We start from the raw sequence: 72,089 nt of genomic DNA, 5'->3' as shown, positions 1-72,089 counted from the left end.
CCATGTCTTAGCATTTCACAACTTGGACAGAACTTTTTAAAGAATTTGAATGGAAATAAATTCCCTTTTAATTTCAACTGATAATATTCTAGCTTCACTAGATAAACAGGGTATTTTCTACCACATATTACTTGAATTGATACCAAAATGCCGCAATGAGGCATTGTCTTTCTAACCGACAGTTAATCCTCTATACAGTCAACAAAACAAAAAAAGAATAGCACCAGACCCACAATTATTCACTCCGAATTTAATTTTGCAGCCGGGCATCCAAATTACCTTCGGATATATACCAGCTCGTGTTGACATTCCAAGTAATAATAATGCAAGTTCTGATATCAATAACGTATATTGTCCATTATTTGGTATTATACAGTTAACATAAAGGTCTTAATAAATATGTCAAATTAAATATCCTTAATGAAAGGGTTACTATTTTTATGACTATTGAGCTAATCTGTTTACATGTGCATCAAAGAGTTATCTTCCCTTATCTAAATGTACCATACCTAGGTATATTATATGTCTATGTGTCTTACCATCTATTATATATGTAAGCTATGACTGATGTCCAGCTCCACTGACTTGTGTTTTTTTGTCAATAAAACTGGTTGAAATTGAAAGTGTACTGTATGTTAGTAGAACGGTTTTTGCTCTTCTTCGATATGCACTTTTCAACGTAAAGAACAGTAACTGGTTAGCAATTCTCACACGCCTTCTTTTTGACCTAAATCATGTTCATGTCCGTCAAACATGGTGCACACTGTTTCGCTACCGTGGTATGTACACTCGTGACATTCAAACCTGAGTTGGCCAATCGCGTATGTGAAGCGTATTCCTGTGCTGTTACATGTTCCTCGCATTCATGGAGAGCTATCTGACAGCTGTGGTTGGTAACGGATGTTTACTAATCACTAGATGAAATGAATCTTAACTATCTAACACTCTCCGAATACAAATCGATGCTCAACGTGTTGAGTGATTTTGCATTTTTGCTTCAGAACAATGATATACGTATTATTCATCTGTAATACAAACCATTTATCTCATTAATAGTAAACAACTATAATATATGGTTACAAAATAAAGTTGGACATTGGTCACTTCTATGCTTCAGTTAGAATTATTAATTTTAATTATTTTTCATAGAAAATCAAAGTGAAATTTAGGATGTAAAAGGGAAATATTGTATCTCTCTGTTAGATGTCATTGTAAATTTTTATCATTGTACGCGAATGTTCTTTTTCGGAATTTTACTCTTTAATTTGTTGTCATTTCGACAAAAGTCTAATATGAAAGTTATATTAGCGATGAAACTACATCGTTTCCCTCCTTATGCGTGACTCATTAACTTGATCGTGGTATGATATTCTCACCTAATTTCTCCTCACACGTCCCTGTATCAAAACTTACACAGTCAGAATCCTTGATACAAATAATGACAGTAGTAATAAACGACAAGAAACGTACACCAGGTATGTTTAAGATTTATAAAAATCAAATACATGGTTTCATAGTTATTTTGTATGATAAATTGTACCTGCAAAAATAGAATTTTTAAAAACATAGCCATGTTCAACTTATTTTTCAATTTTGAAATGACATTTTCGTTTTTTTTCTTTACGCTTTTTCATTTTTTTGATTTAAAGGTAGTAAACTTTCATTTAATACATACATTATGCAAAGAAATAGCCAATACAAGCGCTTGTATGAAGTGATATACACATCACACCTGCATAATTGTGTGTACCTAAAAAAAGTTTTCGTTCAAACTACCGTTAACTCATCAATTTTCATGGGGATTAATTTTCGTTTGGACTCAAATCCAATTATGCACGTCAGCGAATCAATTAATAATGCAAACAAAAGCATTACTGTTTCTTCAGTTGTTTAAGTTTCACGTTAACATATGTACTACAATATCTTAGTCTACCTAGTTTCAGTGGTTATGGAAAATTTGATAAATACTCTAATGTTTGAAAGCAGTGATCTAACCTTCTAACCCTGTGTTTATACATATTTTTCACAAATGTATTGATTATATTTTTTGTTGTTTGGCAGAAAAAAAATCTAATTAATTTTCTTTTTACATATTCATGTTGATAATGACAGGTGCATCATTATGGATTTTATACTAAAATCAGACGTGATTAAATGTTAATTACCCACCAGGGTCCACAAACTTCAACTTACAGTTTGTACAAAATGATGTTCTCTTCGCATCTACAGAGGATCGTAGATTATGACTTCCATTGTAATTACGTCACAAACTTCATATGTTGCGTAACGAAATGTAATATTAAATAAAAAAAAAGAACATTAACACAAACGTATATATGCAGTTGTAAAATCGCACACTGCATCGAAAATACCACGTGTTTCCTATGTAAATATACGTAGTCGTCCACACACCATAGATTGCACGCGCTTAGTTTCATATATATAAGGTACATAATTAATTTTAATGGACAGTTTTGAATTGACTAATCATTGCATATCACGCTCTGAAACAAGAACATTTAACATGAATGCGATAGATGCAACAAAGAAGGTGAATATGTTCGGGTAGGTAAGCGCCTTTTTGCCGTATTTGAGACACTGCCAGGAGAATCCTGTATATTACCTGAGCAATGTTTCGTTCACAAAGTGAGAAACAATCATCATTACAAAAACGTAATGTAAAATTACACACTTAACTGTGTGAACTAATCTAATGATATATTGTGACATTGCTGGTATACGTCAACGATGTTCATCATTGTTATTAATATGGAAAAGGCAAAAACAAACAGAACGTAGCTTTATAGTTACCGGAATCGAGGAATCGGACTGAATTAATGCATAAATACAATGCAATGAACCTAGGCATATACGGTACTCTATATCTATTTGTGAATAATGGGATAATGTTAACAGAATAAAGGAGACTTGTAACGTTGATCAAGACCTAACAATTACTGCCGATTTTCGTATCGATTTGTGTATTTTCATACCGTTAATTCGTCTGCATTAATGTGTTCTGTTTGCTCTTCTGTTATCAAAATATTTGCATTGTCAAATGTTTCATTCCAAATTTACATGCTTTTTTTTGCAAACTATTCTATGTTTGGACGTGAGTTATTCTTTAAACAAAAAAACACTGTTATATTTTTGTTTCATTGAACAAAGTCTAAACTTATCGTGACTTAGTGCGCAACTTTTGTACAAGAGAGGTAACTCTAATATTCATAACAAGTCTCCAGTTATCTCCAAATATTTTCAAGAGACGTTTGTGCGTGACTTTTTCTCTTCTGGAGTACTGTTTTCGATTTTAAGGACCATACGATTATCATTTGTTACACATATCGGATTGGAGGCAACAATGTTTAAGGTACCATTTTACAGTCATTTAAGAACTACGCTCGATTTGCGCTCTTATTATTCATAATTGCTGTTTAAAATCGTCGATCACGTTTCCAAAAAATGGTATACCTGATTTATAACATGTCGCTCCACGAGCTACGTTTTTCCCTGCTGTGGTAAGACTTATATGAACATCTATTAGGACATGAACCTAGCCGAGAGTGATAACTGCTGTATGGTTGCAGAGAACTTTTTCCTAATGTAACACTTTACTTCTTGTTTCTTTTAGTAAACGTATCCACGTTTACGCTAATAACTGAACTACATTCCTCAACTCTAACAACAATCTATTGTCCTCGACCGCCTCTTTTGTCTTATTTGTAAAACTTTTTTCTAGTTTTAGCTCTGAATCTAATTCCACTCAATCGGATTAAACCACATATCTGAATCTACCACTCTGATACTTTCCGTTCAGTAACAGAAATGATCCATTTCACCAACGCACTCTACTTCGTTTTGGTTGAAAAAAATCCTCTAAATCGTTCAGAAAGATTGCAAACAAAAACATATTTCCCCTCGTTTTACTCCGACATTACACACACAGAAAAAAATCATTCGTTTCTTTGGTCATTTACGACACGAGAATTCGCCCTTGAATACATATAAAAATAACAATATTTTTTTTCCTGAAACATTACTTCTAAGCAACTTTCTTCATAGTCTACATATCCAAACGGTATCAAAGGCTTTCCAAAATCGATGAATGTGCAGTAATAGTTTATCCATATCAAAGTATATAGATATTAAAGAATAGAGTATTAACATATTCTCTGTTGTAGAGAATCCTTTCCTGAAGCACGCTTGAGCATCGGATATAATTTGTATTTCATCAGATAATATTGTAAGTCGTTTGTTAAAGATAGAGGTAAAAACCTTTCTAAGACAAGACATCAGAGTTCTCGCCCTTTAATTATCAGAGTAAACTTTGTTTTTATAGATAGGTTTAATTACTCCCATTTTCCATTGTTCTGGGACAATTCCTGTATTTACTACAACATTAAACAATTTGACATAAACATAAACTACGTACTTTTAATAATTTATTATTTTATCATAGCCTCCAACTTCACTTTTAAATAATTTATTACTGGCATATATAAATTCATCTCTGTTATCATTTCATTTAGTAGATCATCACATACATTTTCATCATTCTCTGGTAACGCCTCATCATCCTTATCAGTACTAGAGTCAACTGCATTCAGATTTTTGAAATAATTATATAGTCCATCAATTTGTCTTTATTACATTTTATTAGTAGGGGTTCTGCACTTTTTATGATGGTATTGGCGCTATGGTATTCCTATGGTATACTGCCATGCTGAACTATTCTTGCCTTTTTACTAAACATTCTCTACAGAACCACTGCCTGTACTACTGTACTGTACTGCCATGCTGAAGTATTCCTGCCTTTTTACTAAACATTCTCTACAGAACCACTGCCTGTACTACTGTACTGTACTGCCATGCTGGAGTATTCCTGCCTTTTTACTAAACATTCTCTACAGAACCACTGCCTGTACTACTGTACTGTACTGCCATGCTGGAGTATTCCTGCGTTTTTACTAAACATTCTCTACAGAACCACTGCCTGTACTACTGTACTGTACTGCCATGCTGGAGTATTCCTGCGTTTTTACTAAACATTCTCTACAGAACCATTGCCTGTACTGCTGTACTGTACAGCCATGCTGGAGTATTCCTGCCTTTTTACTAAACATTCTCTACAGAACCACTGCCTGTACTACTGTACTGTACAGCCATGCTGGAGTATTCCTGCCTTTTTACTAAACATTCTCTACAGAACCACTGCCTGTACTACTGTACTGTACTGCCATGCTGAAGTATTCCTGCCTTTTTACTAAACATTCTCTACAGAACCACTGCCTGTACTACTGTACTGTACTGCCATGCTGAAGTATCCCTGCCGTTTTACTAAACATTCTCTACAGAACCACTGCCTGTACTACTGTACTGTACAGCCATGCTGGTATTCCTGCCTTTTTACTAAACATTCTCTACAGAACCACTGCCTGTACTACTGTACTGTACTGCCATGCTGGTATTCCTGCCTTTTTACTAAACATTCTCTACAGAACCACTGCCTGTACTACTGTACTGTACTGCCATGCTGAAGTATTCCTGCCTTTTTACTGAACATTCTCTACAGAACAACTGCCTGTACTACTGTACTGTACTGCCATGCTGCCTGTACTACTGTATTCCTGCTGAAGTATTCCTTTTTTACTAAACATTCTCTACAGAACCACTGCCTGTACTACTGTACTGTACTGCCATGCTGGTATTCCTGCCTTTTTACTAAACATTCTCTACAGAACCACTGCCTGTACTACTGTACTGTACAGCCATGCTGGAGTATTCCTGCCTTTTTACTAAACATTCTCTACAGAACCATTGCCTGTACGCCTTGTCTTATATATGGGACCACTTGTTTTAGTGCCAAACGTTTCCATAGCAGCATGCTGGAATATGTATTACTGAGGTAACCTCATTTATAGATTCTTGTAATACAAGATTACTATTAACATACATTACACATTTTCCAGTTAAAAAGCGCACTATTACCCTGAACCAGATCTATAAATCTAACTTTTCTGTCATCAATCTATGTTACACTTACACTGATAGGATTTTGTTTGTTATCTATTATACAATTTGGTATAATACCCTAACCCTATAAAAAATGTAGCCTACAATGTACATCTCATATGAGAGGATCAAAATCCATTTCTTCAAACTCTGTAAATAGAGGGAAATTATCAGAAGACGATACTAGATAATCAATTACAGTCTTATTGTGACAAGTTGTTTTACCAATTAATTTGTCACTTCCAATACGTCAATTAACAATATTTAAATCTTTTATTTTTTATTTTTTTGAACTATGAGTTTTAGATAGTTGAAGTATTTTAGCTTCAATCTCATTAAAAGTCTCTGGTGAAACATAAATAGATCATTCGGGTATTATATACAGTTTTATCAATAACAACCATATTCTGATTCTGTATTGCTGAAAGTCATAAATGACTCAATTTCTTATTTAAATATAACTTTACCACCTGCTATTTTTCACAATCTGTTCTGACTTTACATTTACATCGTATCCGTCAGGAAGTGTCAGTACATCACTCTGGTAAATTTTACTCTCAACAAAAAACATTAATTCATGTTAAAGTATTGACACAACATACTTTACATGGTACCGATAAGAGAGTGAGACTGGGGTATGCTAGTGGTTTCCGAACGACTCGGAGCGAACATTTTACGTACAATTTCTGTAGTGAATACCTTCGACACCAGCGGCCTCATGTAGCTCCATAAAAGAAATAAGTAATAGTTGATTTTATTTAAGTGTCACACATTAATTCTCATAGAATACTATTAAGATTACACACCAAAATCCACCAACATATCAAACTCGTTCATCAATTCTATAGTCGTATAAGTTACCATATATGACGATTTTATTTATATATTGAATCACGGATTTCACTTATTCTAAAGTTATTGGAAAGTTCAGTTCCGTGTTATTATCCGGAGGGCTGTTTTGGTACATGAGTAGGATTATAAAGGCTTTATAACCTCTCGTAGTCTGATCTCCAACGATCTAGAACCGAATTGACATCATTAATCATTTCATCGCCATCACTTACTGTTTCCCAAGGAATTCAACACTTTCTGTCGTTACCAATTCGTCTTAGTCTCCTCCAGATTTCACTTAAGTTATCGTTTTCAATATTTGGCGCAAATTCACTTTATTTCTAACGTTGATAATTTGGGTTGTATTTGCGGTGTAGTTTGTTGAAAATATTACGTTCTGTACCATAGTTCTGTTTATGTCTACTGCACGGTTGTGTTCACCTTTTATCCGTTCCTTAGCAGACTCGCTCTTTCCCTATGTAATTCCAATACGCCATGCTAGTATAGTTTGCGCGATGATCCTCCCCTATATGATCACGACTTCTCTCTGGGCGAGTACTTTTAGGCCGAGACGACCTTTGTCTTTTATCACAGATAAAAATCAGTTTGTTGTGGTCTTGAATTGTATCACTTTAAACGTTACCGAGAACATCTGTTTAAATAGAACAAAAGTAAGATATTTTTCTAATATAAAATTTTCCCTGCTGTTATATTTAGGCAGGGACGTATACGTCCCTGATTCAGGCCACAGACACCTGTATCTGGATAGTAAACATCACAAGCAAGAATCCAGTCCACCATGTATACAATTTGTATGATGCAGACTGGATTGGATTTTTACCCTGGAGTTGTGTGATGCATAGTGGACTGGATTTTTGCTTGTGTTGTTTGCGTTTCAGATACGGGTGTTTATGAGTCGTGCCAAGTGAGAACAATGTATATTGAGATACCTATTCCATAAACCTTCGCTAGACTATCTATAAATTACCATAGGAAGATTCAAATGAGTTCCGATGGAGAACCTACAAGAGTTCTCTTCCCTGTTGTTTTATAAATATCCTTAAATCGATGCATTAATCATCTTTTTTAATTTTTCATAAGTACTTAATGTATATCAATGAATGAATGATGGATATCCAGTAAGACTGGCCTTTTACCACTTTGTCTTGCCATAGGTTCGGTATCGTCGCGTGCACGTGTTTAAAAAAGCCTCAACAATGTTTTGAATGATTTTTACTATATATTCTGGCTTATAAAGATTATAACTTCCTTTCTGCGAGGAGAGAAAGCTTCCTCGAATACTAGATGTTATTCATACTAAGGGTCGCGCATCTTTAATTGCGAAACTTACGCGGAAGTGGTTTAATGCATGACCTTTGACCCCGATTATAGCAACATCCGGTTTTGCTGAAAAAGTTGTCTCCGGTTAGCATAGTATGCGTTAAGGACTTGCTACTGTGAACATGGCACTGGATTGGGTTCAGTGGGCAATAATCATATTTTTACTGTTGTTGCCCGTGTTATATGAATTGAATAGTACCTTTAAATACAATGCCAAGTTTATATTATACTTCACTTTAAACATGACCTTCTCGATGTTCCTGGTTATCTTCCTTCTACCAATGACAATCATGCGAACAAGGAGACCGGAAAATTACAAGTAAGTTACGTCAGCTTGCATAAGTATTTGTGATAGAATTTCGCGTGACTTAGTGCTAGGAACAGATTAGTGAAAATTGTTTTAATGCCGAAAAGGAAACATGTTTCTCCTTGCGAAAAAGTGTTTTGTAAATATCTTCCCCATTTCTAACAACAATGAAATACAACTATATACAAGTATATCTATCCCAATGTATACAGAAATAACAGCTACCGGTCTCACGTTGTAAAAAAAAAAAACAAAAAAAAAATAATGTAAATGGAGAGGGAGGATTAACAATGAAATTGTAACGTTTTTCTGTGGTTTTTTCCACAGACATGAATAGTACAAATGAAAAGCAACAGTACAATGAAGTTTATTTATATATATATATATATACCTATGTATTAACTAAATGGTTCAGCACATCTAGCACATGCAGCCAACGCTGCCTTGCTGATATGGAATTGCCAGGAACCACTTAGGTAGGCAACTATGCTAATGTCTCTTGCATGGCACTCCTGGCATTCCTCAGTGAACTCTGCGTTGCACCAATACCCCTGCTGTACACTCATCCCAGGTTCCCTGTTATGCTGGCAATTCAATATCAGCAAGCGTAGTGAGGTCCAAATTTCAAAAATAGGTAAATTACCTTGCCAACCACTTCCAGGTGCAGCTAAATGAAAAAAGACCCTTGGCCAGTGACCACTGGTCTCATACATGTGAACATAACCTGGATAACATTGATATAATTATCAGCAGAAAATATAAGTGAAGGGTGTAATACCCCAGATGAATACATCGGATAAAACCGCTCATTACCTGTACACTAGATATAGCACATCAAACATACTGTTAATACATAAATAGGTAGTATACAAGGCACATTCATTACATAATAAAATGTGACTGGAATTTCTAACTGAATTTGTGTAACAGCAGTTTTGATATCTTTGCTGAGAGTAATCATCAGGAGAAATTGTTTTGCCTCATCCACAAAGATTGTGACCACGGTAACATTAAGAACATTCAATGGTCTTCCAAAACCATCTTGATACAATTTTCTCAGGGGAAAACTGGCTTGGTCATTTTTGGATTGAACACTCAACGTATTTATTAAAAAAAGAGTGCAATTTATAATGATAAACTAGCATAAGTTAAATGGTTTCAATTATGATCAAATGCATGATAATTTGATAAACCAATCATCACTGGTATAGACAAATTATTACTTTCCGACAAAATCAGTTGGAAAGATTTTACATCAGGTTGTTCAACTCTGATTTAGTTGATACCTGTATGTATTTATATATATCTTGTTAACGTAACAACATTTTATCGGGAGTAAACCAAACCAGTGAAATCTGCCTATTTTTGAGCAATATGTATATGAAGCGAAAATTATTGTCATGTGATCATGGTACATCAGTGGTCTGCTATATTATGATCCATAACATTATTTCTTGAAATTATGACAGAGACATAGTATGATTTATTCCTCCTGATGGCCTCAGAGGTTGAAAGACGTAGCATTGGCCTCTAGTAAAGTAAGTAGGGACATGATAGAACCGTGTAAAATGTTAAAGGAAAAATACCACATGATGCCATCATCACCTTGCACTGGAAGAAGCATCTCAATATAGAAGAGGCACTTTGAAAAATGAACCCAAAAACCTCTTCTGTTTCAGACATTTACCAGAAAAAATAATAATTCTTCTTAAATTATGGAGCAGGTGATGTGACCATGAATTGTAGCTGTGAATACTAATACTATATCTAATGTAAGACTGGTAGGGAAGGAAGTGGGGGGAGCTTTAAAAAGTCCTAGACCAATTTTTTACTATATAATAAATCAAGAAAGCATGTCCTTGGGTGATGTTTTCTAAGTTGCTTCTCAAGAAGGCTTCGAAAAAGCCTAGATTTGAGCTAAAATTAGCTTTTCATTTGATTTTACTTATGTAATGATATATGTATTCCATTTTAAATCATTTGATATTTTATACACTTTTTATGTCATCTCACCTGGTAGACCTCAAAACCATAACAATAGGAATGTCTTCATAAGCAGAATTTGGATTCAACAATGTTTCAGAATTATTGCCTTTTGTTTTTGTTTTTCAATCTTTTTTATCATCTCTATAAAACATTGTATACATTAATTTATTATCAAATCATACATTATTATTTCCTCTTGGCATTTTAACCTATTATTGCCATTTCCATATTTGTATTCATTTCAGCTTAATAAGTCATAGATATTTCTTTTGCGTAGGACAGTTGTAAATTGTTACATTATGTGGTATTATTTGAAAATGTTTCTAGTTCTGCCAGTGTCACTGATCAGAAAATTCATTGCGATGTTATGGAAAGGAAGCCGAAAATGTATTGTCATTTTTCTGCATTTTCAAAACTTTGACAAAGCAGCAACTGACACCATTTTGTAACATAATTCAATCAATAGAATAAAAGTTTTTATAACACAAGCAGTAGATTTTAATATGACATATCAATGACTATATGGTCATGTTGTTGTTGTTGGTGTTTTTTTTTTTTTTTTTTTGTTGGTTGATAGTCATCTTCTATAAAAGTAATTGTTTTGCATGTGATAGATTTTATCTTACATTTAAAATGTTAAATATATAAATTATCAATATGTTTAGCCATTCAATAATTTCAGTACATTGAATTTTTTTTATATTTTTGTCTACTTTTCAGAACTACTTCAATCATTGAATAATTTATTACAGTACCACTTCTGCTGTCATATCGTTTATGAAATAGGTAAATTTAGTCAGATGTTGACCAGAAAATCCAAGTGTCTCTTGTTATATTTTGTACTATTGTATAAGATTAAAAAAAATCACACACAGAAAACTTTGATCTTAAAATCTATAAGCTATGAAGTGAAAGATGCAAACCCAAAATAGTTCTATTTTATAAGGAAATTTCTAGATTTAAAAATCTAGAGAAAAAATCTGATGGACTAGGACATTTACCTTCAGTACCTACCTCAGGCATGTGATATACAAACCTTTCTTGACCATCCCTCTCATGCCTTAATAGATGATTATTCACATACAGAATGTGTAGGTAGGTATAACCAACCAAAGAGTAAAATTTTCAATCATAATTCATCACCACATGTAAAACCCTGTTTACCTTGTAACAAGCCAAATAAGCAAAGGCATAAACTTTGATTCAAAGAAGAACAATGAAATAACTGCTAGCATTTATACCTGTCTATAAAGACCATGTATATATACAAAATACCAGTCTATAAAGATCACATTTATATAAAATACCTGTCTATAAAGGTCACTTGTATGTAACATGCTTTTCAATAAAGACCAAACATTTCCTTTCCCAATTTTATACAATTCATAGCAATAGCTAGCATCTCTGAATAAAGACCATTTTCAGTGATTTTTGGGACTCAGATATTTGAATTCAGTGCCTTACCTGTGGAACTTCCTCAAATTTTGAGAAGCCACTTTGTCCTTGTTACTAGACTCATCAAAATTTTGGAAATGCTGCTCTAGACCCATCATAAAAATCATAAAAAAATTACAATCACTTTTCTCAGTTACCTTGAAAGGTTGATTGTGTTTTATTTCTGATTTCCACCTCCCTTCATTAGATTGATATTTATGTTTCCCATCTTCATGTTTGCTATAGTTCAGCACTTTATCCATTTTATCCATTCTCATTATGTATACCCACCAGAGATCAAAATTTTTATGCACTGTTCCCACAAAAAACTGGAAGCATATACTAACCATATAGTCATGATTGTTTTGCCTAATTGTTCATTTGCTTGTCCAACTATCTTTTATTTTCTTTTAAGTTCAAATCTAAAGGTCAAAGTCACAAAGAGGTTGATAGTTGAATTCAATCCCAAGACCAAAAACACTCTTATTCAAGGAAAGTACCAGTATGTCATTCAACTGTTCACCCAAGGTCAAGTTCATGTTGGTGTTTAAAAGTCAATTTCATCCCTCTTAGATTCTTATCCGGGCCTTTTTCACTTAATTAAAATAGATGAATGCAATCACATGAATATATGTGGAATTCCAATGCTTTGTTCTCACCAAAGGTCAAGGTCACTTTCAGAACGGTATTCACATTCTTTGTCAAGGTCATATTTCTTCATATATGAAAGTACAAAGTAGGTCTTTGAAATCTCATGGATAAATGCAGGATTGTGATATTGTGCCAGTTGTACCATGTCCAATTTTGCACTTTGAAGATCAAGGTAAAAATGAGGTCGAAGGTCAAATCAATTGTTTGGGTTATGATGTCTTAGTTGAGATAGGAATATTTCTAGGTCTTAGGCGTGACAATGTGTCATGTACCATTTTAGGTAATGTAAGTGTAAGTCTGATTGAGACTATAGGTCAAATTGAGTGAATGGTCCATTATGATTCACACAAGGGGCATGGGTTGAAAGAAATGAACACATGCTGAACTGGAATTTGTAGGCTTAATCTCTGTAAATGCCAGCATAATTCAAATGTCAGATTTTCAAGGGAGCACAATTCATCAGTTTCCATTTTTTTCTAATCAATACCTTAATTTCTTCTTGACAAATCACATTAATTTGCTAATATTTTACTCTCTTTCAGATATCCAGCATTTATTGTAAAACTTGAAAGGAGGCTTTTTGGAATATCTATAGATGTACGAGGACGTGAGAATCTGGAGGCTGTATCACCTTGTATCATAGTTGTTAATCATCAAAGTTCATTAGATCTGTTTGGTGAGTGTGTTAATCATCAAAGTTCATTAGATCTGTTTGGTGAGTGTGTTAATCATCAAAGTTCACTAGATCTGTTTGGTGAGTGTGTTAATCATCAAAGTTCATTAAATTTGTTTGGTAATTTTTTTAATGTCCCATGATTTTTTACCACTTTAATCTTGTCATAGATCCCTTGTTTATAAAAGTATTCAATGAATCTCTTTGTAAAATTGGGCATAACAATAATGACTTAAAAAACTGGGCATAACAATAATGACTTAAAAAACTTGGCATAACAATAATGACTTAAAAAACTGGGCATAACAATAATGACTTTACCTGGAAAGAATATGCCCTTTACTAGTTGTGTTGGCATTGCAATCCAGCCTGGTCCCTAGATTGAATGTTCTATATTTTTAAGTTTTGTTTTTGTGTGAAATAACAATTATTTTATAATGAAAATTAGAAAATAAAATGTTGAAAATTTGGTCAAGCAAATCCGCTGATATCCTACTGTCCTGTAAGGGTGTGTTATATATCCTCCTCCATCTCCCTCCCTTTCCCTCCCCTCCTCCTTCTTCCTTTTTCCCTCCCCCTCCATCCCCCTCCCTCCCTTACAGTTTTATGATATACTAGATGGACGGGTATTTCCTGTTCTTAAATAGACCAGGAACTTGACACATGATGGATGGTTCTCTATCAAGGTATTAATGTAAAATATGACAACCATGCTTCCTCAGGCTTAATTCTTGTCATCTAATGTAAACATTCATATTTTAGTAGTAACCTTATTTTAGTACTTTCAGAGCTGAAAGTACTGTACTTAAATATAAATTGCAGTTTTCCATATAGAATTTATTGCAGATGCAAAAAATTCATCATCACACTAATTTGTTAGAAATGAAGTTTAATTGCCCATAATAAGGTTGTTAACAGTATTTTCATATATACTTAAAAATCGTATATTTTTGTGAGGCTGAAATTTCATGGTTTTCCAAAAATATACATTTTTGTTGGCACTTGATTTCGTGATTGAATCTTGTACATGAACTCTGCTAGTACTACAATCCATGTCCATTGGAGTACCCATTCAATAAAAAATACATCCCCTTCCAATATAACTGATTTTATGGTATGAATTTTTAGTTTAGGTTATCTGCCCCGATGGCTCAAGATTGCCAATTGCTATCGTGTATCGTCCGTCATCCTATGCCATTCATAAACTTTTCCTTTAAAACACTACTTAACGCCTTGGTTGATTTCAACCAAATTTGATCTGAAACATTATTTGGGGAGAGGAATTATTTCTTAAATTCAGAAAGTTGATTCAACATGTAGGGACCTGGGAATGGAGCCCCAAAAGAGTTGTTAGACAATACTTTGCTTCAAAATGTTAATGTTCTTTTATTATTGAATGGATTTCATTCAAATTTTGTCTGAAACATAAGTAGAGGTGGACAATTAAGTCTTAAATTCAGAAAGTTGATTTGAGTACTAGGGAGTAGGGGCAGTGCCCCAAGTGGGGAAATTAGTCAATATTTTGCTTCAAAATGCTATTCTTCCATAATGCTTCTATGAATTCCAACCAAATTTGGCCTGAAACATTATTAGGAAGTGGCAACAATATCAAAAGTGCATAAATTAATGTGATCCTGAGGTTATACTGACCAAATCTTTTTTTTTTTTTGCTTTTGTCTAAAATATTTCAACTTGAACAAATAGTCTGAACTTCTTCTCAGTTTCATTCACACCATTGACAAAAATATTTTGAGTTTGATTTGTTGAGGAAAACAAAGAGATGATATGTTGTTATTTTTTAGTGTGATCAAAACTTTAACCACAGTGACCATTTTGTAACATGATTGCACAACTGTTTTTGATGAACAGAACCTACCATTTATGAGTTTCTGCTACTTTTAAGGAATATTTTTAAATCTGAATTTATCAGATTTGTCAGACCACCATCAGCAAATTCTATGGATTGTCCATCCATTTGTTGATTGTCAGATGACTGTTAAGGGACATGGGCCTCTTGTCTTCTGTGAAATAAAAAATAAGATCACCAGAGAAGCAGTGATTGTTAATGATCATATAAAATCACTTTAAGCGAGGAAATTACAACACATTGTTTAAGTTCCTTTCATCATAGTATGCAATTTCAGACAGGTGGTTAATCTTAGAGAAATAGTCAACTGAATATTATCCTGTAGTAATACTATTCTAAAACTAACAAGACATTTTTGTTTTAAGATGGATTGTACTTGGCTTTTATTTTTTACAGGTTTGATGGAGATTTGGCCAAAACGTTGTTCCGTCTTAGCCAAAAAATCTTTGATGTACATGGGCCCCTTGGGACTGTTGATGTGGATGTTAGGTTCTGTATTTGTTGATCGGGTGAACCACAGCAAAGCTGTTTCCACACTTTCAGAAGCAGGCGAATATATCAAGAAAGAAAAGGTTAGCATAATTTTCTATACATTGCACAGTGTGTTTAATCTTAACACATCCTATGTACTAACAATACATTTTATAATTTCTGTCTTCAAATACCATCCTTTAGCTTTAGATTGGTTTGTGTATCAAAACAAAATAAACAATGACTGAAGTTGAAACAATGTTTATTTAACATTACGATTATTAATAATGTTTTTCAGTATTTTTAAATAACAAAGAGCTCTCATTTTCTCTTAGTGGAAATGAAAGTAATTCTTGTACTTCTGGTTTTGAAATTGAACCTGTTGACAAGTTTAAGTTCACTTTTACACCTGATTAGATATCAGTGATTACTGGTCTGTGTTAATGGTCAATAGGTAACTGTTGACCACTTCTGAAATAAAAAGCTTGTGTACAAGATATCTTATAAGCCTCAATGAACTCCTCAACTGATTTAGTCCATATTTACTCTATCACACCATCATATCCTGCACATGAGAGTGGTCACGATAGCTGAGTCAGCAGTGTGTTAGCCTATAACACAACTATATATATATATATATATATATATATATATATATATATATATACATAGTGTGTGGTTTGACATTTTCTCTCTTTATCATTTGTGTTTCTCAGGAAGCTAAGAATTGTACCAATATGTGCTGTGTATCCTTTGGCAAGAAACTTCTTCTTTTTATCTCCATTGCGCTTAAGGATGTATGATGGGCCTCCTGTATATTTTCATTGAAGTTGCCACCAGCTAATGTAAAACGTCCCCACTTCAAAATTCTTCTAGTTGTAATAAACCCAGCAAACAAGCTTACTCATGATCTTATTTGGGTAGCCATCTGTCAAGACTAAGGTCAAAGGTCACATTGCTTCTTTTAGAGAAATACCAATATGAATTGAAGTGCTTTAAACTATCAATGATATGGCATGATTCGTTGATTTTTAATTTGAAAATTTTATTCCAACCTTATGAAGGAAAAATATATTTTATATACTCTGTTTCAATTAACAAAAGAAGACATTTTTTCAATTATGAAGTGTATGAGTTGTGAGCATTGTGTTTTGGCATGTAAATACAAGACAAATAAGTCTCTAGCCCTGTTTTCATGCCTTGAAGTTTAATCACAATCTACAATATCAAATTACCAAGATGAGAAATATATTTCTCCCATCATTCACAGGCTTGTCACCCATTTTACTTGTTCAAGATTTCTCTGTCAACCCCTAGGGTATGACAGGTAGCGTGTGCACCGGAAGTGAACCGGAACTACTTCTACACATGTCATCTGCTACATATGAACAGTATTTTTACCTGTTTGTTTACAAGCTGATTATCACCGAAGCTAAGGCTCTCTGAGAAAAAGTATGATGGGAGAAAAATAATCATCTCCTACTTTGAAGGTGTAACAGAGAAATCTCAAACCCTTGGGATGATATTCTCAGTTGCCTAACCCTCTGCACAGCCTCGGGTTAGACAACCAAGAATATCACACCTCGGCATAGCCTCGGGTTAGACAACCAAGAATATCACCCCACGGGGTGTACCTGTATGTTATATAACCTTCATTGATTTATTATGATATCGTCCCTAGATTGACATATTACTTATACATAGATTGATAGTGTTTTTCTTTTGTTACCAGATCTCCATTATAATATTCCCGGAAGGTACAAGAAACCATGATGCAACAATGTTACCATTTAAAAAGGGAGCATTTCATCTAGCCGTGTTAGCTCAGGTTTGTCTTATTTTTATGCTCCCCAAAGGGAGATTATATATTCGTTGCTTTGTTAGTTGTCCATCTGTCATAATTTTGTCAAGAACATATCACAAAAACTATAAGAGGTATCACCATGAAACGTCATGGATAGATCTCAGTAAGGAGAAGTACAGTGCACAAGAACCATAACTCTCTTCCATAATTTAGTTATTGAAACTTGGTGTATACATTAGTTATACTAAGAGAATGTGCAGTGTACCAAATTCAGGGCCTGCAACTTCTTAATTACATAATTATTGCCTTTTGATTAATGTCCAATAAAATTATTTTCAGAGAGTATTCGTCATTTTCATTTTATGATATTCAAAGTTAAACTAGAAAGTCCTTTAAATATATCAATTATTAGAAAGTCTTGTCAATATATTGTATTGATAACTTTAGTCATGCTGGGTATTTTAAATTCCTCAATAGTACTGTCTGGCAGAACAATAGATTTGCACTCGTCATCTGGCTATTGTGTTTGTCTGTAAGTTGTTCATGTACTTTATAAATCAATTATCCTATTTATCTGACAGGGAGATCATGTGTGATCACATGCCCACTCATATACAATTAATGTTTAAAAAATCAACTTTTTCCAATAATGTGGTTTTCCCTGCCTTCAAGTAACTAGGAGATTCCTGACAGGCAAAGCCTCATGTGAAACAATCTCCTCCTTGGAGATTTCTCAGTCCTACCCTTCAGCTAGGAAAGATCCTACTAATTGTTCCCTATGACAAACCAGAGTGCACCTGTTAAGCAAGGGAGACCACCATGTTTCTTGAATTAGATGGTGTAGAGATAAAGCTTTTTAACAGACATTGCTATATACTCTGTTATTATGTCACTGATGTTCAGTTGTAGATAAAGTCATTACCAAAATAAGAGGATTACCTAAAAGTTCTTCTGGTAAATACTTTGATGTGACAATATAAAGGCAGGTCAACTTAGAGGTCAAGGTCAAATTCTGAATATTGTAATGACATATTTCTTGTCATAATATTATGGGATAAAGTTTATCAAAATCAATTGACAAATCACTAAGTCGGTGTCAAAATTAAAGGTCAATTTTTAAGTGATTTACTGGCAGATATGTAAATATGAAATGTAGCAAAGTTGATGAGAATGAAGAAGTAAATACATGATCAGAGGCCACTTTCCATGTCAGAATGAAGATTATACAATTACAGAAAGATTATGGTTGAATTATCTCTACTTGTTTATTTATTGATAAACGTTGTGTGATTTACAGAAACATGTTTTGTCCACTCACAAAAATTTGGAAATTTGTCCGGAGGTTAAGAACTAACAGAGATAGCTTGAATTGGTTAATCTTGGTAGAAACACCAATGTAACTGAAGTACCATGTCATCACATGTAAGACATTTCCTTTAAACTCCTTTTTTTACTTCTACAGATGCCCATTGTGCCTGTCGTTTTCTCCTCCTATTCTGAATTTTACAACAAGAAGGAGAAAAGGTTTTCTGCAGGTAAGATATATACATGGCTTTTAAGTAATAACTCAATCTGATGTCTTGTTAAATAATCAGATTAAACAGAAAAGTTTCACCATTCTGATCCTGTTATATGACACGTATCAATCATCTCCTTTGTGATATCACATCAAGAGCTTGGCCAGATCTTAACAAATTCATGTTTTCTCCAATATTAAGAGAAAAATTATTCCTCAGTTTTAACCTCACTTCAATTCCTTGGAGGATCTTTACTTTACCATTTCTATTGGGCAGTAATCCCATGTTTGCCAGTAAGCCCACACATGTCTATTATATATTATCATCAGATGGTGGGCTATTCCAATCACCCGATATTGATGGTCCATGTCTGTCCTTTGTCCATCCGTCTGTAAACAATTTTTGTTATCGCTATACCTTGAGAAGCACAAGGTTGATCTTTCTTAAATTGTACATGTAGGTTTCCCTTGGTTTTAGGACTGATCAGAAAAACAAAATGGCTGACAGGCCATATTGGATTTGACAATGAAAGTTTGTATCTTGAGAAGTAATATACATGGAACTTTCTCAAATTTCATATGTAGTTTCTCTTGGTCCCTAGTTGTGCCAATTTGATATCTGAGCAGGTCAGAACAACAAAATGGCCGACAGGTGGTCATCATGAATTTCAACAATCAAAGTTTGTTATCATTATTTCTTGAAAAGTACTTAATAGATCTTTCTCAAATTCAAATGTAGGTCTCCGTTGTTCACTGGTTTTGTGTATTTGATTTTTAGATTGACCTGAAAAACAAACTGGCTGACTGATTGCGATCTTTCCTTTTGACTATTAAATGTATTTCTTGATAGTTTTGAATGGACATTTCTCAAATTTCATTTGTAAGTTCCCGTTTGGCAGTTAAGAGATTAATATCACAACTTCTTAATAGGAATTTTATGTCTGGTATAATTAAGAACAAAAACAGAAGAAAGAAGAAAAAAGAAAGAAAAATATTCAACTTTTAAAAATCAAACAATGGTGGGCACCAAGGGCTTCTTGGATTGTGGATTATTAAGGAAACTAAATTTGAAGAGTTAAAAGAGAAATTGAAAAATGGTTTATTTTGATACATTTAAATGCATCTTACATTAATCTCGACTTCACATAATTCATCATGTATCAGTGAAAAGTTTGCCATATCTGGTAAAAATTCTTGTTATTTTTTCTTTTTTCTAGGTAAATTCATCATTACATGTCTGCCACCAATCTCAACAAAAGGAATGAAGATTGAAGAAGTTTCTGATATGGCTCAAAGTGTTCGTGAACAAATGATGGAGGTGTTCAACAAAACTTCTTCAGAGAGTTCTCTGACATAACTAGTCAGTAATCAGATGTGATGTAAACAACATTGTTGAAAATATTTTTATCTCATTCCTGCTCATTGAAGCTGTAACAATCTGGTCTTGTTCATTTCACAAGTAAACAACTAGACACTTAGACAGCTGGTATGTGAAAAGTTAGGTAATCCTTGTCTGTGTTATCTTAATTTATATTGTAATTAATTATACTATAAATAATCCCACTATTCATTGTTGATAATATGCTGATTCATATCTTTTATTTGATTGCTGCAGAAATACAAATAAATGTAATTTCATTGTCCAATAATAAGCCCACTCTGCCACTTTGAGTAAGAAATTATGTGTTGTGGCCCTGAAAGCAATGCAGAACAGTTTTTTAGAAAGTATATTTTGTTAAAATTTCAAGAAATTTTGTGGGTACTTGTGATCCATGAATGGATTTCCATGACCTGCCATACTAAATATTCATGCAATTATAGAATCATATTTACTTACAAAATAAAATGTCAACAAAATAGTTATTGTTTTTTCAAAACCTTGGAATTTGAGACACACAAAAATTTGTGATTTTACAGTATTTAGTTGTTAATTGATAACATAAACACTGTGAAAATTTTCATATTCTTTAAAATAAATACTTTTGAATATTAAATGATTTACAAAATATTACGAACATTTTATAACTTCATGAAATACTTTTGAACTTAAATTATCCATTGGGTAGCATTATTGGGAGTAAGGAAGAAAACCTTTGGTGAGAACATTATCTTCGAATTTGGGGATCAGACAGAATATCCATTAAGATCAGATATGCATGCCATGGGTGGTTTCCATTATCTTTCTCTCCAGCATTAAGATGAGGCCAAGGGTCATGGTGTTAGGTTGTAGCATACTAGAATGAAGGGGTATCCAATTTGTTAAAATCAATGACCTTGACCTATTTTCATGGTCACCTGAGCCAAATGAGACAAAACCTTTTAACAAATTCTTTTGAGTATCTTAGAGTCTGAGGTTGGTGATATTTGGCCAAGCACACCATGCTGGGATGGAGAAGCTACCAACTTTGACATTGATTCAATGATTTGTTTATAATCAAAGGTATTTTTCACCTTTTGCATACTGGAAAGTTAAAATCGTTAAAAATATTTGCATAATAAACGTAGTGACCAAGTGATACAAGCCCATTGGATCACTTGGTGAGGAATATTTATGATCATATCTCACTGGGATCATGTTTTTCCCTCTTATATCATGATTTGAAAGAGATCTTGAGAAAGTGTAAATTATTTCTGTAGGGAGATTCTCGGGATCCTTTTGTTGTTTGACCATATCCATACACTTACTATGCATTACCAGGCATTTCTGTAGGGAGATTCTCGGGATCCTTTTGTCGTTTGACCATATCCATACACTTACTATGCATTACCAGGCAAGTAAACCAGATTTCTTTCATGCTTGTTTTACTTTCATAATTGAGAAAAAAGTGATCTAAAGACAAACAAGGACAAATAACTATCAAAAAATGTGATATGATATACCATAGTCTGTTTCATGAAAGTTTATTGCTGCGAACTTCCTGTGTTGGGAAAATCAGTAGAATTGGTTCACAGTAAGCCTTGGGTATATCCTCATTCAGCGAGGCATGTGTACAATATTACTTTGAATTAAATCATTTCACCATGAGTCCTTTTTTAAGGTGATCTGTACAGGCCCTCTAAGTCACATTTTTCATCCTGTTGTGTGTATGGATTTTAACTGACTGTTAATTCTAGACTTTATGATATGTATATATTTATTACATAGTTCATGTAGAACATACAATCATTGCAATGATCTATCTTTTTGTTTTTGTGTGATAATTTTTATAATACCAAACACAAGGATGTTAGATTTTAGACATAGAGTATTATGTTGTGGCTTTCCATCTTACTTTGACAAGGTTGAAGAGAAGCTTGGTTTCTGTGAATGAATATAGATTCTTAAAATGAAGTTTTTGTCACTTTAAGATATGAAAATGATCAAGCTTATCTCTGGCATTTTCTTTGTTTTTGTCTTTTCTCTTTCCTTTATTAATTATCTCTTCAAAGATATACATGTGACAAATTTGTACCTATGTTTCAGATACCCAATCTACATTAATACATCTAAGTAAGCTTTTGAAAATTCTGTCTCTAACTTTGAAATGATCATTTTTAAATAAATGGTTTTATACTAGTGAAATAATTCAAAGTACATCATATTTATTGAAGTATAATTACTTTCCTACCATCAATGTTGTTATATTTATAGAATAAGACATGATTTACAGGGATTATACATATCATATCTGACATCAAAATTTTTAATTCTTATGTTGATAAATAAGTCAGTTTTGGCCATCAGTATTTTACTTTGTTCATGATATTGTATAGATCAATTCTAAAACTCCATCAAAATTCAGCATTTGAAATTTTTTGTGATAATGAACTGAATGTGTAGAGATATTTATGATACAGAAAGGGAGATAACTCATCATTAATAGACTTCAGCTAAGCGGCTTTGGTCAGCTTTGTATAATGTAGATAAGTCAGGTAAAAAATTCAGATTCACCAAGATCAGAATTATTGGCTTAACTGTTGTATTAGTATTTTTGCTCTAAATTAACCCTAATTTTGCTGTTGATTTACATTAAAATTGACTTCCAATAATTTTAGGTAATATCAGAAATGTTTTTATGTTCATCTCGAGTTTGTAAGTTGTTTGCAGGCAAAAAACAAGACATTTTATACCAGTTGTGTTCCTCAGTTGATTGTTAGGAAATATGACAAGGTTGTAGGAAACTGTTGATTTTTGATGCAAGGTAAAACTGGAAAACCCTTTGATTAGAAAGTATACCTTCCTCATTCTTAATATACAGATCAATTTGAAATAGTTCTTACTATAAGTTTAAAGAGAGTTGTTGGAAATTTGTCTTCAGTTTTAATTACATAATCACTGTATTATACAGGGAGTATTTCCATGATGTTTTTGGTGTACAATCTTGTGCAGTTTGACCTACACAGGTATGTTATGTTATCACAATAAAAACAATGGATGTATATATCTACAAGAATCTAAAGATTGACATGGAAAAGTTATTCTGCTTTTCTAAATGTACATTCTTTTATCACAAATATCCCTTATCATGTGATATATAGGATCTGGATTTGTTTCTGTTTATGTTAGATCATGTCAGGTCATTTTGCAAAAAAAGGTGAATCATCCTTTTTTGGTAAATCCATGTAAAACTACACTGAATATAAGATGTTACTGGTATACTATATTGATCTGTTTTCAGGTGAATATGAAGATTTATTAACCCGATATTATCTTAGGCCAAAAGGGAACCATCATTTCTTGGGCTCATAAATCTTTATATTCATTCACCTGACAATATGTCAATAAATGCTTCATTTCATTTTTATTTTAATTTTTTTTTTTTTGGGGGGGGGGGGGGGGGGGGGGGGGGGGGGGAGGGTTTTGATTTTCTTTGTTTTTTGTCCTTTTAATCAATAACTATTTCATTCATTTCCATTTCATTTTCTTTTTTTGGGGGGGGGGTTTCCCTTCTTATCAGTCAAAAATTGCAACAACACAGGTTTCTTTTATTCGCTTATGAGACACTTGACAGGATTTTGGACTTTAATATTTACTTTGTGTGTGCAGATTCTGCTTGTGTAATATTGCAATACATTTAGACCTATGAGATGTGATTTGATCAATCAGCATGTAATGAAGTTAGGCATTGTCAACAATTCACCCATTTATATATATATATATATAATGTAGCATCGAATGGTATGAATCAATGATTAAGGTGTTCTTGTCTCTGTCTTTGTTTATCTCCTTAATTCATGCTTATTTATGTTAATTTGTATCGTTTGATTCAATGTGATTACCCATAAGTCATAGTCTTGCCAAAAACCATGCTCAGGTTTCTTTATAGAAAATACTATGTACTTTTTAGAATGACCCTTTAACAAAGTTTTGAAATATGCTTTGAAAAAGCAGTCTCAGGAATCAATGTTCTGCTTTAAACTTCATCTATTTAACAAAGATTATGAACATTTTTCCATCAGCTTTCTCTCATTGTTTGTTCCTGGTTTGAATGAATGCAAGCATTTTAAGAGTTTTTAAGCAATATAGACATAGAAATACAGAGTCTGTACAGAACGTGTACATGATAGTTCAAGTATCCATAATTAGTCAGATTTGTGGGGAATAAACACAAGGAGCATGGATGAAAAGCAAGTATACTATACACTATGACCCCTAACCATACAAAATTGAGCTTCAGTGTAATAGCAAATGAATGAAATTTGATTATATTTCGCTTACAAATCACATCTAGACATCGAAATGATTTTGTCTGTTGTGTCATACAGTGTGTTTTAGTTTTGACAATCAAACTCTTGTTATCAATTACTGTATAGCAAGTTATTTTGCTGGTCAAAATGTATCACAATATCTTATTTAAATTTTGATGAATTACATAAAGTTTATGATCTGAATGTAATATCTAATTTTGGTGAATTTTGCTCAGATATCAATTTTCTGATCGTTGATTTATCAACTAAAAACCAGTTATTTGCTAACTGTTAGTAGGGAATCGGGAGATGGCTATTTCAGCCCCTTGAACAGCATTTTGATAGATGAAATTTTGATCCCCTGCAAAGTAATGAAACTTCCATCCTTTGCAAAACTGTTTAGCATCAGTGAAAATTCTTGCTGTTTGTTCTGATTTGATCTTTGTGTCAGTAATAAGTACGATCCCTTAACAAATCCATGACCAACAGTATAGTTATATAGGGGTTTGATATATATTTACTTTTTCAGTTTCAAATTTTAGTTCTCAATTGTAATTTTAAGCCACTGTATACAGTATCTAGATGAGTTACAACTTTTTAGTAAGTTCATAAACTTAAACAAGTGTATTCTCAAAACTGTTGTGATTTTATTTACAAACTTAAAATGTCTAACAGAGAAACAGAAATGAAGTTTATAATGTTGAATAAATACATGATCAGTAAACTTTGGTTCATAAAACAATTATAAAATACAGATATGTGAAAAAAACATGGTTCAAACTCAATATGATAAAACAGCCAAAAAATTAATTAAGCAAAGACTGACATGATGACAGATACATGTGATATGAATAAACATATTTTTTTTTTTTTGTGATTTGCCCTTTTATGTTTTATTGATTGTTGTAAACAAGGGGTATATTTATTATACCAGATTCTTGAATTAAAATTGTTTAATGTTTGATAGGATACATGTTGACAGCCATAATACACCTATACTTACATTCCCAATCTATTACCTATATATACTAGTTTTATTATGAATTATTTTTCATGTACTGTGTATTTTGATGTACAGGGTAGTTGAAGTTATTAATCAGAAGAAACATGTAGATATGCTGACTCTGTATGATTGAAATTACTGATACCAATTAATGGATTAGAATTCCAAGTTCAAGGTTAAATAAGGTCCCTGATGTAATTTAGATGGAAATTTCCCCTTATTTTCTTCCATTCATGAAAAGTAGTGAATTCCTGATATGTAATTAAACTGGTTGGGATTACCTATACATAAACACCTTTAAGAATAGAATGAAAATAGACACTGGTTGTATTTGTGTTGTGGAAAAAAATTAATGAACCCTATTTATCTATTGACTACAGCCCTATCATAACCATAAGGCCCTTTTTGTGTCTTTCATATGAATAAAAATAGATAACCTTCTCAATGTGCATCTTTAAATAATTCTTTTATTATTATTTTTTTCCTTTACATAACAATGAAAGTACTACGAAATATTGCTTATATTTTGATCTAGATGTTTTTTCAATTCCTTGCAGTAAATATTTATAGGTGTCATATAGAATTGGTGCTGTGAGTTTATCAATTACAAGTTGTAATGAATGCGGACCAAGATGTATACCTGAAATAGTATCTTTGTATTGTTTATTGTTGTACTGTATGTCTAATGTATTTTTCAATGTTGTAATGTAAGACCATAATAAATCAACATCAAGTTTATCTACTATTTTATATTTTACTAGAAAAAATTGTGCTGTAAACAGTTTTTCTCATGTGCATTCACTTTTTTCAATTTATCTCATTAAATATTACAATCAGTGGTCTAAATTCTCCACACTTCTTATATGGAAAATAAATAGAATTGTATATTGTGAAAATATATGATCACATTTTGGTACAATCTAAAAACGATTTCTCAAATATAATGTTGTACAAATTATGTGTTAAGTGGTTATGAATGATGGCATTTAGTTGATATGTTAGAAGATGTTCAATCTTATTTTTTGACAACCAAAATGTATTAGAAATATTCCCAACTTGTATTTGTCCTTATTTGATACTGATATGTTAATTGAACATTTCTATATGTCAGTTATGAAATGTTTATTTAAATAGGTAGTAAAACATTGAATTAGTTTTATTCCAAATGGAAGGGGAAAAAAATTTAAAATCAGAATCCAATTTTTGTTTAATTTCATTTGATTTATATAATTTTCTGTTCAGTTTTTAAGACTTTTTTTCAATAGACTAGAATTGTATTAAATTATTAGACTGTTCCTTAAGGACTGGTGCTGCAACTGGATATATTTGTGTTTGTATGTATACGTAAACACCTGTCTTATTTCAGACAATAAATTTATATGTGATATAAGCTTATATTTTTTTCTGTTTTTTGTTTCATGATAGTGGGAAGAAAAATTCACTTTTCAGAAATATTTTGTCCGAGTTAGAGATAAATTACCAATAAAAACAAAAGTGCAGATGTAACAGAACAACAAGCACTGATTACTGAGAGAAGTGCAGATCTAACAGGACAACAAGCACTGATTACTGAGAGAAGTGCAGATCTAACAGGACAAGAAGTGCAGATCAAGACACTGATTACTGAGAGAAGTGCAGATCTAACAGGACAACAAGCACTGATTACTGAGAGAAGTGCAGATCTAACAGGACAACAAGCACTGATTACTGAGAGAAGTGCAGATCTAACAGGACAACAAGCACTGATTACTGAGAGAAGTGCAGATCTAACAGGACAACAAGCACTGATTACTGAGAGAAGTGCAGATCTAACAGGACAACAAGCACTGATTACTGAGAGAAGTGCAGATCTAACAGGACAACAAGCAGAGAAGTGCTGATTACTGAGAGAAGTGCAGATCTAACCGGACATCAAGCACTGATTACTGAGAGAAGTGCAGATCTAACAGGACAACAAGCACTGATTACTGAGAGAAGTGCAGAGAAGTCTAACAGGACAACAAGCACTGATTACTGAGAGAAGTGCAGATCTAACAGGACAACAAGCACTGATTACTGAGAGAAGTGCAGATCTAACAGGACAACAAGCACTGATTACTGAGAGAAGTGCAGATCTAACAGGACAACAAGCACTGATTACTGAGAGAAGTGCAGATCTAACAGGACAACAAGCACTGATTACTGAGAGAAGTGCAGACAACAGGACAACAAGCACTGATTACTGAGACTAACAGGACAACAAGTTACAGAGAAGTGCAGAACTAACAGGACAACAAGCACTGATTACTGAGAGAAGTGCAGACTGATTACTGAAGAAGTGCAGGACAACAAGCACTGATTACTGAGAGAAGTGCAGATCTAACAGGACAACAAGCACTGATTACTGAGAGAAGTGCAGATCTAACAGGACAACAACTACTGATCAAGATTTATTTTTCTGAAGACTAAAGCTGTATTTAAATGGCAATAAGCTTGAGCCCATACAATTACAAACAAATGTTTTTGTCTTGTAATTATTAAACAATTTTTGGAAAAGTTATGACCCATTGTATTTTTGAGCATATTAGTTTTGTCCAAATATATCTTCTGTGATCAATCTTTTTGAAATTCTGAGTAGCATTTTAATCTTATTTAAAAAGGAATTTGATTCTTGCCCTTGGTACTTTTGCAGCATTTTAATTTTTTTGTATAATCTTCCTGCTGTAGTGTTAACCAATTTCTTTAAAACTGTTTTGTCTTTATTAGAAGATTTTGAACTCTCCAAGTGTTCCTTTTATTTTGTATTTGTTGTTACATTTTGTAAACTTGTCAATCATTAATTACAATGCAATGTTGTCATTTAAATAAGCATTGATTGTGTAAATATATATTGTTCTGCCCTGTAGTTGTCACTTCAGTCAGATTTAGGTGGTCTGAGATACTCTTTCTGTTAAATTACAGTTTGTTCACATAAAAATATACTATTCACATTTACAAACACATTACTTATCCTTGTGGGATATAGTACATATTTGTATGTTTAATATGGTTTAATTGATAACTTTTTCACAATTGTTGTAAAGTTTATATTTTATCTTTTATATTTTTATTGATAGATTATTGATGCATAAAGGGAGATAACCCAGAAAATTTACATTAGATTCAGGACTGTGCGGGAAGCAAGACTTGCCCATCCTTAGGACACTAGAAAGTTCTTTACACTCCCATCTCCTGATATTTATAGCATTTATGAAAATTTGATATATCTACTTAAACTGTTCAAGCCTAAGATGGCTACCTGTTAGCGTTTTGCTTATCTGTCTGTCTCATTATCCAATATGCATAACGAAGAACAAATAAAAACTTGTAGTTTATATATGCCATAAGCAAGACACATGGAAAATTTTCTGAGATATGAATATAATGCTCTATCAAAATATTCTCAAGCACAAGTAGAGTCAAAGAAGAACCGTCACAACAGGACTGAGAAAGATCCAAGCAGTGTTTCCTGAGAATTAGCAGAATTCTTTCAAATTCCAAGAAGGCTAAATGTCTGTTGGCCATAAAAAATTTCTGTTAAGTTTCCAAATTTATCATCCGCAACGTTAACCATAGGGAACTTCCATGAAAAATTGTCAAGAGACCAAGCCATGTTTTCCGAGGAATAGTCTCACGAAATATAATGTACAACTGTTTTTATGCACATAGCCAACTTTGGCCATTTTGCATTGGAGTCAGACTTAAATTGGTGTAATATATATATATATATATATATATATATATCATGTAGCATACTTTCTGATAAAGGAAGGATGGGAGGAAGACGAACAAGAGACAAAAGATGATTTGGCGTCAGGATTTTCCAGAATTGTAATTAAACTTCCTTTAAAACGTTTTTTAACATCATCTGGTCTATAAATGCTACAGTTAAACTTCAAACTTATTTGATACAAACAAAGGTATAATCTATTTAAACAATTTAAAGTCCCATGATTCTTGCAAATATATACCAATTTTTCCAATAACAATGTCACCCAAGATACAAAGCAAATTATGCCAAATTTATATTCAAACCTGACAATAAAAATTGAAGTTTCTTTGATGGAAACGATGAAATTATCTATTTCAAGGATTTTTTTCTATAACTCTGACAAATGTTGACGGATTTTAACAAAGATATAAATATCATACAAAATTTGGTTCAAAACTGAAAGTGAGAATTAAAGTTGTTTATATTATTTTCAGTTTTGTGTCAGATGGTGATTGGTCTACATCCAATCACGTGCTATTCCATTTCACAGGGAATCCTGTTCAAGGAATATTCCTGGAAACTTGTTTCCTACTTCCCCATTTCCTGTTAGAGTATGGAGAATTATTAAACAATGCGATATAGTGGTGTGTTATAGCCATCCGACAGGTTGTAAGTAGTAGCCGATGACATCACACTTGGCTTGTCTTAAATGTTTAAGAGAATCCGACGTCAGTAAGTTATGTTGACATCATATATTGGAATAAGTATTTGACCGAATCGGACGAATGGACATCATATTGTTATATACATGTTGATAATAATATTGGTGAAATATAATATTTGAATTTTCGAACTCGTGAAGTAATAAGGTGTATGCCATCTGACAACAGTGTTAACAAATTACATGTCAACGTTAATTCAACAATGAAATATCCCAATCTACTTGGTGAAGAATTCTGTCCTAAGTAATAGAATTATGGCCAATTTCAAAGATTTTACACAGTTCGTCTTCTGTCTCAATATTTCATTCGTTCCTTCTCCAACAAAGGAAACCACTTCCACCAATAAAAGACGGTTAGTGAAGACATCATGTCAAATGCCAACCTTAATTTTTTATCATCTTATCAATTACAATCACTGTTGTATAAAGGCACACAAGTGAATGACACCTTTTAATACAAAGTTTGAGTAAGATACAGTAGTTCTAAACAATGAATTAAACTGTATCATACTTCTGTTATGTCCTGGGACTCATCAGTGATTCTAAGAGCCTAAAATTTGAAGCCTTGGAGGCGACCGAGGAAAATCCCAAGCGATTGAAGCAAGAGTCAAAATCAAGATAGGAGGTGCATTAGCCCCATAATTCTATATAATTATAGGAAAGGGGAGCATGCTTTCTAGCGGCTGATTGAAGTCTTCTATGTCTCGTTTTTCAAAAGTCTATCAACAATTTTAATCATACATTAAAACATCACTTTCTATACCGCAAATAAACCAACGTGAGCACGTGAGTTTACTCCATTGGTTAAACAGGTGACGTCGGTTGGAAATGGTGAACCAGATAATACATTTAAGTAAAATATCAGTTATTTCGAGTTTAGAATCCTGCTTTTCATGGTTTGTTGCAGTCGCACTATGTCAAGGAATACTTATTTATTTGATCAATTATCTCAAAAACGTTTTGATTTTTAAAGAAGTCCTTTTATTTTTATTTGATAAATAAAAAGGTATTATCTTAATAACTTTTAAAATTTTAAAGAATTCTTTTTCTTAACCGTTCAGAAAGTCCTCAATTGCATGCATGCCGTTATCAAAAGTGGGTACCAGAAATTTTCGAAATAGTTCAAAGTCTGATGAACCGATATAAGGCGAGTAAGGCTCAATCAATTCATAGCCACAATCGTTAACGGCAGGTATGGCAATGATAGACTTGTGAACAGGGGTATTGTCCTCCTGGAACAACACACCTTTACCGCGGCGCTTGAGTATAATATTTACTGTTAACTGCCTAAGAAATGACGCATAATATGTAATTGTCCCTTTTGCAGATAATCTACCATCAGAATACCAATAGCATCCAAGAAAACCGAGACCATAACCTGTTCTGCTGATAGAACAGTATTTGCCTTCTTTGGCGGGGGTGAACCAGTGTGCTTCCATTGGTTAAATGTTGCTTGGCCTCAGGGATGAAACGATGGACCCAGGTATTAACTATAGTCACAAACCTCTGTAGAAAGTTAGCAGAATTTGCCTCTAAAAGGTCCAGATTAGCACGCGACAAAGTCCGCCTGGTGTACTTCTCCTCAACTGTTAGAAATCTTGGTACCCAACGGGCTGAGAGCTTTCTCATTGCCAGATCTTCCGTAATAATGGAATGTACTCTTTCCTGTGAAATCCCAACGGTACTGGCTATATATCTCTCGGTGATTCGCCTGTCAGTCATAACAACACCATGGACTCGGGGTTGCAATAGCGACAGGCCTTCCAATACGGGCGTCGTCCCGAAGGCTGTGCCCGCCACGCTTAAATTCCGCCACCAACTATTTCACTGTAGCATATGAAGAGGCACCGTTCCCTAGTGTTGCTACCATATCAATATGGATATTCTTAGGTGCTAGACTTTTCTTATGCAAATATTGAATCACTGCTCTTTCAGCGATTTTGTCAATTTTGCAGAAGTCACTTGCCTTGTTTACTTAAGAGTGCTACCTCCTCCTCGACATAAACTGGCCAAATGACACCAGTTTTAGGTTACACAGCCTTACACAGTCAGGGAATAGTAGGATAAAAAGCACGAGAGAGAACGCCTAAGATGCATAGATATGTGGCGAATGGCAGGACAAATACGCTTGAGTTTAACTGAAATTCATACTGTAGAAAATCTATATAAATCAGATATGGGTCACTCTTCTGCATCATCGACTTTGAATTCTGATCATATGGGAAAGCCATTTTCCAGTAACGAAATAAGTAACAGACGGACGTAAGACAATGGCTGTATAACAGAATGTAGTTGTAACAAATTGACGTGCAATATACTGTCAAATACGTTACAAATGTTATTGCTACAATTTGGCACACATTGTCGTGTCACGTGGGTCCGAATTTGTTACAAAAGTTGTAACGGCATTACGAACACGATGGCAAGCTGGACATGATGGCAGCTGATGAGATGGGGACTTGAAGACAGGTGTTGAGATAGGAACATAACGGCAGGTGATGAGATGGAAGCAGGACAGCAGAGTGTGAGATTGGAACAGGACAGTAGTTGATGTGATGTGATCATGACGAAAGGTGATGAGAAAGGAATATAACGGCAGATTATGTGATGGCGATGACGACAAGGGATATAATGGGAATATGGCAACAGGTTGTGAGAAGGTAACATGGCAACAGATGATGTGATGGGAACATTGCGACAGGTGATGGGATGGGAACATGACGGCAGGTGTTGGAATGGGAACATGACGGCAGGTGTTGGGATGGGAACATTACGGCATGTGATATGATGGGAACATTACGACAGGTGATGTGATGTGATCATGACGGAAGATGATGAGTTAGGAATATAACGGCAGATTATGTGATGGCGATGACGACAAGGGATATAATGGGAATATGGCAACAGGTTGTGAGAAGGTAACATGACGACAGGTGATGGGATGGGAACACGACGGCAGGTGATGGGATGGGAACACGACGGCAGGTGATGGGATGGGAACATGACGGCAGGTGTTGGGATGGGAATAGGGCGGCAGGTGGTGGGATGGGAACATGACGGCAGGTGTTAGGATGGGAACATGACGGCAGGTGTTGGGATGGAACATGGCGGCAGGTGTTGGGATGGGAACATTGCGACAGGTGTTGGGATGGGAACATGACGGCAGGTGTTGGGATGGGAACATGACGGCAGGTGTTGGGATGGAACATGGCGGCAGGTGTTGGGATGGGAACATGGCGGCAGGTGTTGGGATGGGAATAGGACGGCAGGTGTTGTTGGGATGGGAACATGGCGGCAGGTGTTGGGATGGGAACATTACGGCAGGTGTTGGGATGGGAATAGGACGGCAGGTGTTGGGATGGGAACATGGCGGCAGGTGTTGGGATGGGAACATGACGGCAAGTGATGGGATGGGAACATTGCGACAGGTGTTGGGATGGGAACATGGCGGCAGGTGTTGGGATGGGAATAGGACGGCAGGTGTTGGGATGGGAACATGGCGGCAGGTGTTGGGATGGGAACATTACGGCAGGTGTTGGGATGGGAATAGGACGGCAGGTGTTGGGATGGGAACATGGCGGCAGGTGTTGGGATGGGAACATGACGGCAAGTGATGGGATGGGAACATTGCGACAGGTGTTGGGATGGGAACATGGCGGCAGGTGTTGGGATGGGAATAGAACGGCAGGTGATGAGATGGGAACATGGCGGCAGGTGTTGGGATGGGAACATTACGGCAGGTGATGGGATGGGAATAGGGCGGCAGGTGTTGGGATGGGAACATGGCGGCAGGTGTTGGGATGGGAACATTACGGCAGGTGTTGGGATGGGAACATTACGGCATGTGATATGATGGGAACATTACGACAGGTGATGTGATGTGATCATGACGGAAGATGATGAGTTAGGAATATAACGGCAGATTATGTGATGGCGATGACGACAAGGGATATAATGGGAATATGGCAACAGGTTGTGAGAAGGTAACATGACGACAGGTGATGGGATGGGAACACGACGGCAGGTGATGGGATGGGAACATGGCGGCAGGTGTTGGGATGGGAACATGGCGGCAGGTGTTGGGATGGGAACATTGCGACAGGTGTTAGGATGGGAACATGGCGGCAGGTGTTGGGATGGGAATAGGACGACAGGTGTTGGGATGGGAACATGGCGGCAGGTGTTGGGATGGGAACTTTACGGCAGGTGTTGGGATGGGAACATGGCGGCAGGTGATGTGATGGGAATAGGACGGCAGGTGTTGGGATGGGAACATGGCGGCAGGTGTTGGGATGGGAACATTACGGCAGGTGTTGGGATGGGAACATTACGGCAGGTGTTGGGATGGGAACATGACGGCAAGTGATGGGATGGGAACATTGCCACAGGTGTTGGGATGGGAACATGGCGGCAGGTGTTGGGATGGGAACATCACGACAGGTGATGGGATGGGAACATTACGGCAGGAGGTGATGGGATGGGAATAGGGCGGCAGGTGTTGGGATGGGAACATGGAGGCAGGTGTTGGAATGGGAACATTACGGCAGGTGTTGGGATGGGAACATGGCGGCAGGTGTTATGATGGGAATAGGATGGCAGGTGTTGGGATGGGAACATTACGGCAGGTGTTGGGATGGGAACATTACGGCAGGTGATGAGATGGGAACATGACGGAAGATGATGAGTTAGGAATATAACGGCAGATTATGTGATGGGAACATTACGGCAGGTGATGGGATTGGAACATGGCGACAGGTGATGTGATGGGAATAGGACGGCAGGTGATGGGATGGGAACATGGCGGCAGGTGATGTGATGAGAATAGGACGGCAGGTGATGGGATGGAAACATGGCGGCAGGTGATGGGATGGGAGCACGGCAACAGGTGATGCGATTGGAACAAAACGGCAGGTGATGAGATGGGAACATGGATACATGTGATAAGATGGCAACATAACTGAAGCTGATGTGATGGAAACATGACGGCAGGTGACAAAATGGGAACATGATAGCAGACGATTACAGGGGAACAGCAGGTGATGAGATTGTAACAGGACAGCAGTTGATGGGATGTGATCATGACGGCAGATGATGAGAAAGGAATATAACGGCAGATTATGTGATGGGAACATGACGGCAGGTGTTGGTATGGGAACATGGCGGCAGGTGATGGGATGGGAACATTGCGACAGGTGTTGGGATGGGAACATGACGGCAGGTGTTGGGATGGGAACATGACGGCAAGTGATGGGATGGGAACATTGCGACAGGTGTTAGGATGGGAACATGACGGCAGGTGTTGGGATGGGAACATGGCGGCAGGTGTTGGGATGGGAACATGGCGGCAGGTGTTGGGATGGGAACATGGCGGCAGGTGTTGGGATGGAAATAGGACGGCAGGTGTTGGGATGGGAACATGGCGGCAGGTGTTGGGATGGGAACATTACGGCAGGTGTTGGGATGGGAACATGACGGCAGGTGTTGGGATGGGAACATGGCGGCAGGTGTTGGGATGGGAACATGGCGGCAGGTGTTGGGATGGAAATAGGACGGCAGGTGTTGGGATGGGAACATGACGGCAGGTGTTGGGGTGGGAACATTACGGCAGGTGTTGGGATGGGAACATGACGGCAGGTGTTGGGATGGGAACATGACGGAAGATGATGAGTTAGGAATATAACGGCAGATTATGTGATGGGAACATTACGGCAGGTGATGGGATGGGAACATTACGGCAGGTGATGGATTGGAACATGGCAACAGGTGATGTGATGGAAACAAGGCGACAGGTGATGAGATGGGAACATCACGACAGGTGATGGGATGGGAACATTACGGCAGGTGATGGATTGGAACATGGCAACAGGTGATGTGATGGAAACAAGGCGACAGGTGATGAGATGGGAACATTACGGCAGGTGATGGATTGGAACATGGCAACAGGTGATATGATGGAAACAAGGTGACAGGTGATGAGATGGGAACATTACGGCAGGTGATGGATTGGAACATGGCGACAGGTGATGAGATGGGAACATTACGGCAGGTGATGGGATGGAAACATGGCGGCAGGTGATGGGATGGGAGCACGGCAACAGGTGATGCGATTGGAACAAAACGGCAGGTGATGAAATGGGAACATGGATACATGTGATAAGATGGCAACATAACTGAAGCTGATGTGATGGAAACATGACGGCAGGTGACAAAATGGGAACATGATAGCAGACGATTACAGGGGAACAGCAGGTGATGAGATTGTAACAGGACAGCAGTTGATGGGATGTGATCATGACGGCAGATGATGAGAAAGGAATATAACGGCAGATTATGTGATGGGAACATGACGACAACAGCTGGTAATAGAACTGTGTACATAACAGAAGAAAATTATTGACATCATCTATAGTTTCCAATGCGAAGAATGTTGAGAAAGTCAATGACAAGGGGAGAAAAACAAGTTATAAAGACATTTCCAGGGATCGACATAAGACAGTCACGGTCATAATTGTCAACGCATCACGGCACGCATGCTTGTACACACACTTACACCTACACATCCTCACATTTCTTCTCGTATCCACACAAATCTCTGTCTGTCTGTCTGTCCCTCTCTCGCCCCTCTCTCCTCTCTCTTCTGCTTCCCCCACCCCCCCCATCTCCCTCAGTCATATTCACTTTCTCGCATACACACCTACACCCTCATAAAAATGTTATCAGTATTACGCATGCTATAAAAATTGTATAAAACAAAATATTGAATACTGAACGCAAATTGAAAAAAAAACCAAGATACTCATGTAATTCCACTAATCTCATTTAACTGTATAAAATGTACATTCATTTGTGTTTATTTACCATGAACCTATAGATAGAGTATATGTGCACCTTTAGTAGACAATATTCACAATAGATAGAATTATATGCAGCACTATGTATATACCATACCAGAAAAAACTGCAAGTCCATCACACTATGTAAACCAGGGCCAGGGCCTCTAACTTGCAGTTATGAATTAGTAGTAAGTATGCAATAAGATACAGATGAGATCTAGACCTGCAAGTCCATCACACTATGTAAACCAGGGCCAGGGCCTCTAACTTGCAGTTATGAATTAGTAGTAAGTATGCAATAAGATACCGATGAGATCTAGACCCATACACTGTCACATTTTGGCCAGCTTTGGATTGCATGATGACGGAGTTTGCAAGGACTTAGAAAATACCGAGATATTACTAATTTATTTCTCGTCAGCATTGGTATAAAGACAACTGATTACATACGAAAAATATCAAGACTAATACTTTAAATTGCTTTAATTGATACACAAGCGGGGAAGCAAAATGCAGACGCACCACACCTACATGCAGCTACTCATTCCGGTAAAAAATTATCGCACATGTATTATCAATCTAAAACAACAGAAGTGGGAGACACTTAAAAAATAGTCCCACAAAAGGAAAAAAAATCACTAAACAATAAACACGTAAGACGGAGATGTGGGCATACAGGACAACTTATCAGAGACCGTAATAATCGTACCCAATACAAATATATATATATAAATTGTTTTCATATGTTATAAATCTACCAAGAATTATGAGATCAAATGATAAAATGACGGCACTATTGTGAAGAATAGGTTACGTGAGTATCCGTTTGTATATTTAATCCTATTGAAAGATATCTATGAACTGATCACACAATGTATAATTCTCATAGCATGGAACTCTTAAATAGTGAAAGATATTCGTAAGTGAATATCTCTGAATGAAATAAAGTTCATATTGAAAATTGAAGTGTGATAATAGATGTAAAACGAAAAAAATGTCTTTCAAAATCAGCTTTTAACATTTTATCAAAAATGAAGATTAGGAAACACGTAGCGATGTAAATAGGAAATTTGGGAAAATACTGAGTTTGGTGTAGAGCATCAAAAAGATTCTGTGTCGGCAATTTTATATAAAAATATCACATTTCAGTCAAAGAAATGTAACAAAAATGCATACTGAACTGTACCTCATATACCTTTCAATGATAGGAAATGCTACATATTTTTCGAAAAAAGGAGAAAAGTATGAATATGAGATGCACAGACTTATTCCATTCCGTTGCAAAACCTACATGCCTGAAGCTTGTGTGCGCTAGGTGCGCGCAAGCATCATCGCAATGCATTGTGGGAATAGTAATGACATCATATCTCATTTACATATTCAGATTATATTGTACATGTTCGCCATTTTGGTAGTAGAGAATTTGTGTGGCTACCATCCCAAGAATCCACTTAAAATCGGCCATCATCGGTCCTTGTAGGGATTTTATTAAGGATTACCTATAGTCTTTTGACATCACCCAAGCGAACGGACCTGTGTAAGTAGTGCATTATTCGCTCAGATTATTAATATTTTGATTTGTTTACAACCTGTCTCACCGAACTCTTTTGTCATGCATAGTCGGCTATAATGTCCGACGCTTCCTTTCATAGCGTCACTTCATACCATGGTAACAAAAAAGGCTTATATTTATGTACGTTTTAAGTATGAAATATGCTTCTGTTCTTGTAACTTAAAATGAATGAAGCTTAGTGTAATGAAATGCATTTGAAGGAACTTCTTATTATTAATTTTCTTCCATGCTGTCCTTTGCATAAAATTACGATTCGGCAATGGTTCTGTTATTATAAAATCGTCTTGTTAAACTGTTGAATAAAGTGCTAGAGATTCTCTCGTGATCTCTTAACGCAAGTTTATTTTTTTCTTCGTACTTCAATGCTGATTTCTATACCCCGTTTATATGAATGGAAACCAGATCTGACAGCATTTCTGGGAACTCATGGTCGTCATTTTCGTTACGTTCTCGAAAATCAAATCCGAATGATGATAAACATCATGAAGATATCAATTTAGGTTCCATGGAAAGGAATCCGTGTGATTGTTAAACACATGCTCCCAAATTTAATCATGCATGGGTTTTCATTTTGGAAAGGTAGGTCATGAGTCAACCTCAGCAGCAAAATGTACCGGTAGCTGTACCTGTTGACCCACTTCCTGTTGTACAATTATGGGTGGAGTTTCGAAGAAAATTATATCCAGAGTTTGCTTTACAAAGAGTCTTTGTTTCTATTGGTATTTTTCTGACAGAGGTCGCTAATTAATATAACACAGCATTGTACTACAAATTTATGGATTGAATCATTGATGGACCATCTGTCACTTCAAGCACTTGCATGCCTATGATTAAACATGTGTCAACCTGTAGGTGATTTATTTAAAATCAGGAATGTTTTTTCATTGTTAACTGTAGCAAAGACTCAGATTTGAACTTTCTGTAATTGCTATAAACATAAGTTTTACAGAAGCTGGTATGGATTTCTGTTGGCTTTATATAATTATAAACATTCTTTTGTTGTTTGACAAAAAACAAAGGAAATGGTGTAAAAATGGTTTATGATGTACAGCTATGGAAGTTTTCTATTATATATGAGCATTTGATGTGCCTTAAAATGCCACCCACCTAATTTTTCCTGAGATTGAGCATGTTGTTAGTAAATTGTTATTTTGAAATTAAATAATTCAAGCTCATATAGCTTGCTTTGCAGATATACATTATAAACAATTGCAGGTTAAGATTTTGTACCAGAATGAAAAATAGAACTAATGATTAAGTCAGTTTGAGAAATTGTGAATTAAAATATTGCTGAGGACTAATCCTTGAAGTTATATCTTATTCTAAATGCAATGATAATTGAGTTTCTAGTAAATGTGAAATATCGTCAGTTTATCATATTATTCACAGGACTGCACAGCCACATCATTCTTTATGAGAGTGCTAATATATTCTGACTGATGTACATTTCGACAAGTTTAATGTGCATTGACAAATGAAATTAATTTCTATATGCATTGTTGTTAATTATGAAGTGATTTTAAAGTTTTCAAATGTACTGTACATGTATTGTCTTGGCAATAGCTTCTGTAAAGCTTCCATTGTGACTGCAGGAAGTAAATTAATACTCAAACCCAACAAAATTTCACTGGTTTTTGAAACTAGGCCATGTCAGATTGTTGGGTAAACTTTAGCTGAATCCACAAAAAAAAAAAAAAAAAATACATTGATATTGATTTGATACTACTCCTCAAAGGAATTGTTTTTGTGGCTGTAAAATTTATCAGAATTCGCTTTCTGTCTAATTTGATAAATATGAAAAAAATTATCGATTTAAGTTTTATTAGAGACAAAGTGTTGTAAGATTACACAGTCATTGGATGCAACAGCTTGGGTTTATTTTCATGGCGTAACACTCAGTAATTGAATGAAGTGCATCTGGTTTAGATTAGAGAAATTTCAGTAATAGATCCTATCCTGTTGCATTACTAAAGTTAGGGGTTTACACTATGCACATAGTTGATACAAAATCAAGCAAAGGAATGTTGGCATGTTAAACTTTATGTAGGTTTGTATGAAATTTAATTTTGAATTTGTTCTCTTTCAGTTTTTAACGGTTCGTTCATAGGGTAAGAGGGAGAAAAATCTTCAATGACTGCTAAGGCAAGATGTCCTCACTCTCGGGGTTAGGTAAAGGTGACAGAGGAAGGGGAAAGTACAAATCTATAGATATAAATACCCTGTATCAAGGCAAAAGTGTACCAGCACAAAAATCTACCGGTAAGTTGGATTTGTTGATCCACATTTCATTAAAAAACACTCATCCTTTCTTTACCTCTAGTGTTGAAGAGATTTTAAGTTGCATTTATTTTAAGTTACTTCATCATTAAAAAGTACTGATGCATTTTGAAATTTACTAAAATCTAGTACCTGCTTAATGTTATAATCTTTCTTTTGAAATCTACATTACTTCGTTTAAATTGAGGCCAAAGTAAAACTAAATCATGATGTGTTTTTGCATTTTAGTTACTCGTCAGCATGGGTTACAAAGCCTGGGTAAAGTGGCAAATGTGCGGCGCATGCCGCCTCCGGCCAACTTACCAAGTTTGAAAAGTGAAAACCTCGGAAACGACCCAAACATCACTCTTGTTCCAACTGGAGGATCAGGTAATGCATCCTTATCCGTTTGGTATTTTTTTGGTAGTTACAGGTCATTTGAAAAGGCAATTGTCACCAATACACTTGATGTGGAAGATGAGTCCCAAGAAAAGAATAAAAAATCCTCTCAACACCTTGATTTTGAATGTAAAACAAGCATTCAAAATATTTTGGCTTTGAACTGCATTACAGTATTTGTTAATGGAAAAGTAATATTTGTTTATGGAAAAGTAATTTTAATTTTTTTTTAAAAAGGATGGGGCACAAAGGAGAAAGAGCAGGAGAAGCAGAACACCAGTACGAATCAGCAGCCATCGTCGCAGCCGCAGCAGGCTACCACACAGTCATCGGGGCAGAACGTCAGCAGTGTAGGTTAATTAAGTTTTTCAACCCAAATAGAAATGTCTTTGAAACAATGACTTAAATTGGAAATAGATATGGTATTGTATGAATATTCTAAAAAATCTTTGGAAAAGAAATTTCTCTGAAAATGACATAAAACTCATCCTTTTACTATCTAGTATTATCTTCTTTCAGCAGGCAGGTGTTGCTGGGGGCACAAATATTGCAGCAACATCAGTATCAACACCAACAACAACAGCAGCAGCAGGGGCAACGGGCAAGCCATCATGGAGCAGTGTAACAGTTGGGGACACAGCAAAGGGCAATGTTGTCAGTCACCAATCACCAATGTTTCAGGAGGAGTTTCCAACGTTAAAATCAGCAGAGGACAAAAAAGATGGCAAGAAAGAAGACGAACCACCTTCTCAGGTTGTTACAAAAGATTTACCATATGGACCAGGGCCAAGTTTACGACCTCAAAGTAAGTGGAATGTTTGACAATATGTATATAACAAAAAAATCCTGTATATTAAAAGGTTGCTTCAAGCCTGTTTGGTCCATATTATTGGCATTGATATTTCATTTTGTTTTCACAAAAAACACATGAACATTCTCACTGGTAAACATTTCATTGACATAAACATTTGGGGCAAAAAAGGTGAATATGCTTTGTTTCAACAATGGTTCACCAAAAGGAATTGTTATTAGCAGTTTTGACAATGGTTAACCAAAAGGAATTGTTATTAGCAGTTTTGACAATGGTTAACCAAAAGGAATTGTTATTAGCAGTTTTGACAATGATTAACCAAAAGAAATTGTTATTAGCAGTTTCAACAGTGGTTCACCAAAAGGAATCGTTGTTAGCAATTTCAACAGTGGTTCACCGAAGAATTTGCTAGCAGTTTGAACCTTATTTTTAAAGAAATATACAACTGATCCACAGTTTGTGATATGATTTCAAATACTTTTCTCATCCTATGAACTTATTTTTAAGATGTCGGGAGTTGGCGAGAAGGAGGAGGACGTGGCGCTATGCAGCAGCAGCAGCCCAAACCAGACACACCATCATCTCAGTCTTCTCCACAGCCAAGCCAGACAGAAACACAACAGAATGGCCCCCCGACGTCCGGTGGCCCACCACCTTCCAGTGGGGCTGAAAGCCCTGGGACCCAGCAAGCGCCACCCAGGCCTGGGTCCAACCAAGGTCCTGGTACTCAGGGGCCAATGCCCATGGGGCCACACATGGCCATTCCCCCACAGTATAGGATGATGCCACCCTATGTGAGTTTCATTGTGATTTTATCAAAATTTTGAAATCTGTGCAAGCTGTGATTAACCTTATTTTGAAATAGGCTTTTTTAAAGTTTGTCTTTTCAATAACCTATTGTTTTGGTTGCCAGATGTATGGAAGATTTCCACCAGGGTACCCACCAAACTATTCAGGAATGCCACGACCTCCTTACCCATATGACTCAAGGTTAGTTTTTGCTACATTTAAAGATTTTTTAAAATTGTAAAGTATAGATGATAATAAAAAAAGATAATTTCATAGATTTGTATGTTAATCATAAATGCTCTCATTATTTTCAAAATATCAAACAAGTTGACAAGTTCTCGTATTTTCCTATATTTCATATAAGATTCAGACACCCCGGGCCAATGCAGATGCAACAGAGGCCTCCATTAGACAGCAGTGAAGAAGGATACAAGAGGCCCCCGGTTATCACGGACAAAGACCTGAAAAGCTTTGACAACATGAGATTGGACAAAAGTGATGAGGGCTGGGCTGGTGCCCAGGGAGACATTGACTACTCGTAAGACCTTATATATTTTTTCCAGCTTGTAGAGAATATCCCTAGTTGATGTTGTGGTTCTTTCACTTATTTGAGCAGTAGGTGATGATGTTGAATTGAAAACATTTCTTAAATAATATAGTTTTGAAAATAAATTTGGTTAATCGGGGACAATACATGTGGTGTTTTAAAAGTAATATTATGTAGGTATGTGTATTTTGTGAAATTAATTTACCTTGGCTGTTGCTAGGCTAATGATATGTTGAAAATTTCATCACCTACTGAAGTAGTGGTTTACTAATATGTGTTACTGTTAAGATAGGAAATTCAGCTGCATGATGCTCTCTAATAAGGAGGATGTGATTTTAAGCCAGCAATTTTGTCATTGCCTGAAGGATAACATAATGTTGTGTACAATACTGTAATTGCCATAACACTTTTGATGTAGAATATCTGCATTCTTAGTATTGTTATTTCTGTATTCTCTGTCATTCCTGTTACTGCCACCTTAGTAAAATTTTCAAATTAGACAGAATTTTTCCAAATGAGAATTCTTTTTTGTGTTCAGTGTTGTCAAGATTTGGGCATGACTTTGTTTGGATATTGTAATTTTTTGTGCATGTCTTTGTTGTAGTTGTTGGAAACTGTCTTGGTCGGCGGACATTGGTAACCAATTGAACAAATGTTTTTCAGTAGTTAGGTTTCAGCACAAGTGTTTTCTCCAAATTTAAAAAAGAAATGAGGATGGGTTGATATGCTTTGGTAAAGTAATGAATAGAAAGATTTTATTTTGGAAAAGAATTTGTAGTGTGTTTTGCACCATCCTATGCTCTGGAAAAAAAAATATAAAAACATAGTGAGAAATTCATCCTGTTACAGCAGAGAGGAAAAAGCTCATGGGAAAGGAATAAAAAAAAAAAAAAACAATAAAACCACTCATATAAATCATCAAAAATTATTTGGCTTGTGGTTGTTCCACAGAAGAAAATTTTCATGTAAAATATTTTCCAGAATATAAGTTGCATCTTTTTTCCCTCACAAGTTGGGCGTGCAGCTTATATACTGGCGCAGCTTATATGTGGACAGGAAAAAAGATTGACAGAATTTGCGACTCATATGGGGGGGGGGGGGGGGGGGGGGGTGAAAAAAAATGTAGCATACCAGAACAGGACTCTTCTCCTTTTTTTAAAGAGTACCTGCCCACAACATGTTTGTGACTGAAAGAGATCCTGTAGAACTGTCAGTTGTAATTGTACACAAAATGATTCGACTGTTGCATTAAAAGTAACATTCTTGTGGATTTTAATACCTTTGAATACTAATCACTGATCTAGACATTGGCGGTTACTTCACAGCAATTACAAGAAGGCATGGCAGAGGTTAAGAATAGCCAATTGCACTCTGGGATTGATAGTTCATCTGGCAATAGGTTATATTCTAGAATGACTGCCATGCTTTTTTACAATATGAATGGCTTTGTGTAATTTACAATTTTAAAATAATATTGGACTGAAAGACTTTTGTCAGCATGCAAGGGACCTTCTTTGATATTCAACAGTACAGACACTGGTGCATAGATTGTTTAGTAAACTGTACATAAAATCTAGCCAATATCTGCATAGACAATCTTTGAAGGCCATAGCCAAACAAGTTCAATTTTGCTGTTTTTTGTATTTTGAATAACCATACTGATTTTTGAAATGTGCATAACGCACTCGCAAACTTTATTAAATGTTTGACTGACGATCATGATGAATTGCCTTCTGTTTTCTGTTATATCAACAAACTTGGCTCTGCAGCTTATATGCTGGTGTGACTTATAACCCAGAAAATACGGTAATTAACACTTTGAAATTGACGAGCATTATTATATTAAAGGGGATATAGGGTCAATGCTAATTTGTGTTTAATATTATGTTATATTAACAGTTTCTTTTTTGTTATTGCAGAGAAAAACTTGTGTTCAGTGATGACGAGGACAGCAATGAAGGCAGACGGTATGTTAATGTCTTTAAAAGTATTGATAATTTATAATTGTCAAAAGTGAATTATACTGTAAAGAGAAAATTTGTACTTCAAGATAAGGCTATTCAAACATGTATGAAGGTGTTATATTTAGTTAGCGTTGTCATATCTGTTTTATCAAGATCTAATTTCTTGAATGTTAAAGTGATTAGGAAAGAATACAATATTTAGAGTACAACTGTCAAGCTGTGTTGAAAGAGCTTTTAAAGCTGACTTTCAAGTACACTGTTTTATGTTTTGAATTTGTTTGTTTAGTCGAGAGAAAAAGAAGCAGCAGGAGCAGCCTGACCACTCTGGCAAAGCTAAGGCAAGTGGTGATAACGACGAGGAAAAGGACAGAGATGAAATGTCCAAGGTATATTGGGAAACAGCTTTCCTTCATCTCTCTGCAGCAGGAGCTCATCAACTCACCTCTCACAGGCTGTAGAGCTCATTACAAGTCCGCCACTCTCTCTGTCATAATAGCCTGTTAATTATTGGAAGAGATCTTCTCTGTTGATCATTAAGACATGAGGATCTGTTTCCTGTCATTGTATAGAGCTATACTATAATGCTACTTTTGCCGGACTTTTGCTTTATTATTCATCACTCACCTTGACCTAAATAATGGACCTCTTGCTATTTACTATTGTTTAATAATCATATCTTTTAGCATATTTATAATATATCCAATCTTTCAAAACCTGTTCTTGTGTAAAAAATATAGCTTGTGAATGTAACTGGAATTCTTTAAAATCCAGTTGCGATGTATTTCTTAAAGATGGCATTATTAACATTCATATTTAAAACAAATCTGCTTTTCATCATGCTTTTATCATATCACCACCAAATGTGAAACATTTAAAGCATAGTTAACTATGTTGTTTCTTTCTTGTTAGCATGACGAAAACCAAACCGGAAAACTGCAAAAAATATGGTGTAAAGGGTTATTTTATATGATCTCTCTCCATAATTGTCTGTTATTTTCCACTTTGTATCCACAGTTGGCATCTAACAATCTGGAAACTGCTTGCAAACTTCTGGACATTTGATATCAATTTAGTATTTGCCTGAACTTAACTTTTGTATAAGCAATGAATCATTCATGCAAATAAGTGAAAATTGATTTAAGCTCACTAGGAGCTGTTTCAGTCAAATATTTGCAGCAGGGGACTCCATGTTGATCATAATTAACAACCAAGAACCATCTGAGCTACATTTTCTTTAGAATCTATTTAAAATGTAAGGAAGGTATGTTTTGAAGTCCTTCCAAATGATCCAGTTTACAGTAAATGCCTTCATTGTTGGTAAACATGCATGAAAGAAAGTTATGTTTGTTTTAGTAATGTAGCTTGCTTTCCATCATGTAATATTTGCTTTGTATTGTACTGGTTTTTGTTCTTAATGATATTTAATTATTGTTCAGGGGGAACATGGTCCACCTATGTCTAGAGAAGCTTGGAGCCAAGGACAGATACCACCCCAATATAGAGGACAACCACGACCACCACACCCAGGCATTGATGGGGTAAGCTGATTTTCTTGTTTAATTTGATTTATAAGTGAACTATTTGTCATTGCAATTGGATCGTAAATACAGTGACTGAGCTATTTGCTTTAACTTTTATGTATCTATCAAACTTTAAAAAAAAGAAGACCAAAAAAAAACATGTTTTTCCTATTTACAGCGATGGCAGATGCCCCCTTATGATTTTATGGGGCCACCTCCAAGGGGACCCCCTTATCCACCACCTTATAGGGTACCTCCTGGTGCACCTCCTCAGGTATGATATGTTCTGAAATGTGTCCCAACCTAAAAAAAGTGTGTTTAACTGAAATTATTATTTATTGAGAGAAAATGTTTTGCCAAATGATGACCTGTGGTTAAACTTAGTTTTTTCGAAGATGACAATTTCATCACTCACCGAACTGATGGCATTACAGAAGAAATATGCTATGATTTGTGTGTCTGGCGTCAAATGACGAGTTGCAGTGCTTTCATAGTATGATAGTTTCTCAAGATCTTGAGTGTGTTTGGTGTGAATATCATCACACAGGCTTTTTGCTATTGCAGCAAATTGGAATAATTTATAAAGTTATAAAGATAGAATATTGGCATCTTTTCATAAAAAAAATGTGAAACCAAAGGCATTTTATGTCCCCATCATGAAATGGCAAGTTTCTCAATCTATCATTAGTCATAGTTTGGTTTCTGCATATTTAGTTTTAATGGAAAGAGATATGGAATTGAAATGGGAGTCATTGCCCTCAGATAGTTGTTATTTACTTCAGTCATCAGCCTTGGTTGACAAATACCCAGAGTCATGAATACACCTCATAACATGCAAATACACCTATGGAAAGGTAACGAACACTAAAAAGCTCTATATATGTACAAGCTTTAAAAAGTCATTAACATTAAAAAGTTACACATGTTCACCCTCAAAAGCCAGCAACACTAAGGAGCTCCATATATGTACACATTAAGAAGCCAGTCACTCCATATGTGAACACCTTAAAAAGCCAGCAACATTAAAAGCTTTATGCTTCTCTTTGGTTGCTAATAGGTGCTTTTGTGATAAGATATATGATGGAGAGTAACTTGTATGCTTATATTTTCAATAAGATGACATTGTAAAAAGATGACTTTGTGAAAAGCCATAAAATTAGTTGTCCCTTATAAATGTTTAAAGTGACCCACAAGTTCACTGAAGCCAAATGATGATTAGTGTCTAACATTAGTTCTGTTCAAGGATGACAATTTCATCACTCACCGAACTGATGGCATCATTGAACTTCTGCTTTGTAACATAAACTTCCTGTGATTCTTTTATAACAACACTTAAAATCCAGTTTCATTTTACATCAGCACCTATCTGTGGCTATTCAGAATCTTGTTGCACAGATTCATTAACTTTATGATAATCACATGGAAGACTTGTCTGATATATATTGATAGTACTTTAGTGAAGGTTGGGTCATTTGAGAGATTTTCGATAAACTAAATTGCACTTCCACCATATTCCTACCAATTTGATATTGAAGAAACATGTAATTATGATATTTGAATCTGACAAAATCTGATGTACTCCACAGCGACCACCTTTCCCACAACAGCAACAACCTTCCATGCCACCGATGAGTTCAGCCAGTACACCCTCTCAGCAGCAACAGCAGTCTTCTGCAACTCCACAAACACCAAGTCCTGGGCAAAGTCCAAGCCCAGGTCAGGCCCAGGGCCGTGAACGAGAGAAAAAACACTCTGGTGGTGGAGATGAGGATGACGAGCACTGGCGTCAGAAACGTCAGCAGAGAAATGAGGAAATGTCTAATGCCATTGAGAGGGCTAGACAGAGGAGAGAGGAGGAAGAAAAGAAGATGGAAGGAGAGCGCAAGGCAGCTGCTGCTGAAAAATTGCGACAATTAGATGAAAGAACTAAGAAAAAGGATGGAAAACTTTCAGTAAGAACTTATTTTGCTTTTAAATAGTTTTATTCGGTAGCCAAATGATGACTTGTGTTCTAGCTTAGTTTCCTGTACAAAGATGACAATTTCATCACTCACCAGTCTGATGGCCTACTGAATGAAATGTTTTACCTGATAAAACTTTTAACACTCTAAATTGCAGCCAAGTCTTATATGATTGTCCTTCTTTATGGCATATTCTCTGTGAAGAAAATGCTGTTTAATTGGGTGTTTGTTACACAGGAATCTGACACTGATTCACACACTGAGTCCACACAGGCAGAGTCTCAGAAGTCTGAGGGAAGGACCAGCAGGACACCAAGTGAGAGTAGTGAGAAGGAGGGACGGGAACGATCCTACAGTCGCGAGCATAAGTTTTCACCAGCTGAACAGGTTTGCAACCTTTTTGATCATCCACAACTATCATGTAACAAACATTATTTTCGAGCAATGTCACTTTTGTTTCTAGTGCCAAATGATGATTAGTGATGAGCTTAGTTTTTTACAGAGATGACAATTTCATCACTCACCGAACTGATGGCACATAAACCACTCATTTCTTCAAGCTGAACTAGAAATGGAACAATCTTGTCAAGGAAAAAGTTTGAAATAAACAGGTCCATTGTAAAATACACTACATTTATAAGACTTTTGAAAATAATTCAGAAAAATGATACTAAATAAAATTTTGAATGTTATCAGCAACCAAGTAAGAGTGGATCACGAGCAGTGCCACCACGCTTCCAGAACAAACAGCAACAGCAACAGCAGCAACCAACTGAAAACACAATGAGGCAGCCGCAACCAACGCAACAACAGCCAGGATCTCCCCAGCCACATCCAGGGCAGATGAGACCAGGTCAAGGACCTCCACCACCCTGGGGACCATACCCATGGCCTCCAGGAATGCCAATGCCATTTATGGATCCAAACTTTCCAAGGCCACCAATGCCAATGCAAGGTGCTCATTTTTAAACAATAACCTATCATGAATTTTCATTTGTGTCAGCTTAGACAAGTTTGTAAACATGTTATAATATTTGTGGTAAAATTTATTTCGCACAGATCTTTAAATTGTCGTTAATTTGCAAGTGAAGAGGGATTGCCTGGATTAATTTTAGATAATGTGCAAAATGGTGTTGTGATTGAAGCAACATCACACACAGGATGTATAAAAATTTGTATAATTTTCAGAAAACCTTACTCACATAGGTAATTTTAATTGGTTTAGGATGTAAGTTCATACTGCAGCCTAGATTGATTCATCCATTCTGTCCCATTCAGCAACTGTTGGAAACTTATTCGTTAAGATTTTTCCTTGTCAGGTATGCCTATGTATCCAATAAGAAGAAGGAATGATTCGCATGGTTCTGGAACAGATAGCCAGGACAATGAAGGGCGCCAGGAACCATTTGATCGTGATCCCAGAGCTGATCCCAGAACGTGGAGCAGCTACTCAATGGCACATGGACATCCAGGACAGTATGATGGGCGACCTAGTCCATTCTATGACCGCATGTATCAGGAGTATGAACGAAACCTTTTGGACTATAATGACAGGAGGTAATTCTCAGTCATGCTTGTTATATTGGATTAATGTTTTAAGTGTACTTCATATTTGTTTCCAAGGATTAATTTTTGTCACCCGAGTTAATGTTGTGGATATTATCAGAAAAAATAGGTCACTACTTACTCTTAGATGTTTTTGTCCATACCCACTGCCCAAATAAAGAGCAGTTTTATTTAACATGTTATGCTATCTAGTATTTAATCATTTTTATGTAGTTGTAGCACTTAAACAAATTTTCAAATGATGCCTTTCACAGGGAACATGACAGGAGAGAGCGTGAAAAGCAGGAAAAGTTAAGCTATGATGATGACAAAGAATATGATGCAGAAGAATCTGAGGAATCCTCTAAGGAACCAGACCGGGAACGTCCACCCAGAGTACAGAGGGACCCATTTGATGATACCCCAGATCAGGGAGACCATCGAGACCATGACTGGTCACCCCAACCAAGGTAATTTCTGTTAGAAGCTGTAGGGATTGGAGATGTCATTTCACTTCAGTTACTGCCTTTTAGCAAACTTTTTGTTTTAAAGACAGGAAATTGAAGGATGCAAATTATTTTCATAGGTACAGTGGAACCCACTTATGTCATGTCTATTAATGTCACTTTCAGATAAATATCATGTTTTCTCAAAACACATGATTTTTTCCCCTATATATTCTATGTAATCCAACATCTAATGTCACTTATTTTCACCTTGGAAACTCCTGAAAAATGAGATTGATCTGCATACCTGTATGGTCTAGTTGGGTCGAAGAATGTCTAGTGCATTTTTTTTCTTAATTGTGTTAAAATGAGTTTTTCTATGTGTCTGACAATCTGCTGATTCTTTAGTATGCATATTGGAATCCATTTCAAAACAAAAGTGATTGTTTTGATAAAGACATTTCAGAATATCTTTAGATTTATTAGAACACATATTTGACACAAAGCTTAAGATGCTTAAATAATTTATTGAAACTTCAGGTTTCACGAAATTGAGTTTAGATTAGGCCTAATTGAACTTGTCTTAAAACAATTTCTTTTAGAAACAAGCCAGTTTGGAAAACTTCAGAAAAATTACCTCTGAGTTTAGAGGTCTGAAAAATGTGTCGACTATTAATGTGCTATTCTGGTTTTTAACACATTTCTCCCCGACAAATTGAACATGATATTAAGTGGGCTTCAATGTAATATCTGTTGGAAGCAGGGATTGGGATTTGAGATACCATTTCAACACATTTACTGCCTTTTAATGAAAGTTTTATTTTGACAAAAATGAATTGAAATGTTCTCTTATTTGAAATTTGGCAGTTGTGGATTAAATTATAATTGCTGAATTCTAGTTTTCCATACTATTCTTTACTGCATAGACATTGACTTCTTGTTATAAGTCATTTCCATCATTAAATGTTTGAACAAATATTTTTCTAATTGAAGAGAGGAGAAACCAAAGAAAGAGGAGAGGTCTAGAAAAGAAGAACATCGCGAGATGAAAGATCATGATGCTCGAGTTTCAGAGCATGAACAAGAACATAAAGAAAAGATAGAAAAGCCCACAAGGGATCGTGATCATCGGGACAAAGATCACCGTCGTGGTGAGGAGAAAGAAATGTTTCGAAACAAGGATGCCCCATGGGGCCACCCCAGACAGCCTGCACCAAGTAGGAATGAATATGACCGCTTTCCTGGAGTTTTACGCAGCATGGATGATGGAGGAAGACATTATAGCAGTAAGTTTGTCACATAGTGTTTCTCCATATTGTAACATTCCAAAATATGAACTGAAAGGAAAATTGATAATGTTCGTGATGGGTTGATAAGTAATCTATGGCACTTGAATGCATAAGAATCCTTATATTTTTTTTCAATTTTTTAATGTTATGCTCTGTTATTGATAATTTCTCATCAATACAGAAAAGTGGCAGACAATATGCTGACCAAGAAGTTGTTATTAGGTTCATTTGGATTCAAAGTAATTTATTTTTTTTTTATTCACTGTTTTTAGAAAGAGAACACCCCAGCTGTCCACCGCCCATCACCCCACAGCAGTCGCAGCAGAATATGCCACCTAGGAGTCACTACACATCACTGAAAAGGACTGCTTCAAACATGTCCACTAACTCAACAAGCACAGAGCGGAAAACAGAATCCCCAAAGGAATCTTCTCACTCTGAGAGAGACGGCTCTAGACAGAAGTCTTCAAGTAGGGTGTATGCTGTAAGTGCTGTTATAATAATCAGCTGTCTAGCATGATGAAAAGCTTTCCTATTAATAAAAAAAATTTAAGAAAAATGCTACTGTGTTAAAATATGATACTCTCTCCCTGCTAAAACTAACTTTATTCACTTGTTGGCTGTTTGGTTGCAAAGTCTGCTATACTATTACCATTCTGTGAGACATATTTTGTAAAGTTTATTAGGGCCCTGCATCAAGCCACATAAGGTATTGCCAGTCTATGAGACATATTCTGTAACATTTATTGACAAGTTGATTATAAGAAAGTGTTTTGATTGCCACTTACAGGACTCTGTAAAGGATAAACCTGTGAAAGAAAAGCAGTCAGAAGGCAAGCCACAGAAAGAGGAGGAAAGCAGGTAAGACTGTTTTAGTATTAACTATAGTTGCAACCTCTGCTTTTCATCTAATAGGAAATACATCATGAGGTCAGATTCCAGGCAGAAGCAAGTTAAGTGTCGACCTGCATAATCCATCTTTGTCTGAACTCCTCAGAAACCAAGATGAAATGTGTTCATTCAGCATTCTGTAATTAGGGACAGTCTGACTCAAAATCATGCTGGTCTCCCAGGCATCACTTTATCAAATGTGTTCTAGAATTTACAGAATATTGGTTAGCTGTTTGTGACTTCTATATGACTGATGGCTTTTTCCGATGAAGTACATTATTTTATTATGTCATTACAGGCAAAAGCCAAGGGAAGAAGAAAAGTCTGCACGAGAGGAAAATAGAGAACACAAAGACAAAAGTACAAGGAAGGAAGAGAAAGGTTTCCGTGAAAGGGAGGAACGCCCTTCAAGAGATGAAAATTCTTTCAAGGATATCAAACAGTATAAAGATGATGAGCCACCAAGTGATGAGCGACGTGAGAGAATACAGATGCAGCCACCTGCAAAGAAGAAAAGGGATGAAGCTTTTGTGAATGAGCGAGGAGATCGATACCGAAATAATGCTAGTAGAGGAGGACGCGAGTTCGTGCGTGGAAGAGGAAGAAGTGTTGGAAGTCGGGGAACAAGAGGAAGTTACCCTACCAGAGGAAGCAGGGGAGGAAGTTCAAGGGATAATAGAAGTTATGACCGAGGTGCTGCAAGGTCTGCAGGTGGTCGTAATGACCGTCGCCCATTTAGCCAGGGCCGTGATCGCTTTGGTGAAGACAACTATTATGCTGAGGGGGAAGAGTTGGAGGCTCCCCGGCGGCGCAGAATGAAGGATGAGGACAGTGATCACTCAGAACAAAGTGATTTTGGTACAAGTGACTCATCTGGAGAAGTGGACAAGAGAGACAATAACAAATCTGGTCCAAGGGACAAAGACAGAAATAAACGGCCTGGGTCTCGGGACAATCGAGGTGGAATCAGCCAACAGTTGGATGATCAAAGGGTTGATGATGGTGGTCATAGACAGTCTCATGATGATGGTGGTGAAAGAATCCAACCTCGACGTGATGATAGACGTGATGATCGACGAGATGACCGCAGAGATGATAGACGCAGTGATGACCGTAGACATGACAACAGGATGAACCAAAGAAATGGAGGAGGCTCTTTTGAACCAAGAGGAGAACCTTCCAGAAGAGGTCGTGGTAAGATTTGTTTCGGCAGAATCTAGTTGAAAAACTGTTAACCCTGATGATACAACATCAGGGCTTTTTTCTGAAGGGTCGATGGGGATGTGGGCCCCATTCACCATGTAATATGGCATTATTCCCCAAATATAGAGATTACTCCTTAAAATTTCCTTCACAACTGTTCAATTTTCTTCCCAAAATGAGATTAAAGGACCCTTTTCCAAATAAGGGAAAAAAATCCTGAACATTTATTGATCCAGGGATAAACATCCACATAGCATTCTTATTTTCATTATATATCTGGCAGTAGAACTGTTATTGTTGGAAAAGCCAGATATCAACATCCACAGAAAAATGTGCAGATATCTTTCATCTTGCTGAATGAACCATTATCTTTCCTGGGTATACATCAATGTTGATTTGGATATTTATTATCTTGAAGGTGGTTCTTCTATGCGAGGTCGTGGAGGCCGAGGACCTGGAGGAGGAGGTCCAGGTGGAGGGGGAGGAGGTGGTCCTGGTGGTGGAGGTGGACGGATGTCATCTGCACCCCCTGGCAGAGGGGGTTTCGGGAAGCCTGGAGACAAGGAAGATTGGGGTGGAGGAGGAGGTGGAGGGCCTTATCGGTATGTATCTTTCTGATTTAATGCTAATTTCAAATAATATTGTTTTGAATCTTATTTCAAATGAATGTTGTAGATTCCATAAATAGATCATGATAAATTTTTTTTTTTTTTTTTATCTTTGTTAATGATTGTTTGATTTCATTGCTAAATTTTGTTAAATTTTGTTTGTAGAAAAGAAAATAAAAGGCCCGGCCGAGAGCCACCACCACCAAGGTTTGCAATGAAAAAAGGGCTAAATTTAAACGAGAAGGGGAGGGGCACTGATCGTGGTCGAGGACGCGGGAGAGGAAGAGGAGGAAGTGCCCCTCCTAGCACCAACAATAAGCGGCCACAGCTTAGCAAACAAAACTCCTCAGACCAAGCTAATGAAGGAAACGAAGAGTGGGAAACTGCTTCTGAAAGTAGTGGAATCTTTGATAAGAATTCAAAAAACGAGTTTAAGGACAGGGAAAGAAAAGACTCCAACCCTGGTAAAAAGAGTTTCTCAAGTCAACGTCCATTTAATGATCGACAAAATAGAAAAGGAAATCAGCAAGATGGTGGTGGAAGGCGACAAAATGGTGGTGTTGATTATAATAAAAATTCTGGGAAGGAAAGGTCACCAAATCATCTTTCAAAAAATGGGAGTGGTCCTAGGGCTTCAAACGGGGGTCCTAGGAAACCATATAGCTCTAGTAAGAAAGAAAATATTGCCACAGTATACAGGATGGATGAAGTGGTACCAAACAACCAGAATGCTATCAACAATGCCATCAACAATCTCAAGTAAGTTGTTTACCTCAATAGCAACACTGACATCTCAAGGTGTAAAGATTCTATAGTAAGCTGCAATTATTGAATCCAGCTTTAGCAATGTTAAGAGATTTAGTGAGAAAATTAGGATACTGGGTAGTTAAAAAGTGATATTGTAATCAGATGTCAGGTTTGAGAGGAATGTTGGAGTATTTATTGAGATTTGACTTGTCCTTTTTCAGGAGTCGTCCGGGAAAGAAATCTGACCTCACAGATGTGTCAAAACCATTGAAATCAGAAGAGAAAAGAACAAGTGCATTGGCTAATATTGATATCAACAATTATGCAAGTAAGTGCCTGAAGACATACTAGTCACATAGAATTTGTCTCGGTTGTATGTTGATACATGCTATGATGAGTACTTACTATCTGTCAATCCCATGATCAATAGTGAATTTACTTCTATTCTGAGCATGTATTTACACAATGACCTAATTGTTTTCTTCAGACTCGTAACACAATACCTGAGATCTTGCCATTGTAGATATATTTGATGGCTTAAATAATCTTCCAAGCATAAGGCAAGTTGAAATAATACATGTTCCAAGATGTCAACACCAAAGCACTCAATCTCCTTTGAAAAATTGCAAAAAAAATTGTACTCCTAAGGAAACAAAATAACATTAAAATACTTGTCAAATGAAAATTCTCAACAAAATGTTTGTATGTTACTCCACATTATTTTGATTTTGTCATTAAAAATTGATTTAATGGAGAACCAGAAGCGTGTTGTTACAGTCCACCAAAGTTAACTTATTGCTAATGACAACAGATGCTGCACACATATTTGTCATTATAATTATCATTTTAAATACTACCTTGTTAATGCACAAGTATATTGACTATTTTTAACATTCTCAAATCTATCAAAAAAATATCAAAGGTATTGTTCTCAAGCTATTCATGATTTCTTGTTACAGAAAGGTCATGCAATAAGGATAATTTTATCTGTAAATACAATTATACTTATTTTGTTAACAGTTTCCAAAATCTAGTATACATCAACATTTGCAAACATGCATTAAGGTTTTTTGTTTGAACAGAAAATATGCCTTTGTAATATCTACATGACTGTAAGCAGATCGTTGAAATTCCTCACTAGGATATATGCAGTTTATCAAATCGTGATTGAAAACATGCAATGATGATCATTTTATCTGTCAATCCCATGATTAAACATGATTTCACTAAATACGTTCTGAGCATGTTGCATTATGTCTGAAAATGTAATTATGATAAAACCGTTTTAAATACTGAATTTGCTCAAATGTTTTCAAAGGTGTTTGCATAGCTGTCCAGAATACATAATGAAAAGCCAGCATCATAACATTTTGACAAGTGCAGACATATTGGATTTTAAATGTTTCCATTTCATATGTGGCTCTTGAAACTAATCCTATAGTTTTTCACACCTCTGGCAAGCTAATATGAAATCTGTGTGATAGGTTACATTATCTATTATGAAACAGAATCTAATTGAAGATCCTTTAAATTGTATCAATGATTATTTTTTGTAAGTATTTAATAAGAATTGATTTGTCATTTTTTTTGGTGTGCATTGATGATTTTTGGTCATTAATGTTATGGGAAAAGTGGGGGGTGGGGGGTTGGGAAAGTGGATGTGATTTTTCTTTGATATATTGTTCATTAGAGAATCTTGATGAGAATTTCACCACAGAGTGTTCCATTTTATGTTGTTTATGTAGCTATTGTGATCTTCATTGAGACATCAAATGCATGTGCAAAGTTAATGTCTTTTCATTATCATCTCCTTACATCACAATGATATATTACTTTAGTTCATATGCAAATATATTTCATCGATGTTTACACTATATAACTTGGCAGTCATATGATTTCCTTTTTGTATAAAATTGTCATTGTAATATGTTGTTTTATCAAGTTATGATTGAAAACATGCAATGATGATCATTTTATCTGTCAATCCCATGACTAAACATGATTTCACTAAATACCTTCTGAGCATGTTTCATGAATTGTTGTTGAACTGAAAATGATATGAAAGTACTCTTAAAAATTTTAAACAAATGCAATTTGAGATATGTTTTTGGGTACATGTCTAGAGGTAAAGCCTTGTGATATATTACAGGTGTCGTGGTGATTGATGATGCCCCAGAGGTAACCATTGATGATCCAAATTTCCTGTTTGACCGTAATGAAGGTTTTCAAGAGGTCACCTCCAAAAAGGCATTTAAAAGCAAACAGAAAGCTCAACAGGAGGCAGAACTAAGACAGAAACTTGTGGAAAGCAAGAAATCTGCTGCAAAGGTAAATACACTCATTGACATTAAATCCATTGGACACTTTAATAATCACCAATAACTAACTATCTTGAATATGTTTTCTGTATTGTTTCTTGTGGACATGTTTGAGAGAGTGATATAGGAACACATACTTGCAATTGCAAATCAAGGGAGGAAGCTAAGATTCAACAAATTTTGCCAGTGGCCTATGATGCAAACAATTTTGTATTCCCTTGCTTCATATGAAGGATTTATTGGTACAGTGAAAGAATATTACTTGTAAATATACATAAAAGTTGAAAACTTTTAAAATTGACATTACCTGGTGTAGTTATTGAGCGTGGTAATTGAAATGTGTTATTATAAATGGCATTATATGCAGGTATTTGTTTATAAATATGATTATCTTTCTCTTTGATTATGCTTAAAGGTTGTTGCTAAACCTAAAGGTGTAGGGCAGATAAGTGAGAAACCAAGACATGGCAGTAAGAGTAAGTTACCCCCACGTCTGGCAAGACAGAGGGAACAGCGCGAGAGGGAAAAGACAAAGCCATTTGACATGAAGATTGAAAACTGGGATAATGAACTTGCAAACAACATCCCTTCTGCTGCTGAAGCCATGGATCAAACAACAACTGATGTCAAAAGTGAGTCTACAACCGACCATTTTTATTAGTTTTGTCAGCTGTGATGGAATAAGCATATTTATCAATCCATCATGAATATTCATTTGTGCTGAAATATATTACTTTGGTATTTATTCCTGAAGTTTATTAAGAAAATGTTTAGCCTTATGTGATGCCATTCATTTTACAGACGCCATTGAACAGGTGAATAGTGTAGCAGTAGGGTCCCCTGCCACTATGCAACCCATGCATGTGTCTATGAATGGTGCCATGACCCACGTTTCAGCCCCTGTCAGTGCCTGGGTGTCCAAACCTATCAGCTATGCTGCTGTCACAGGTGCACAAGTGTCTGCTGCCAATGTGGAGAATAAATTTGACAAGGGGGATCAACACGATAGTGGAATTGATGTTAGTGACCAACCTAATTCTGCAGGCTCTTCAACTAGAAGCTCCCCAAGTGCAGAAAATAAATTGAAGATAGATAAGGTGAAGAGGATTGTTAAAGCAGGACCCCATTTTAGAGTTCAAGATAATTTGAGAAAAACAATCTTTTATTTTATTTTTGCCTTCCCATTAATTTTAGTCCCCATGATTTTGAAAATGCAAAATGTTGTATGTGGAATAAGCCGCTGTTATGTTGGCTGTTTACTTTTGTTTGATAAGTGTTGTCTTGTAGCCTTGTGATCTTAATTTTGTTATCCATTTCTTTTGGTAAAAATTAAATTAAAACCCAGTTCTTGAAATCAGAGAAGAAATCAATTTTTTTCTGCACTTTTGGTTTACAAGTCCAAACAAGCCATTTGTGTTGGTTGGGACTTGGCTTGATTGCTTTTCTTTTTGCTTTATCTAATCTAACTGCTTCAATTAATTGCTTCAATTGTTAATTTCACTTGAGTTTCTTTGTTTCAATCACTTGCTTTTCCATTGCACGTTTTTAATGCTGAGCAGTGTTTGACATTGATTACACTATGATCTGATTTTGTGTTAAGCTTGTTTAATTCAACCATAACTTTCATGAATCAGAAATATATTTCTCTCAATGAATTATACTAATCTCCAGCTAACTTTGTAGTAATATCATACACCCATTCACCAAACATGTTAAAGTAAATAATTGTACAAATGTTCACAAATTAACTTAAAAAGAGTTTTACCTTTAGAAGAATTGATCAATAAGATTGTTTTGCCTGATGTACACAATATCAAAATGCTCCGTGGTTGAAATAATTCTCATGATATTAGTAACTTGACAAAGGTTGTCAATTATGATTAGGGCAATCTACTTGCTTTTGAAATTTGTTTGTCTACTGTTATTTTGTTGAATATGTGTAATGGCAGACTGAAGAAGTTAATACAAGGAATTTTTTCTTTTGAACATTTGCAAAAAGTACCAGCACAAGTTTAATGCTATACATTAATGAATGAAATTGTGACGACTAAGCTTGGTTTAGTAATGATTATTTTTTAATGTAGTGTGCTATTAAAAAAAGCACTGAATTAATTTCATGATTCAATAGTAAATAATTTAGTAGATATGTTTACTCATAGTGATAACTCTTGGCCATTGAAAAGAATTTCATTGTGGTAAATCATCACACTTGCAGAATGAGAACAAGATACCTGTTATAGCAGTGGATATGAAATCAAGTGATGCCCCCAAACCACAAAGGCAACCAAAGGTAAAGAAATGTTTCTCGTCACACATTGCTATATTATTCCTTGTTTTCAGCTGCTGGGTGAAGCCCACTAGCTTGTGCTATCATGCCAGCCGAAAGGGTTTATGGACAGGATAACTGGAAAGCAACGGATCTATTTGACTTAACTTTTGCAAATATTGTCGTACATGGAGGACCAGATCAGACAGATCCCTTTGTTCGGGATTACTGATTATCCGTTTGGTTTTCATTAATTTATTTTGGAATTCATCCTCCTCAAAATGTTGTATATAGTGTCCGCAGAGCAGGCCTGTTCTTACTGTTAGAGGCCATACCAAAGGGAATTCTGTTCATAGCGTTTGTGCCATTGAAACTGTTTTGTGCACTTTCAGAATCTGCTTTTGAGGGGCCACAAAAGGGAAAATTCATCTCTAAACATTTTCTATACTTCATATGTAACTATTATACCAGAAGCTTGTGTATTGTCATCTTAACTGAAAGAACTATGAGAATGAAATTTAAAACTAAATGATCATTACGATCAATCAATATCAGTAGTATAACATACTGATTGATATTAATGACTTAGTCTTGATTGACCTGGGACCTTAGTGACCTATATATTGACATTTGGTGTATGATTACTTTGCATTGTTATAATATATATGATTGAAAAGTATATGATATTGATGACTAATTTGACATGAATTTTGTTACTTATGTATTAATTTTTCACATAACATTGTAACAAGATGTGGAAATAAAAAATATATTTATTAATTTACATTGATGGTTATTCGACCTTTGACCTTTTGTGACTATATATTTACTTCTGGCATACCATTACCATTTTAGAATACAGGCATTTTATTTATTGATAGTGCCTTTATAAAAATTATCTTGTTTTTTAAGGTGCATAAATTTTTTGATAGACTACCTCATAATTGCTTCTTGTGTAGACTATAGGACGGTTCTGATAATCATGGTTTCCTTGTAGGTTACACGCAGTGAAAAGGTCAGTGTGAAGGAAACTATGGACAAGCCAGATTCAAAAGTGGTGAAAAAACCTGAAATACAAAAAGAAAAATCACGAAATACAACATCAATTGAGAAACCAGAACCAATACAACTTCCTAGCTTCCCATTTGGAAAGGTAATTGGAGACACTTAAATTGAAGTCAGGGCTCCTGTGATATGCTTTTTGTGTTTTTAAATTCATGTTTTGTGAAGATATTTCCTTACAAAAATTGAAATAGGTTATCTAGAAAGAAAAGAAAAAATGTGTCCTTTTAAGAGAGGTTAGCATCAAATAGATTAATACTATAGTGTGGCATAGTCTATGAGGGACTGGATTTGGGTGGTTAAAGGATTAAGATTTAACCATTATATTTGAGAGAGTTGAGTATATTTCTATACAGGCTTTGCTTACTTTAACAGATTCATGTTGATCCAATATATTTGGTCTGATTTGTTTCATAGGGAGATGATGCAAGCGAGATAAAGCTAGACTTCGTCTATGATGATGCCCTGGCAAAGTTCCCGGAGAAAGTTGAGCCAGAGAAAGATATAGACATGGTGGAACCCAACATCTCTGTGGTGGCAATGTCTATTGCCAGTACAACAGTGAATACTCAATCTATGGACACCACTTGTCCAACATCGCCTGCAGCACAGGATCTTAATGAGAAAATTGCATCTGTGAAGACATTCTGGGACCAAGTTGACCAGATGTCTCCAGGAATGGTCATGTTTGAGCAGGGGTAAGATCAAATGCTTTATTATTTTAGCATTTAAGTTCATTCGGAACTATTTGTATGATTCTTGTATGAGACTTATTCATTTTTGAGTAAAACATAGCTGAATTTATTTCTGAAGATTGGACAATATCCTCTAAATTCCTTTGGTCGAGTTTGTATATTTGATTATATATGAAACTGTGGAATTTGTTTGCAGAATAAATACCTCTGGATTGGTGAGTGCAGTGTCAACATCAGAGACTGTATCAGTGTCCGACTCCTTTAGTTCCTTTCCACCTGACATGGATACTGGGGTGATGGTGAGCAATGACACAGGCCTTGACCTTGACCCAGTAACCCGAGGAGACGACAACAATAGTAGCCTGGCAACCAGTTTGTCACCTCGTGAGGATGGACTCTCCTACAGCTCCAATTCTGTTGAGGTCAGCGCTACCCTAGGGGACAACGGAAAGGCTAACGAACAAAGCAATGTCTGCAAAGTAAGACCAGAGTTGCAGTGTACACCATTGTTCATCTGTTTGTATATGCATGAACTCTGCAAATGGTTTTATTTGCTTATCTTGTAGAAAAAATATTGAATGTTTCATGGGGGAATATCTCAATTAAGTTGAGATTTATTTACTTTCTTGCATTACATTATTTTAAAGATGTGTTAAACTTTCTGCTTATAGTGAAGAATCATTTTGTGATTTTGGTTTCTGTGGATCTGCTTTTTTGTCCTTGTGATGTGTTTGACTGTGTGAAAATATCTATATATGTCTAATCGAAGACTCCAATATTAGTCCTGAAAAGGTGGATTAGAGCCAAATAATTGACTACAACCACTGCTTTTTTGACAGGTGAAGCCCCAACAGCTACAGGCATCCCTTGGTGGAGACTGCAGTAGTGGCACTAGCAGTGTGTTGAGTAACCCCTCAAGTGTGCCAAGTCCGCCAGCTTTACAGCCAATTTTGCCCACTGTGTCTCAACAGACCTATCAGGCCTTCCAAATGGGAACCTCACAGCTAATCACTCCTGAACCAAGGGTACTAATTTCTGTATATATTTGAATTCTTATTAAAGGTCCTGATACTTTGATGGAGTCAGCATTGATGCATTTGAAAGGAAATCTATGTTGTCTAGAAATAAATTTGAATCTGTTGAATTATTCTTCTACATTGATTTTGGTATGGTCCTCTTTTTTCAAAAAAGAGTTCTTGAAAGTGACTGTAAAATGTAGACTTGTTTCCTGCGATATTGTATTTATAGTAAATCCGATAAATGGTTGAATGTGAGTGTGTACTTAATTTCTTTAATTTTGCTTTCAGCAGGTACAAAACCAACCCGGTTTCGGTGGTTATGGTTTGAGCCAACAGCAACCTCAGCTGGGACAGACATTCTCACAGCAGAGCTTGTTTATGCCTACAACACCGACCCAGTTGGACTCCTACCAACTTCCCCAGCTGTCTGCCTACACACACAGGAACCAGCCAGCCCAACATCAGCCACAACACCAGCCTCAGGCTGCATTTGGGCAAAACCCTGCTCCCCAGAATACTATCATGGTGTCATCTGCAACCTCCTCTCTCATGTCAACATCTATAAAACCGCCACAAAATGCATATGGTGAGTAACGTGAAACAGATTTTAAATGATATTGGTCCAAATCATGCTGTTCATCCTATGATTTATACTTGTCTTCTGAACATTTCAGTTCTTTATTGGTCTAGTCAGTTTGATAAGAAAACAATGTTGTGTAATTTATGATGTAAATCATGGTCAGTGATTGATATTGTTTTAGTAACTGTGAGCCTGAATTATATTATGATGCTGCTTTAATTACAGGGACAACTTTACAAAAGAATATGGGACCCAGTTCACTTCAGTTTGGACAACAGGGACTGAGTAGTAATCTGCTCCAACCTTCACAGCAGATCTCCTTCTTCCAGTATGACCCCAACCAACCTTTTGGTACCAATCAGTTTCTCGGCAACACACAGACTGCTCAGAATGTGAACACATCACAGATTCTTGGCTCCCAGCTTGTTCAGCCCAGGTAGATCAATCTCATATGTTCCAAAAGTCTTGTTAATGCATTGTTAATCTAGTTTCACAATTATTGCTGTTGAAATAATCAATATGTTAAAGTTACTTGTACACCTTGGTGAATGTGGTTGGATGTTTCTCATTATAGAGCTGCAGTTCAGAATGTACCACAGGTGCAGGGATCCTCTTCCTTTTATCAGCAACCACAACAGAACATTCAACAAACAAGTTTTTTCTCGACACAGCCAGGTTCCAATAATATGCAGGTAACAGTCACACTATCAAAAGGTTATTGACTTGTTAGTAGTATATGATCATCTAAAAGACAGTTTTATAGAATTTCCGTTAAAGTTGAAATATTTGATTTTTGTTAAGAATTCATTACAATTCAGAGTTGTATTAGCAAAGGATTTATAATGATTTCTCTTTTATTCGTCCCCAGCACCTGGGAAATGGTAATAGGAAGAGTGGTGGTGAGCTGGTGTTCCAGGCATGTATTCTACAGGGTGCAATACAACAAGCAGCTGCAGCAGGCGGACAAACCGCTGCCCAATTCTTTGGAAACCAGTCAGCAGCAGCAGCTGCTGCTGGGCCTGGACTAAACCTTTCTCTGCAGCCCTCAGGTGGAGCTCAGCCACCCATGGGTGTGGCCACACCTCAGCCCTCCAGTGGCTCAAAGCTGTCACAATTTAACCCATCACAACAGCAACAGCCACAACAGGGCTCACCACAGAGCACTCCGGTAATTCACTTTTTATCAATGGAATGTTTTATTGAATCATAGTTTATGGTACCTACTAGGATGATAATGCCAGTTCACTATTACTTTTCATAGGAAGTTGTCTAACATTCAATTCATTTCTCATTCATTCACTAAAATGTGTTTTAAGCAGATTTTTTGGTCTTTTTTATGAAAGCTAATTTTAGTTTTTCAATCTTGTATACAAAATTAATGTTATTTTTTGTATTAATTTGTGAATAGTTGAAATCTCCGCCACAAACCCTAGGTCAGAATAGTTTTGGAGTTGCACCTTCCTCTGCATCTCAGCAGCAGAATCAAGGCTCCAAGTTATTCAACCTGAGTCAACTGCAGACTCCCAACACCAACCAAAGATTCAACAATGTGAGCTTCAACAACAACTTGCATAACAATATGTCCAACATCTCCACCAACATGGCCAACATGTCTAACATGAAACAGTTTGGAGGGCAGAAGTTCAACCAGCCATTTATCGGACAGCCACTCCAATCTGCAGGTAATGGGTTTTAAACTCCCCAACACTTCTCATGTGATTTATTATTTGTGTCTTTTAATAATTATCCCCAAATGTATTTTTAAGTGATTTGAAGAAAGGAAACAAGTTTTGGCTAAGCATTGTACAATTATTTGGAAAATTCCAAACCTTTTCTTATAATATGTAATCAACAAGTTCAAAGATAGGTGTTTAAATGAATGCCAAAATGTTTAGATATAAATAGGTAATTTATATTTTGAATGTATATCTAATCACTGCTTTTCATATTCTCATCATCGGTAATTGCTTAATTGCAGGCCCAATGGTGAGATCTCCCATGATGGTGAATAACTTCAGACCAAGTGCACCTCCAGTTCCTGCCACGTTTCCTAACCCCATCCAGCGGCCTGGAGGGGTCCAGATTCCTGGCAGTCCTCGACAACAACGCCCTCCACAGGTAGTACCCCCAGCAAGCATTGCGGCGGTCCCTGCATCTGGGGGAAACAACACCATAAAAGCCCTACAGGCTAAACAGAGACAGGAGCTTCTGGCACATGCACAGAATTTCCTCAACCCACAGAACAAACCAAGCATCAAGCTGAAGGCAGAGGCTTCTGTCAACGACAGTAAGAGCCCCCCTCAACCTGCTGCATCTATGGGGGCAGTGCCTGTGCCTAGCCCAAACTCAACAAGCACCAAGAAAGCAGATGAGAAGGGCACTGAAAAGAAGTAACAGTTGCCTTCCAGTAATCTTGGAGAGATGTACTGAGCAACTAGGTTTTTTATCATGAAGTACTGAATTTTTATTTAATTATCATTAACTCGTGTTTTAGTATTTAGACTTGTTTTGTGATAATCTGTTGTATGAACAGCTACAAGATAGCACATGGACATTTCACATCAAGATTTGGAAAAAAAACTTTCTTGTGACATTAACATTTTGAGTAATATGAAACCAAGAAAAGACATGTGTTTTGATGAAGTTGAAATAGAGTGGACAGGGACTAGCAAACAGAAGGAAAAAAGAAGTGTATTCATGGACATTTATTGTGACATGGATTGATTGGAGGAAGGATTGACGTGTTCACAATTGTCTGGTACCATCTATGCACATGTACCAGACAACACTTGGTGATCATCCATGCTTTTGTGATGTACAGTAGATATGAACATGTATACATGCACCTATGGGGAAATCATTAGCTTCTCGAAACGAATATTGCCATAAGTATTATTGTATTATTTATTTATTATATTTATCTGTTTTCCCAATGGGACACGGACGGGAATTGAGTGTTAATATTTTCTTCGACCCTAGTCGTAGATTGTAAGTAACGGGCCATGACTGCCTCAACAATTATACATATGTATACATACAATGTTGATACTGGTGTACCCCATAGGTGGCATAGGTAAGGAGTTTACATACTTTTAATTTACTATATAGCAAGTGCTGTAATCTCACCTCTTGCCATGTAAAACAAAAAAATGGATCTGACATGTTCTATTTAGTATGCATGCATTGTGAAATGGTAATTTAGCATTTCAAATCACTTGTAAATTAGCATGTTTGCACACAAAGTATGGGATAGGTTAGGCACGTCAGAAATGGATGTATAAAAGGCTTTGAGGGGAAGTGCTAGTTCTGTAGTAAGTTGAACTTCTTGGTCATTTAATGAGTATGGAGGATGACCAAAGAAAAGTTAGATGTCCACCTTCTGTTAATAATTCTGATAGTTACTGTATAGACTTTAAAGTCTAGGGAAAGCTGAGCACACAGAGATGCTGGAGATTCGATATTTAGTTCAAGAATTCAATGAACACAAAACTTTGAGTTGTGATTTTAACATTTCTAGCTCAACATTTTTAAGTGAAAAGAGGAGATGAGGGAAAGGAGGAAAGTCAATGAAATTCAAACATAAGATTTATGAAGAATGAATCTTAAAGCTACCAAAAGGCCAAACATTTTGCCTCTGAATTACCAAAATGGCGAACATTATCAGTTTGGAGTTGGTTTTAATTTAGGTATACGTTGTGTCGTATGCAAGATACCTTGGGATGAATTTGTGATGGTTACTGCAAGATGCCCCGATCACCAGTCTGTCCGTGCTGCTATTGCCCCAGTAGCCTGGCAGATCTGGTGAAAAGAAAACTCATTTACATGTTATTAATATATAAAACTTCCAGCGTTACCTGGTGGACTATGCCCCAGTCCCTTGGTGACGATTGGACCATTCTTACCTTACGAGTGTGACAAGGGCAAGGCCACCATGGCTGCCCACCATGTAAACATGCCCTGTCCTTCACTCAGCTGTGTGTTTCATTTTCTTCATGGTTAGTATTCTTTATAGATACCCCACCCCTTTTTTCACACGGTTCTTAATTTAAACGAAAAGACTGATGTCGTTTGCTAGTTTGATATTTAAGTAGATGAGGATATATATGTGAAGAGCTGGTGTTTTTTTTTAATTGTTTTTTTTTTTTTTTTTTTAAATTCAAGGTCTTTGTGGTTGATACTGTGGAATTGCACAAGTTGATGTGAAAACGGTTAGGGCACATTACTCAGTGATGATGTCCTGATTCGTTCGGTTTTTGTGTTGCAATACTTGTGTATGTAGAGGAGGTATGTAAAGGTATAGAGTTGGTTGTATACAGGATGGATGCATGTGTATTGTATGTACATGCATGTGCTGGTGTGATATTTTAACAGAATTGTGAGTGGTGGTCATCTGCTCTTCCTACTCCCAAATGGGGCGAGGAGATGTCATTGTGCGAAGGTGATTGACAGACAAGGTGCTAAAGCATGTCATGTCGGTTGTCTTATAACATCCATCAACTTTCTACTCATTTATATACCACAGATTTTATGTTCAGTTTCTATTTGCCTCCAAAGTCATCTGTATGTAGCTCTGAACAAAATAAAGAGCGCTCTGATGTAACCAAGTCTTGGACTTTTTTGTTCTCAACACATTGATTCAGCATCAATGTGATATTTTCCAATTTCTTTAACAATAAAGATGTATGACTTGTATTGAATGTGTGTTCATCGTAGATGGAGACAAATTTGATGCTAATTTTACTGTTAATGTCAAGGTTGTTTGATAAACACCAAAAAGATTTTAATGTAAACTTGTGATTTCAGAAATGGGATGATGTGAATGATGTTTTAACATGTTATTTATTAGCAAGGTATATCAAAATCGGATTAAATTTTATCCTTTAATGTTTAGAACGGATGGATTTTCTTCAATCTTTATGGAAATCTTAGTACATCATTCTGATTAAGTCTCCAAAAAACCTTGAAAGTAAATAGACTTAAATTGTACTGAAATCCTGTGGTTTGAAGCAGATAAATACTTAGAGGCCAAATGTAAGAAATGATTGTGATTCAAACAATTTAATATTTCAACTCTTCACTCAAGACCTTAGAAATGGGTCGATGTTATATATAAATGAGAGAACAGCATTAACTTTCCACTCTAGTATGTCGTAGCTAACATGTATGGAGGACGTACAACATGCATCCTGTCGGTAAGAAATACATTTATTGCTTGGATAAATGATAATTTTGTGTCAAAATGCCAAGGGAGAGATATGGAAGTTGTATGTTTTGATAATAGAACACACTAGATTTTAAAGAGGAGCTCAAAATCTGAAGAACTTCAAAAGCCTAAAAAAATGAAAGGGCAATAACTTGATAAAATGTGGTTGAACCACATGGCTGTTCAGGAACACACAAACACATTTTAAGGCTTTAAAGTCTACAAAGGTACAAAGAAATTTGGTTAAACACAGGGAAGAGATACCTTGACATGATCAAAATGCAGATAAAAAAATAAGTGGTTACTAACTCTTAAAACAATGTTAAACAAATCTCCTGAAATCTACAGTTCTGTCAAAGATTAATAAGATGAAAACAAGGGGCAGTAACTCTTTCAAGATACAGTCAAATCAAACCATTTGGAGAAACAATTTTAGGTCAAGGTGATTAATGCTTTGACAGAAGTCTCTTGAAAACAGGTTTTCAGACATTAAATCTATGAAAACAATAACCAGTAACTTTTAAGACAGTTGAAGCAAACTGCTGTTCAGGAAAATATGTCATGATGATGCTGTTCAGGAAAATATGTCGTGGTGATAAAGAAATTTGAAAGATCATTGGAAAAATTAAGACAGTATCTCTGGACAAACAAGACATTCCATCATTGTTTGGTCTTTATTTGTTATTTTCTATTCTTTTCTCTGATCTTTCTCCGAATTAAATGAAATTTGAAAGTTTCTTTAAACTAAGAACCAATATGAATTTATGGATGTGTCTCAAAGAAATAGTGACAGCAAATTTTCACTGCCAAAATCCGAGATGGTTTGACTGTTAGCCATTTAGATTCTCCAATCAGTCTAGAAATCAAACTGGCATAACTAGGAACCAAAGGGGAACCTACATATGTAGTTTCAGAAATACCCTTCCCGTACACATTTTGATAACAAGGATTGCTTAATATTGACAACAGACCCTCAAAGATGTAGGGTGATTTGAAAAGTCCACCAGTTGATAATGGTGTGATGCTAAAATTTTATGATGGATGAATAGACAAGAGGCCCATGGGCCTTAAGGGTCATCTGACTGTACTCGACTATATAAGAAAGAGGCCAAATAGGCTTAAAATAAGTTGCTCGATTACACTGTCTATTACATTAAAGACATTGGTTGGTGCATTAAGACAATTTTTGCAAGCTTGAAATCATATTCTTCATACATGCACTACACAAATGCCATTACTCCAGACATATTGCTTGTTGATAAAGCATACTACAGGCCGAAATATCAAGACCCTTGGCCTTTTGGTTATTCAGAAGATTCTTAAGCATTTCTACAAAGTTGACCCCTGTAACCTTGACTAGGTCAAGGTGAACCAGCTTGGTAGCAGTCATACTTCCCAGCATTCTACAGCCCGGTATCATTAGCCTGAGCCTTCTTGTTATTGAGAAGTCATCCTGGCCCTTCAAGTAAAATGATCTTAATAACACAATACCATAATACATCCTGTCAACGGTAATGGCATGACATTAATCTAAGGTCAGCTCAAGGCTGTTCAGTTGTTATAGGGGGGACGAGTGGGGGATCAAATTCATAATTATTGCAATAATTATCAAACTAAAATATTTTTTTTAAGTTTTTTTCTCTTAAATGTCATTTGATGATATATTTCAAAACCTTCATTAGAAAAAATTACCAAAAAATATGCCATTGTTTAAAAGTAGGTCACGGTAATTAAGTGCCCTAATTACTAATTAAGTCACACTCGAGCATCGTGTTTTGTCTTAATGCATCTATAAACAATACGTTTATCACGTGCAGTTACAACTTAAATTGCAAGAGCACCAGTCACTATCTTATTCTGGTCAATGAAAATGAATATTGAATTACACTGTATGAAAAATTATTTCAAATAAATTTTACAGTATAATAATTCTTCCGTGCATTAGTTGTATTCTTGAGCTTTAACATAAGATGGTGTGACACTAGAGCTTTAACATCAAATAGTATGACATCTATCTATGATGTATACCTTGTTAATGGTCTTGTTTCAAACACTAGCAAACTTCAGTAATCTACAATGCAGTGTATGTAACACATGGTATATCCAGATATATAAGTATACTTTGTTTTGTGCAGTTCGTACATGCATTGACTTGTGCACATATCTTGTGTATCACTAAAATGTTAAATACAATTTCATTCATACAAGTGTGACATATATATATAATAGTATTATAGTATTTTGTTTAGTTTTAATTAACTTTTTGTTATTTTTGTAAAATGCCAGTACACAAGCAGTGTGCTTGCTGCAAAGCAGATTATAAAGTCAGAATATATTGTCTGAATCAGGCAGATGTTCTGTCTTTCGTGAAAGATAACATCAATAAAGATTTATGTTTAGGTGACCCTGTATCTAAAAAATGCAGAGGGAGATTCAACAAATACCATGAACCATTAGAGGATTCTAACAGTGGTTTAGACCATCAGAATGAGACACCTGACTCTAAAATAATCAAACTTGATATTCCACGAGCTTCGCTTACTGAATCGCAATGTTTCGTTTGTGGAAAGTCCAGAGATGAAAACAGGTGTACAATATTTGGACTGAATATTCTAATGGACTGACCCCAATATCAGGCTGGTATTGTCAATGTAAGGTTGAGGCCAGAGTAGTCGGCAGCTGTGCCCACATTGCATCTGTCCTATGGTATCTTTCTTATGACCAACACCAGTCTGATACAGCACAAACAACTGCATCCTCAAGTTTCCTTAGTTGTGTTGATGACGCAATGACGGTGGAGAACTGGTCAGATTGTGATTGTGACAGTGACAGTGACTCCTAAATGAATATCCCAACACCACCATTCCCCTTACTAAAGCAGTAAACAAAAATACAATCCCGTAAGTAATAGACAAAGGTCATTTATAATCCTGTGAAACCCGGTGCTAAATTGAATTTTTCCATTTTAATATCATCCATATTTGCAGAAATGTTTCAAATAAATACACTGCATGTGTTAAATGTATTGTTTATAGATGAATTAAGACAAAAAATGGTGCTCAAGTGTGACTTAATTAGTAATTAGGGCACTTACTTACCGTGACCTACTTTTAAACAATGGCATAATTTTTGGTAATTTTTTCTAATGAAGGTTTTGAAATATATCATCAAATGACATTTAAGAGAAAAAAACTTTAAAAAAATATTTTAGTTTGATAATTATTGCAATAATTATGAATTTGATCCCCCACTCATCCCCCCTATAACAACTGAACGGCCTTGAGCTGACCTTAGATTAATGTCATGTCATTACTGCCTGACCTCAAGTTTTTAATAGACAAAAATAAAAAGTATTCCTCATGGCCACCAGAAGGCCCAAAATGGCACTCCTCCTTTGATGAAAGGGGAACAAAAGGAGCACAAAGAGTTCATGCAGAGACCCCTTAAGAAAGCACAATGAGAAAAGACCAGGTTTTCCATTAAGAAGGTGAGGACAGGGTAAGGATCTTCTGCTTCATCAACAACAACAGACATGTAAGCCTTAGGTTAA

The 72,089-nt window shown here is 35.8% G+C and overlaps 2 protein-coding genes across 7 annotated transcripts; both read left to right on the top strand.

Moving 5' to 3' along the window:
- The first annotated feature begins 8,306 nt into the window (after positions 1-8,306).
- LOC132558469 (1-acyl-sn-glycerol-3-phosphate acyltransferase alpha-like) lies at positions 8,307-20,250 on the top strand. The gene is made up of 6 exons (XM_060223048.1): positions 8,307-8,503; positions 13,105-13,238; positions 15,499-15,674; positions 17,306-17,401; positions 18,840-18,912; positions 20,111-20,250. Exons 1-6 carry the CDS (start codon positions 8,307-8,309, stop codon positions 20,248-20,250), a joined length of 816 nt encoding a protein of 271 aa, XP_060079031.1.
- Positions 20,251-38,314: 18,064 nt separating this feature from the next.
- LOC132558092 (protein PRRC2C-like) lies at positions 38,315-67,936 on the top strand. 6 transcript variants are annotated; one of them, XM_060222637.1, is made up of 38 exons: positions 38,315-38,384; positions 40,507-40,679; positions 40,926-41,066; positions 41,313-41,425; positions 41,598-41,880; positions 42,394-42,680; positions 42,800-42,876; positions 43,040-43,213; positions 45,142-45,189; positions 45,473-45,572; positions 46,623-46,724; positions 46,885-46,980; positions 48,293-48,658; positions 48,905-49,054; positions 49,364-49,622; positions 49,987-50,224; positions 50,488-50,682; positions 51,652-51,944; positions 52,220-52,431; positions 52,738-52,808; positions 53,137-54,032; positions 54,460-54,643; positions 54,815-55,408; positions 55,618-55,724; positions 57,546-57,724; positions 58,130-58,346; positions 58,516-58,811; positions 59,930-60,004; positions 60,978-61,133; positions 61,460-61,740; positions 61,934-62,216; positions 62,577-62,762; positions 63,045-63,342; positions 63,562-63,772; positions 63,911-64,028; positions 64,205-64,504; positions 64,745-65,018; positions 65,315-67,936. In XM_060222637.1, exons 2-38 carry the CDS (start codon positions 40,568-40,570, stop codon positions 65,728-65,730), a joined length of 8,388 nt encoding a protein of 2,795 aa, XP_060078620.1. In that variant the 5' UTR covers positions 38,315-38,384; positions 40,507-40,567; the 3' UTR covers positions 65,731-67,936. The 6 variants fall into 6 exon arrangements, with proteins under 6 accessions (XP_060078620.1, XP_060078628.1, XP_060078643.1 ...); XM_060222645.1 differs by having other exon boundaries at positions 41,595-41,880; positions 45,473-45,524; XM_060222660.1 differs by having other exon boundaries at positions 41,595-41,880; positions 58,516-58,529.
- The last annotated feature ends 4,153 nt before the right edge of the window (positions 67,937-72,089 follow it).

The sequence above is a fragment of the Ylistrum balloti genome, unplaced genomic scaffold (genome assembly GCF_031769215.1).
Source record: "Ylistrum balloti isolate Yb309-2 unplaced genomic scaffold, AGI_CSIRO_Ybal_v1 Utg369658, whole genome shotgun sequence".
Lineage (NCBI taxonomy): Eukaryota > Metazoa > Mollusca > Bivalvia > Pectinida > Pectinidae > Ylistrum > Ylistrum balloti.
This window is presented reverse-complemented; position numbering and strand designations above follow the sequence as displayed.

Excerpts from the sequence above, each read along its gene's own strand:
- LOC132558092 (XM_060222620.1), top strand. The coding sequence starts at position 40,568 with ATGTCCTCACTCTCGGGGTTAGGTAAAGGTGACAGAGGAAGGGGAAAG. Across the intron at positions 52,432-52,737 it reads CTTCAAGTAGGGTGTATGCT|GACTCTGTAAAGGATAAACC; the intron begins GTAAGTGCTGTT and ends TGCCACTTACAG. Across the intron at positions 63,343-63,561 it reads ACCGCCACAAAATGCATATG|GGACAACTTTACAAAAGAAT; the intron begins GTGAGTAACGTG and ends CTTTAATTACAG.
- LOC132558469 (XM_060223048.1), top strand. The coding sequence starts at position 8,307 with ATGGCACTGGATTGGGTTCAGTGGGCAATAATCATATTTTTACTGTTG. Across the intron at positions 17,402-18,839 it reads ATCTAGCCGTGTTAGCTCAG|ATGCCCATTGTGCCTGTCGT; the intron begins GTTTGTCTTATT and ends TTACTTCTACAG. Across the intron at positions 18,913-20,110 it reads GGAGAAAAGGTTTTCTGCAG|GTAAATTCATCATTACATGT; the intron begins GTAAGATATATA and ends TCTTTTTTCTAG.